General features: G+C 40.8%; 2 protein-coding genes across 10 annotated transcripts in view; both read right to left on the bottom strand.

Moving 5' to 3' along the window:
* Positions 1–22,889: 22,889 nt before the first annotated feature.
* On the bottom strand, positions 22,890–65,844 carry TUFT1 (tuftelin 1). Of its 2 annotated transcripts, none has more exons than XM_074265410.1 (12): positions 65,535–65,844; positions 53,236–53,337; positions 52,832–52,918; positions 51,246–51,335; positions 48,340–48,411; positions 45,549–45,662; positions 39,447–39,575; positions 38,842–38,936; positions 27,174–27,279; positions 25,984–26,067; positions 25,243–25,343; positions 22,890–24,507 (listed from the first exon to the last, which is right to left on the bottom strand). In XM_074265410.1, the coding sequence occupies exons 1-12, from the start codon at positions 65,592–65,594 to the stop codon at positions 24,444–24,446; spliced, it is 1,104 nt and encodes a 367-aa protein (XP_074121511.1). In that variant the 5' UTR covers positions 65,595–65,844; the 3' UTR covers positions 22,890–24,443. The 2 variants fall into 2 exon arrangements, with proteins under 2 accessions (XP_074121511.1, XP_074121510.1); XM_074265409.1 differs by lacking the exon at positions 65,535–65,844 and adding an exon at positions 64,304–64,556.
* A 3,074-nt stretch (positions 65,845–68,918) lies between these two features.
* CGN (cingulin) overlaps positions 68,919–72,089 on the bottom strand; it is a 20,304-nt gene continuing 17,133 nt past the window's right edge. For all 8 annotated transcript variants that reach the window (XM_074265400.1, XM_074265405.1, XM_074265402.1 and 5 more), the window contains exons 18-21: positions 71,886–72,004; positions 71,336–71,444; positions 70,998–71,161; positions 68,919–70,336 (exon numbers count right to left, since the gene is read on the bottom strand). In XM_074265400.1, the coding sequence (XP_074121501.1) occupies positions 70,195–70,336; positions 70,998–71,161; positions 71,336–71,444; positions 71,886–72,004 (534 nt within the window). In that variant the 3' untranslated portion in view covers positions 68,919–70,194. The remainder of the gene's footprint in view (positions 70,337–70,997; positions 71,162–71,335; positions 71,445–71,885; positions 72,005–72,089) is intronic.

The following is a 72,089-nucleotide window of genomic DNA, read 5'->3' as shown; positions in this document are numbered from 1 at the left end:
TATAAACAATTTACATATAGGGTAAATGAAGATAATTAATAGTGGAAAGGCACTAAAATTGGGAGCGATTGAGAAAAGCTTCTTGTAGAAGATAGGACTTCAACTGGGATTTGAAGGAAGACAGGGAAGACAAGAAATAGAGATGAGGAGGGAGAGCATTCCATATATAGAGTTTAGTTAGTGAAGATACTTGATATCAAGAGATGGGATATCTTGTCAGAGGAACAGTCAAGAGACCTGGAGTAACTGAGAGATCCAGGTGACTGATAGCAGGAGATGCTTCCTGCAGCTATAATGATGTTTCTTGGAAAAAATGACTACCCACGAAGGGGACGAGCCCAAACCATGCCCTAATTTTCCAGAAGATATGAGCCTTGAGGGAGTTGCTCATTCTGGTCAGAGCCAAGGTGAAGGTGAAATGGCTATTCAATGGTCCCATAAAATATTGTGTTTTGATGTTTTAGTATCAATCTCCTGGAAGAGAATGATAGAATCTAAAGATTATTATTTCATGTTATAAATCTTTATCAATGTGTGTTTATGAGTTTTTAAGTGTGGCGTTTTTAAGTGTCTCTGTCCCCATGTAATTTTGGGGTATGTCACCCAAAGAGGGGCAGAATAGACATCTCTAGTCTTTTCTCCTCCTATTCTTCTCCAAGGGAATCTAGTTCTTCCCAGAAGGGCAAGCCAAAAGCTTGTCTACTCTACACTTCTTGGAGAGAATGGATTGGGAACAAGAATTATATTTATATGTTCCTTTAAATCATTAATCTAAGTAATGGAGTTCACCCTAACTTCTAATAATTATCTCATTAATAGGGGAAGCAGGATCCTAAGCCTTATATCCAATGCTTTACTCTTTTTCTCTAAGAAAAGAATAAAGTTCTACAATGAACACACACATTATTTATCCAAGTCAATAGCAAAACAACTACACCATCAACATCAAAACAACTTAGAAATCAAAGAAAGTATACTTGGGAGAATATTTACCAGGCACTAGAGAGTGAAGGAGCTCTCCCATTGGAAGTCAATAAAATCTCATCCAAGAGGTAATTCCCTGAAGAATCTAGTGTAGCAAGCTGGGGATAGGAACACGATGGAGGTCAACTCTTCTCAAGTTAGCTTCTTCCCAGAGTATTTTCTTTGAGAAACTTGAATTGAGGTTAGCATTGTCCATCTTTTCTTTTAAAGCTGGAAATCAAGAAGTACTGAAAGCAACTGTAGAGACCCAAAAGACTCAATACTCAATGAAGACTGAAGAGCTCTTTTCTCTCTTCATCTCCAACCTGATCCTCACACAGGGGCAGAGCATTGATTTCCAGGAAGGAGAAGTCCTATACCCATATACTTTGGACCTTTGATTACATAAGCATTTCTTTTATGGTGGAGGAATAAATCTACTTTATGCACTGTGTACTTTTCTAGAAGGCACATTTTTGAAAATTCATTTTATGAGTGTGAACCACTACATAGCATTCCCAATCCCTCTATTTTGGTCCGCTTGAGTTTTTGATTTCCTTCTCAGCTTAATTTTACCTTATTTCAAAGTCTGATTCTTCTTGTGCAGCAAAATAACTGTATGGATATGTATACATATATTGTATTTAACATATACTTTAACATATTTAACATGTATTAGTCTACCTGCCATCTGGGGGAGGGGGGAGGGGAAAGAGGGGAAAAGTGGGAACAAAAGGTTTTGCAAGGGTCAATGCTGAAAAATTACCCATGCATATATCTTGTAAATAAAAAGCTATAATAATAATTTTTTTTAAAAAAAAAGAAAAAATAGAAAAGGGAAAAAAAAAGGAAAAAATTTCATTTTAAGGGAATTCTAGACATGAGTCATACCTAATCTCTAAGTGATTTTCCCCACAGAGCTCTTGGATAGGGGTATAAAAGAGACAATGACATATGATCTAATTCCTCTGTAAAGGTCAGGTTCTATCAGCCCTGAAGCTGTTTCACAGGAGTTTAGAATTCCATCCCTGAAGGGAAGAGAGAGTCCCAGCCCTAATGACTAGACGATCCTTTTGCATTTGGAGGGTTATTTGGGATCTGAGGAACTAATTCCCAAGTATTAAATCTTTCCTTATATTTTAAATACCTCCACCTGCTTTGGCTTTACCTGAATTTGTTTGCTTTCTTCTTTTTAAATCATCAGGGGAGTTCAAATGTCCATTTTAGAGTTTTCCTTAAAAAAATTTGTCAGGATCCCTTCTAGAAAGGTATATAGTGTGACATGATAGACCAAGTATAGGATAGCTATTTATTTAAACATAAAGCCACATGTTCAGAAGAGAGAAAAGTGTGAATGTTATCTTACCTTTTTTTTATTATGAATTTGACTTATGACTTATTAACTATATCCATAAATAGGAACATTTCTATATACAAACAAGAAATGAAAAACAAAGATAGTACTTGAAATTATGAATCTACTATTTAGGCCTTGTTTTTAAATACATATAATTTAACATTATTACATTTTAATTTATATTAACACTATCCTGTTTGATTCTCCCTTTAAAGTCTATTGAGGAGATTCATCTAGTGACCAATCTCTTAAACAGGGGCTCCATATGATATGAAGGGGAGGCTAAAGTCTGTAAGGGGCTGACCAGAAGCTTCTAGACAAGCAAATCTTTTTTTTCAGGGGCCCATCATTAAGGGCCAGAACAAAGATATCACTGATAGGAGTCTAGCTCCAGAGACAACATATGTGATCCTTGAAAGTCATGTTCCCAAGGAGAATGCCCTAGCCAAAGCAGAAGGGGGGGTGGGGGCTGTCATTACATTTATGTAATTACTGCCCTCATTACACAAACATCAAAGGACCGAATTCCTGCTTGTGAGACTTTGTGAGAAATTTTTTTGTGGGACACATTGTATTTGTAAGGATTAATTTTCTTTTTTTTTTTTTAATTTATTTAGAATTTTTTTCCACAGTATATATGCATGAGCAATTTTTTTTAATAACATTATCCCCTGTATTCATTTTTTCCAAATTATCCCCTCCCTCCCTCCACTCCCTCCCCCCCCCCATTACAGGCAATCCCATACATTCTACATGTGTTACAATACAACCTAGATACAATATATGTGTGTAAATACCATTTTCTTGTTGCACATTAAGTATTAGATTCCAAAGGTATAAGTAACCTGGGTAGATAGACAGTAGTGCTAACAATTTACATTCACTTCCCAGTATGGGAAACTAATAGTTTGTAATGTTATGACTCAAACTATGACTACCTACATGCAATGTGCCTTGCAATTATTGAGGCATGGGGGTGGGGTAGGTATCTTTGAGACCTTTGAGAAGTTTGTAATTTGGCAACAGCTTGATTTTTTTTTTTTTTTTTTTGGCTGGGGTTAAGTGACTTGCCCAGAGTCACACAGCTAGGAAGTGTTAAGTGTCTGAGACCAGATTTGAACTCCGGTTCTCCTGAATTCAAGGCTGGTGCTCTATCCACTGCGCCACCTAGCTGCCCCAACAGCTTGATTTTTTCCAGTGCAAGTTTTATTAACAATCCAGAAAACTTGAATCAAGAAAACAGTATAAAACTGCTTAATGTGACAATGGGCACCTTGCTGAATTGACATTGCTACCCCATAATTGAATAACTAGGACTCATTAATGAGCCTGGACCCTCATCAAGGACTCTTAATTTGGAAGGGAGGGGGATACTTGGAGAATATGATGACAAAGATTTTAAATGGATTTTAAGCCATACTGTAGATGTCTTGCTGTGTAATGAATCAGATTTCATGGCAACTAGGAGACCAGAAGCAGTTTATAGTCATCCAACAGTTGTTTTTAGATGTCCAAACATGTAAGTATTACCCACTTCTAGTTATTCAAATAAGCACAAATAATACTTCCAGAAAGAAACTGGCAAGTGTTCTTAAAGATTACAAAATTTGGGGCAAGAAACTGAGTGTTGTGCCACAGTTCTTTTAATGTCCTGACCCAGTTTCCCTAATTGTCCTATTCAGTTACTCTGCCTCAGGTTATAACCATTCCCTTTTTTTTTCATGAAATATTTTTTATTAATTTTTATAATTATAACATTTTCTTTAACAGTACATATGCATAGGTACATTTTTTTTTTTTTTACAACATTATCCCTTGTACTCCCTTCTGTTCCGAGTTTTTCCCCTCCTTCCCTCCCCCCCTCCCCTAGATGGCAGGCATTCCCATACATATTAAATATCTTATAGTATATCCTAGGTACAATATATATGTGCAGAACCCAATTTTGTTGTTGTTGTTGCAAAGGAAGAATTGTATTCGGAAGGTAAAAATAATCTGGGAAGAAAAACAAAACAAAACAAAACAATGCTCACAGTTTACACTCATTTCCCAGTGTTCCTTTTCTGGATGTAGCTGATTCTGTCCATCGTTGATTAATTGGAATTGGATTAGCTCTTCTCTATGTTGAAGATATCCACTTCCCTCAGAATACATCCTCATACAGTATCATTGTTGAAGTGTATAATGATCTCCTAGTTCTGCTCGTTTCACTCAGCTTCAGTTCATGTAAGTCTCTCCAAGCCTCTCTGTATTCCTCCTGCTGGTCATTTCTTACAGAACAATAATATTCCATAATATTCATATACCATAATTTACCCAACCATTCTCCAATTGATGCACATCCATTCATTTTCCAGTTTCTAGCCACTATGAAAAGGGCTGCCACAAACATTTTGGCACATACAGGTCCCTTTCCCTTCTTTAGTATTTCCTTGGGATATAAGCCCAGGAGTAGCACTGCTGGGTCAAAGGGCATGCACATTTTGATAACATTTTGGGCATAATTCCAGATTGCTCTCCAGAATGGTTGGATTCTTTCACAACTCCACCAACAATGCATCAGTGTCCCAGTTTTGCCACAGCCCCTCCAACATTCATCATTATTTGTTCCTGTCATTTTAGCCAATCTGACAGGTGTGTAATGATATCTCAGAGTTGTCTTAATTTGCATTTCTCTGATCAGTAGTGATTTGGAACACTCTTTCATATGAGTGGATATAGTTTCAATTTCATCATCAGAAAATTGTCTGTTCATATCCTTTGACCATTTATCAATTGGAGATAACAATTCCGTCTTAGTGTTTGATAGGATAAAGGTCTTTATCCATTTAAGACATCATTAGAACATCAGGAGCCTCTCCAGTCCCTCCATCCATCCAGTTATCCTAGGTGCCTCCCCCCATTAGATCATCCCCATCCGGGTACCTCCCCCATTATGTCATTGTTCTTGTAACCCTATAAAAGAATCTTGCTATCGGACATTCAGGGCTGGATTCTTGGAGATGATAGTCTCATTCAGCCCTGGGACCAAACCATGGATCCATTTGGTCTCAGTAAATCTCCCCATTTCAAATAAATTATTAAATTGTTCTCTAATCTCTATTTTTCTGTTTCTATGGCATTACATGAGGACCATAGGGACACAGTGTTTTTTGTTTTTTGTTTTTTTCCCTGTTGTACATTGAAAGCAGTGGATATAGCAAGAAAAACATTATTTCAGGAAATTAATAGTTGTGTGTATAGGGATGATAGACTCCTAGCCAGGGATGGAGTATACTTAACAAATATAAAAATGTATTAACCCACAGTATGAGAAAGAGAAAACTACTTAGAGATATGCTGTATACATACACACACACACATATATACACACATATGTAAGTGTGTTTGTGTGTATGCATATTAATGCATAGAAAATTATTTAGAGATATGTGTGTGCATATATATACACATATATTTGTGTATAGAAAAAAAGAGGAGAGAGGCTTTTTTTTTTTCTTTAAACTTAATTTGTATCATATTAAAACCCCACTCAGATGTGTTTACTTAAAGCTTAGGGAGAAGAATGGTAAAAGATATATGATATAATGGGAATGCTATTTGTTTTCTCCAAGCAAAAGAAATCCTAAAGATGAAATGGGGAGGGGCTAAATGGTCTGAAGTTAGGAGGACCTCATTTATTACTTACTAAACATGTGACCCTGGACAAGTCACCCAATTGCCTCAAATGCAAAAAAAAAAAAAAAAAAAAAAAAAAAAAAAAAAAAAGAAATGCTAAAAGGCTCTTCCAAGAAGTACTGCTGAAAATTTGAACAAGCAGAAAATAATGACCATCTTTATAGTCTGGGGAAGTTGAAACTTGCACATTAGAACATAAAGCAGTTTTAAGGCTTGCTGATTAAGCATGGTCATACTTCACCTCACTTTGCAATGTCCCCCTTGAAGGTAGGTGTCTTCTGACAAGTCAGATGTGGAATTAGATTCATCTAAAATCTGTTGATCAATACTGTATGAAGATGTATTCTGATGGAAGTGGATATCTTCAACATAAAGAAGATCCAACTCACTTCCAGCTGATCATTGATGGACAGAAACAACTACACCCAGAGAAGGAACACTGGGAAGTGAATGTAAATTGTTAGCACTACTGTCTATCTACCCAGGTTACTTATACCTTCAGAATTCAATACTTAACGTGCAACAAGAAAATTGGATTTACACACATATATTGTATCTAGGTTATACTGTAACACATGTAAAATGTATGGAATTGCCTGTCATCTAGGGGAGGGGAGTACAGGGAGGGAGGGGAAAATTTGGAAAAATAAATACAAGGGATAATGTTATAAAAAATTACTCATGCATATATACTGTGAAAAAATTATAATTATAAAATTAATAAAATAAAATAAAATAAAATCTGTTGATCATCATTTCCAAGTTAAGAAACTTTCCTGGTCACCAATCAGCTCTGATCAGGGAATCCAAAATCTTTAACCTCTGAGTTTCACAAGGTGGCTTCTGAGGCAAGATCCTCATCTAGTGATCATTGTTTGCCTGTAGCCAGAAAAGGAAAAGCAAAGCAGAAAAGATACCCAGAGCTCCAAGGTCCAAACATAGTCAAAAGTCTGCTCCGGCTATCAGCTACATTTATTCCAGAAGAAAGAGTTGCTCAATATTAATGACCTAAGATAAGTAGAGATTGTAAAACAGCACCTGATTGCCCTTGACACATTTTTCATGATTGTTAAATAGGCACAGAATTCAAAAACCTGGCTCAGATGAACTGCATCCTCGGACAGTGAGAGAGAAATGGGACCTGTGATTTCTGATTTCTGAGGCACTGTCCCAAATCACAGGAAATGGGAGAAGTACCACAAGACTGGAAAAGGGAAAATGTCCTGATTTTCCAGGAAGGGAAGAGAACAGAGATGGCAAACTAAAGGTTAATGAGCTTGACTACAATTCCTGGGAAAATTGTAGAATGAATTATTAAAATGAGAGATATTAATGAACATCTAGGAACCAGCATGTTTTTAAGAAGAGGTATAGAAGCATATCCAAAGCAAAACAAAAAAAAACCAATCAAACTCTTTTAAAAATTTCTTTAGAAATATCAAAAAATACTATTTCTTCAGCCTAAAACTCATTCCAGAATTTTTCCTTTAAGGAAATGGGAAGAGCAAAAGCTAAGGTCTTTCTTTGCCATGGCATAAAGGTGATAATTAAATTTAACCCTAGTCTCTGATTTTTCTTGTGCAGCATGATAAATGTGGAAATATGCATAGAAGAATTGTGCATGTTTAATCTACATTGGATTACTTGCTCTCTAGGGGAATGGGTGGGTGAGAGGATGAGAAGAAGAAAAAATTGAAATACAGGGGTTTGCAAGGGTGAATGTCAAAAACTATCTTTGCATATATTTTGAAAAAAACTCTTATTTAAAAAATAAAATTTTATAAAGTTTCATCATGAAAAAAGTGGGTCTGTATTCACCTTTTTGAAAATAAATACATTTGGAGCAGCTAGCTGCCACAATGGACAGAGCACCAGCCCTGAAGTCAGGAAGAGCTAAGTTCAAATGTGGCCTCAGACACAACACTTCCTAGCTGTGTGACCCTGGACAAGTTGCTTAATCCCAATTGCTTCAGCAAAATAAATGAATGAATGAATTTAACCCTAATCTTATGTAGATTATATATAGATTGCCTCCAATGCTTCCAATGTGATTATCATGACTTTTCTAATGACAGTGTTTTCTCTTTTGAATTTGGAGATTTAAGATATTGATCTCAGGATGAAACATTTTTCATTCATTAAGAGGAGTGGTCCAGGAAGAAAATGAGTAGTTTAGAATGTTAACACATGTTATTTTATTTTAATTATCATCTTTTATTTTATTTAATATATTTTAATATATAATATCTTATTTTATAGATTTATTATATGTAATATAATAAATTATAATACATGTATTTAAAACACATATATTTATATATTATAGGAAATATAATTTATATTTTATGTTATTTTGTAATTTTATAAAATTAATATTTTAATTATAACTTTTTCTTTGTTCAAGTCTCCTATAAATGTTACCTTAAATTATCTTGAGGAGAGTTATGTCAGATGACATGGAGGTCTATGTCAGTATGAAGATTTTCAAATGAAAAATGGTCTAGATATAGACTAATATTCAACTCAATAAAAATTGTTTCAAGAAGATGAAGCTAAAATGCAGAGAACATTATTAGTATTATTTTCTTCTCCCTTTTCCCCCAAATATAGGTCATTCAAGACTAAGTTTATTTTCTTTTATGATAAAATTATTAAGTTCCCCTACCCCATTTTATTTATTTATTTGGTTTGGAGACAATGGGGTTGTGTTGCGGTTCTATTTACAGTCATACATAACACTTTATGTGTTTACCCTGTGAACTCCATCATAACAATATTGTCCATGGAGTTTTCTTGGCAAAGGTACTGAAATGGCTTGCCATTTCCTTCTCCAGTGGGCTGAGACAAACAGATAAAGTGAATTGCCTAAGCTGATACAGCTAATGAATATCTGAGTAAGAATTTGAACTTCAGACCTAAAGCTCTATCCACCTCACTATCTTGAAGAACACATGATTCATCTAGATTTTCACAATGCATCTAATAGAGAATATTTTACTGTTCTTATGGAAAAGTTAAAATGTTTGGACTAGAAGATAACACAATTAGATGTATTTGGAATTGATTATCTAGGTTCAAAGAGTATTTATTAATGATTCAACGTAATCTTGTTAGGATAGTGCCAATAGCATTCTAGTAATCTGAGTTTGATCTGGTATTGTTTAGCATTTTTTTGCCAATAACTAAGATAAAAATATAGGTTCCATGGTCATAAAATCTGTTATAATGGAAATTACTTTCAGGTATGAGTTGGAGTCAGGAGCACCTGAGTTCAAATCTAGTTTCAGACAATTACTAGCTGTGTGACCCTGGGAAAGATGCTTAACATCATTGCCTCCAAACTAAATAAAATTAGGTTAGGGTGATTAATTGAATCAATTGCTTCCTTTGTAACTGTTTGGAACCAGGGTTTAAAGTTAAGAAGACCTGGATTTGAATCCTTATTCTTTGACTTAATTATTCTATCACCTTACTCATTTATTCCCTACTAAATCTGTTTTCACATCTGTACAATGAAAGAAACTGAACTCAATGCTCTCTAAGGTCACTTTCAGCTCTAAAACTATGACCCTATAACAAAATTATGAACTACTGAAGTATAATACTAGTATTAGCAACCAAAATTTTGGACTTTTGCCCACTCCTGTTTGTGGGTGGTATATTTCCTGGCCTCAGTTATCGTGTCCTCTATCCTATCCCCAAACTCTCAGAGATGGTTATCTCCTTTTCTCTTACAGCAACAGTTGTTTTGAGTAAAGCAGATCCATATGTAGCAGCAAGGAATTCTGTCCCTAAACATCCTCTGGGAAAATTCCTGCCCTGGATGAACCCTACCATGAATTATTAGATCTGGAATCAGATGAATGAGTTTCAAGTATTAATTCTGCTATTTGGTTGTCATGTGTCTGTGGATAATTCATTTGACTTTTTAGGTCTCAGTTCCCTAACCTATAAAATGGAAGAGGGAGGTGGGCTTGATAATCTCTAAAATTCCAATGAATAAATCTATGATTTTATGTTCTTTATAACCACCTGGCTTTTCCTCTTAAAAGTGACTTTATCTTTTCCCCATCCCCAGCCTTCTCTGGTGTTTTTAACAGATGACCATTCCTTTCCAGAGATTTTTGCATCCCAAGCATGCTCTGGAGATGGAGAGGGCATGGGAAAGAAGAAAAAGGGCATGCAAAGAAGTAGGAAGAATTACAAGCCCAAGGACCATAGAATGTAGCCAGCTCTCACCAAGTCTGTTTACTGTCAACACATATGTACTAATATTTACAGATCTCACAGATGTTTGCAAATGAGGCAAAGCTGTGAGGAGGACTAAAACAGAAGAAATGGCAGTCCTATAGGAGACCTCCTTTCCTGGTAACCAATGATCAGGAGCCATTAAGAGTCCAATTCCTAGATATGAATTTAAAGTCAAAGTTCAGCTATTCTTATCAATCCTGTTATCTCCAACTTGCTTTACCAAAAACCATGCTTGACAAAGGGGTAATTCCTGATCTTAAAGAGTTTCTGGGAGAGATTCTATCACTTCCTCACTCTCCAATTCCATGATTTAACTTAATTTAATCTAATTTAATTTTAGGAAGCTTTTTATATCTAGCCTCAATCCCTATTGTTGCAACTGAAACAGATGCTAGCCTTAAGGCATCTTGCAAATAATGGATATGTTGCCTTATATTATTGTTAGCTGGATATTATTCTCATACTTGTTTACATGTTGCTTTGCAAGTGGATAGTGCTAACAAAGTATAGATAGCATAAATTAGGGGTAGTCTCAGAGGGAAGGCACTGAGATTAAAGAGTATAGAAGAGGGGATTTTCACAGATTTGAAGGAATCCAGGGAAACCAAAAGGCACAGATGAGGAGAGAGGAAATTCCAAGCCTGGAGAATGCTTAGAGTCAAGAGATAAAGAGAATGATGTGTGAGGAAAAGCAAGACCAATGTCATTGATCTTAGAACACACAGAGAGCAATAAAATATGACTGGAATAGAGGAAGGGAATAGATTACAAAGGGCTTTAAAAACCAAAGAAAGGATTTTATATTTGATCCTGGAGGTTATAGGGAGCTACTGGAATTAACTAGGGGAATGTCATGGTCAGATCTGTACTTTAGGAAGGCCACTTGACAACTGAGTGAAGGATGGACTGGAAGACTCCCCCAGCTATTGTAACAGTCCAAGCATGAAGTGATGGGGCCAGCGCCAGAGTGGTGCAATCTCAAAGAGCTTGAAGCATGTATGAAAGATTTTACAAAGGCAAAATTGACAGGCCTGGGCAACAGATTGGATTGGAGAGTGAGAGAGAGGAGCAGAGAAGGACCTCTGTAGGTTGTGGGAGTAACTAGAAGGGTAGCAGTACAAAGGTTATATAAAAAATAAAGCAGTCTCTTTCCTCAGAGAGCTTACATTCTTTTAGGGGAAATAACAGAAATAGATTTGGAGTCTGAGGCTTCAAATTCCAGTTGTTCATCTTTATACCACTTATATAATTTAGCAAATTACTTAGCCTTTTGGGGAGCCTCAGTTTCCTTTTCTGTAAAAGGAGGTGATTGCACTAAATTACTTTTAAGGTCCTATCCATGATATTTTAAGGATCCTAGCCTTTCTTAGCAGTGTTACCTCTGAATATATTGTCAACTTGAATTAAGATAGGAATAGATTTTTGGTTTTTCATAAAATATTTGCCAGACTCAAGTATGATTTATTTCAGACCTAAACTAAATTCCTTGTGGTCCAAAAATTAATTTGAGTAACTTGACTTACTTTCTTGATTGCCCTCCTTTATACTGAAGAGCTGAGCTCTGAGGCTTCCTAAGAGAAAACACCAAAAACCTAGCTCATGGATAGAGGCTCAAGGTATGATTGACTAATTTTTCCTCCCCAGCTACTCCAGGTTGTAAAGACCTACCGCCCTCTAGTGGATACATTCTTGGGTAGTAGTAGCATCTCTACCACTCAAAAGGATGCTATTAAATGAGAAAAAGAAATTGAAAGAAAAAGCACAGGCAAAGAGGCAATGAATGATGGCTTGTTTAGAGAAACCTAGTGAGAAAATTAAGAAAAAAATGATGTAATTAATAATGAGCAAATCTCAGGTTATAATATGTCTGCACAAATCATCAACATTTCTGTATATTACCAACAAAACTGGAAAAGAGATAAAAAGAGAAACAACCTAAAATCACCACTGAATGTATAAAATATTAAGAGTCTATCTACCAACGCATGCACAGGAATTAAACAATCAATAGAAATAAAGATAGATCTAAATAATTTTAAAAATATTGATTGCTCAAGCCATAAAATAAAAATAAATGAACTACCTAAATTAATTCATTTACTCAGTGCCATGCCAATGAAACTACCAAAGAATTACTTTATAGAATTGTTATTTGTTTTTTTTTGTTTTAATGATGAAATTCAGGGGCAACTAGGTGGTATAGTGGATAAAGCACTAGTCATGAGTTCAAATATGATCACAGACATGTGACACATACTATCTAGACAAGTCACTTAATCCCAATTGCCTTTATAAAAAAATAAAAATAGTGAAATTCATCTTGAAATTATTCATTAGTAGTCATCAAAACTATTTGGTACTAACAGGATGATTTCAAAAAGGCCTGGAGAGACTTACATGAACTGATGCTGGGTGAAATGAGCAGGACCAGGAGATCGTTGTACACTTCAACAACAATACTGTATGAGGATGTATTCTGATGGAAGTGGCCATTTTCAACAATGAGATGAACTAAATCAGTTCTATTTGTTCAATAATTAAGCGAACCAGCTACACCCAGCGAAAGAACTATGGGAAATGAATATAAATCACAACATAGCATTTCCACTCCTCCTGTTTTTGTCTGCTTCCATTTTTGTTTTCCTTCTCAGGTTATTTTTATCTTATGTCTAAGTCCGACTCTTCTTGTGAAGCAAAATAACTATATAGATATGTATACATATATTGTGTTTAACATATACTTTAACATATTTAACATGTATGGTCTACCTGCCATCTAGGGGAGAGGGTGGGGGGAAGGAGGGGAAAAGTTGAAACAGAAGGCTTTGCAAGGGTCAATACTGAAAAATTACCCATGCATATATCTTGTAAATAAAAAGCTATAATAATAATTTTAAAATGTAAAAACCTATTTGGTACTGGTTAAGAAACAGATCAATCAGTAGAACAGATTAGGTATACAACATATAGAAGCAAATGAGAGTAGTTTTTTGTTTGATAAACCAAAGACTCCAGAGTTACTGGGATAAGAAGTTGGTTTGACAGAATCTATGGGAAAACTTGGAAGTAGAATAATAGAAAGTAGGTATAGATCAGTATTTCACGCTATATACCAAGATAACCTCTCTAAATGGATATATGATTTAGGCATAAAGAGTAATGTCATAAACAAATTACAAAGGCAAGGAAGAAATCACCTCAAATTTATGGTTGGGGAAAAAGTCATGATCAAACAAGAGATAAAGAAAATAATAAAAGATAAAATAAAAAATTTTCATTATGTAAAATTTTACATATTTTTAAAATTTTTGCACAACCCCCCCCCCCAGAAATGCAGCTAAAATTAGAAGAGAAGCAGGTAACTAGAAAAAATTGGCAATTTTCTCTAACAAAAATTTCATTTCCTCTTCAACATAAAGAAGATCCACCTCACTTCCAGTTGATCAATGATGGACAGAAATAACTATACCCAGAGAAGGAACACTGGGAAGCGAATGTAAATTGTTAGCACTACTGTCTATGTACCCAGGTTACTTATACCTTCGGAAGCTAATAATTAATGTGCAACAAGAAAATGGTATTTACACACATATATTGTATCTATATTGTAACACATGTAAAATGTATGGGATTACCTGCCATCGGGGGGAGGGAGTGGGAGGGAGGGAGGGGAAAATTTGGAAAAATGAATTTTAAAAAAATTTCATTTCCAAGATGTAAAGAAGTGATTCAAATTCATAAAACAAAAAGCCAGTCTCCATTTCATAAATGGTCAAAATATATGAATGAGGAATTCTTAAGAGAATCATGCTATCAAAAATGATCCAAGTCATTATTAATTAGAAATTTTAAAATTAAAACTCCTAGATTCTACCTCATATCCATAAAATTGGCAAAAATGTGGGGAAATATAACAAATATAGGGATTTCAGAAAAATAAATACATTTAATATAATTGTTAGAACTGTAACTGTAATAGGCAGAATTGAGAATTGGTGTAGCCATTGTGGAAAACAATTTCAGACTATATCCTGAAAGTTACTAAATTGAATACACTATTTGATCCAATTATACTAAAACTAGGCCTCTATCTTAAAGAGATCAAAGAAAAAGGAAAAGGACCCACACTTACAAAAATGCAAAACTTCTTTTTATAGTCGTAAAGAACTAGAAACTAATAGGATACATCAAATGGGGAATGGCAAAACAAATTATGACATAAGAATATAATGGAACACTATTGTGCCATAAGAAATTAGAAAAGAAGCAGCCTAATAATCAGAAGAGAACAATTTAAATAACATTGTAAAGACAACTTTGAAAGACTTAACAATTATGATTAGCCCAATGACAGACCATGTTTCCAGGGGACCAATGATGAACTATTCTACCCACTTCCTGACAAAAAGGTAATAGAATGAGACTTTTTTTTTTTTAAACATGACCAATGCTGGAATTTTTTCTATTTGTGTATTTGCAGATACAAATTTGTCATGAATTGTGGTTTTCTTTTAAATTGCAGGGGAGTAGGGCAAGAGGGAGAGAAAATGAATGCTTACTAATTGAAAAATAAAATAAATGCAAAAGGAATGCTATTTTTTTCTTTAAGTTTTTTTTTTTATTATTATAGCTTTTTATTTACAAGATATATTCATGGGTAATTTTTCAGCATTGACAGCTGCTAAACCTTTTGTTCCAATTTTCCCCCTCTTCCCCACCCCCTCCCCCAGATGGCAGATTGACCAATACATGTTAAATAAGTTAAAGTATAAGTTAAATACAATATATGTATACATGTCCAGTTATTTTGCTGTACAAAAAGAAATCGGACTTTGAAATAGTGTACAATTAACTTGTGAAGGAAATCTAAAATGCAGGTGGACAAAATTAGAGGGATTGGGAATTCTATGTAGTGGCTCATCGTCAAGTCCCAGAGTTCTTTCGTTGGGTGTAGCTGGTTCAGTTCATTACTGCTCTATTGGAACTGATTTGGTTCATCTCATTATTGAAGATGGCCACGTCTATCAGAACTGATCATCATATAGTATTGTTGTTGAAGTGTATAATGATCAAGGGATGCTATTTTAAGGAATACTTACTAGTATTCTAATGGTGAGTTCAAAGTAGTATTTTAAAAGTATTCAGGGAATATGTCAGGGAAAACATTCCAGAGGTATTTAAATCAGGCAGAACATATCACTTCCCTATTTCTAAACACTATACTCTTCTTAATTCAGTTCAAGATCACATTCAGGGTTTGTTTTTTTAATTACCCAATTATTCTGTGGACTCCTACTGGATTTTCTTTCTTATTTTTTAAATTTTAATTAGACTTTTTTTTGGGGGAGTTTTTAATTCCTAAATTAAATTCTTGAAAAATAAAAAAGGACTTTTCAGGGGAACTTCTGTCCCATCTTGTCTTTAAGAAGTTGATTTCTGGAACATATGTAAGATCATGTTTATTTCTATTAAATTTCTTCTTCAATAATAAGAAGAATTGCAATACTTTATTGAAAATCAACTGTCATGGTAGGGAAAGAACACTAGATTGTTAGGAGACCTGGATTCTAGTGTACACTAAAATAAATTATCAGTGTAAATTTTGGCAAATTACTTCTCTGGGTTTTAACTTTCTCATCTGCAAAATTAAAAAGAGATGTTCTCTAAGATTACTTCCTGTCCTGAAATTCTATGAATTTATATTGGTTCCTAAGTAGGTAATCCTCTGAGAACAAGTTATATGGCAGAAAGTGTGTGTACTGATATTGGGAAACACTTGGCTCTTATAAAAGGTTGGATTTGGTTTCTTTTGGAAAAATTTTATTTCATGTGTTTTCCATAAAAAAACATTGAAACAGACCAAAAAATGTGGCGTGTTCCCATTATTTTCTGAAAAGTGGCCAAGATTGATGACTTTCTCCACATCCAGATTTGGACTGATATTTAATAGGTCTCATTCATACTCTTAAAATGAAAGCTAAAAATTAAAAAAAAAGGATTTTTGAAAAATCAACTGATAAGAATTCAGATATCTGGCATTCAAAATGGCCTCTTAGCCCTCTCCCCTGCAAATATATTCATAGATTCCTACTCCAATCTAAAACCCCAATCACCTTAGTCACTCAGGTTGAGGTCACATTTTGTTCTATGTGTCATACCAGTGCCCTTTTTTCTCCTGGCTTTATAAAATCACAGGCCAGAGTGTCAACCATTCTCCCCACATTATCTATGATAATAGCATTTTGACTCCTTAACAATGAAAACCTCCCTGCTTTACATGTATGTGTGTGTTTATTACTGTAGGTAATTATCAGAGGATGACTTTGCTTTGTTGGGTTTGTAAATGCTAATCCCTGAAAAAGAATCATTTTGGGGAGAGTGTGTCTATACTTGCCTACTAGAGGCAGGTATTCTCATACTGACGTCTTTGCCATCTCCATGTTTCCTATCAGTAATACTGGCATCTCATTAAGGAAACAATGCCTTGAGCTGTTCTCCTAAACATGCATTTCTCATTCTTCTTTTAGTATACGGCATTTGGCACTGAGGAAAAATCACCCATCTAAGTCATTCTATTGACTGACAGCACAATTTCTTGATTTGGTTGAAACAGACTTTACTCCCATTTACCCACACCTCCTTCCCTCCCTTTCACCAACAAGGCAGCTAGACAGAAGGAAGGGAGATCTGAGCCCTGGTTTTTGTTTTGTTTTAAATTTTCAGCAGTTTTCTATTTTTCCAAATACATGTAAAGATAGTTTTCAACATCCATTTTTGTAAGACTTTGTCTTCCAAGTTTTTCTCTCTCCCTCCCTTACCTCCTTCCTCCCCAAGGCAGCAAGTAATCTGACAGATATATGCAATTCTTTTAAACATATTTCCATACTTGTCAAGTTGTGCAAGAAAAATCAGACCAAAAAGGAAAAAAAAAAAAAAAAAAGGTGAAAATAGTATGCTTTGATCTGCATTCAGTCTCCATAGCTTTCTCTCTGGATGCAGACGGCATTTTCCATCCCAAGTCTATTGGAATTGCCTGAGCCTTATTTTAAACTTAATTCCACTGCCCCAAGGGGCCCTTCTGATTGATAGGCTCCATTTCCTGATCTTCAATCTTTTACTCAAGTGTCTAGGATCCCCAGTGCAACCCTAGGATGGTCTTTTCCCCATGATGGTCCCCAGAGGTGCTGGGAGACAGATGGAGCTCTGCTCTCACTGCTGGGATCACCATAGTCCAGTCCCACAAAACTCATGCCTCTAGTAGTTAGTAGAGGTAGGCGCCCAGTGCTACTTTCCTGTTAGTTACGTCTGAAAGCAGAGAAGAAACCAAAGGTTCATTTAAAATGGTTTGGATTCTTCGGATCACCAGACCAGACTGGTATGTGTCTGCTTCTCCCGTCTGACAAAGGAAAGGAGCTATAGAACAGACAGCCAAATACTGCTTTCATGCTCATCCATTTTGGTTTTTGTAGCCCATCTCCCTTGTTCAGTTGTTCTAGTTCCGTTTCGTTAGTGCAAAGTGTACCTTGGTCTCAAACTTTATTGATTAAAAATGAGAAGAATCACTGTAGTGGATGGGGTGCATGAGCTCAAAGCAATGCAGGAAACAAAATCTCACTATGCTGAGGGCACACAGATAAATGACTGCTAGATACCTTGTAAACAGTATGAAGTATTCTGGCTATTCTCTCCCACACAGTTAGTAGCTCAGGGACAATGGTGATCCATCTTTTGAATATCTTACACTGCAGTGATGGACTCTGTCAAGTTTGATGCTCCTGAACTTTGGACACTTGTACACCGCTTGCCTTGACTTCAACTGTAACTTTTCATCAGGCACCTGGATCTGGAGAAGCAAGAGCCAGGGAAACAAGACAATACTATTCCATTTAAGTACACTATGCACACAGTGGGATATGTGGCGAGGCCTTTGGCCAAGTAAAAGATGAAGACAACTCAGAAAGAAGCAATAATGTTTCATTATTAAGTAGAATTCAGTCATATCTTTTTTCAATTGTTAGCTTTTCATTTATTTTAAAGCAATGCATTATTTTAGAGAACTTTCATAATTATTCTCATATGCTAGTTTGATGCAGTCAGCAAATGTACTGATTTCTGAGTTCAACTCTTGTTGAACTTGTTGAACTCTTGTCTCACTAATATGTTCTAATTTATGAAACTGAGCTAAATTGAGATATTGCTGGGTAGAAAGTTCCTTGAGAGAAGATAAAATTAATAGGTACTTTTTAGGGCTATTAGGAACACTCAGTTTTGGTATTATAAGAATATGCAACAGAATTTGTTATTAATGAATTTTTAAAAGTTATTTCAACTATATTTTCAAACATTTGTTGAACACTTAGCACAAGCCCCAGTATGGAGTTGTAAAGCTATGAGAAAATATGCAACACACTTTGCAAGCTACTAAGTGACTAAGAGATATGGTATATATTATAAGTGCTTAATAAATTTAAGAGACAGTTCAGTATGGGCTAGATTAGTAGGGGGAAGGGCTGGAGCTGGTATATATCATATGAATGCTTATTCACTTCCCCTTCTTTCTTCTTCCCTCTAAAGGATTTTCTAAAATCATCTTTGACTCTTTTTCTCTCCTATCCTATTGATTTATTCTAGTTTGTAAGCTCAGATAGACTGGAGGGACCATGTCTTAATGGTCTCTTTGTAATTCCATCAGACCATAGCACAGTGCTCCAAAAAATTAGGGAGAGAGAGAAAAGGAAGGAAGAGGGAAGAGGGAGGGAAGAAGCAGGAGGGAAAGGAGGAAAGGAGAAGGAGTAAGAAAGGAAGACAAAGGAAGGAAGAAAGAAAAAAGAAAGGAGAAAAAGAAAGAACAAGATATTTTGTTAGTTCATTTAAAAAAGCTGTTAATTCCAACCTCAAAATACTCTCATCTGATTAAGTCTTCTAGTGGTTTAGCTAAAAAGGACCACTTTTATTTAAATAGGCTGAAAAAGCCAGTCAATTCTTTTGTTAGAAAGTTTTTATTTTTAACTTCCTTGTGTATCTTCCCACCCTCACCCCCCCACCTCCAGATATCCATATCACTGTTGAGTATTTTCATATTTGATTCGGTCATGGTGGAGGACGAGGGAAATGAAAAAAATCATACAAGGAAAGATGTACTGGAGCCAGCTTTGAATTAGTAATACCATTGTTAAATAAAATTTTTAGTGTGAACATTTAGACTTCAGAAATTGGCAAAGGGCTAGAAATTGGGACTTGATTTATTGTTTGGTTGGTTGTCTAGGCTTAAGAAATTGATGGAGAAGATGTTAATAATGCAGATTAAAATTTTTAAATGTGTCAAGGCACTTTCTTCCCCGCCCACAGGGTTAGTTATTAAACATTTACTAGAACACCCCTGGAAAGAGGTCTCCCCAGTTTCTTTTCCCACGTTGGGGCTGAGCACTCCAGGCTCCCAGGAGGCTGCTAATGAGAAATGCATGTCTGGGCAGCTTTGACACCCAGCTTAAGGAAACTGGCTGATCCTGCAAAGGCTTCAGGGAATAGAGCTGGGTCCTCCCCTCCACAAGATGTGAAAGCAACAGAGGAGCTGGCTCAAAAATGACAAAACATAGGAAATAAATAGAGCATTCATTCAGTCCACGAAAAGCTTACCTCACCATGCCCAGCCAGGAGAACACTAGGCCTTCTCCATCTCATTTCCTTTCCTCCCTCCTTCCACCTTCAAGTTGAAAAGTTTCCAAGACTTGGATGCCTTTCTCTCCCTACCAAACCTGGTACCCCTTCCCGATGTCAAATTTTCTGCTCTACACACAAAGGGTTCCACACCTACATGGGGAAATACAGAGGCTCAAGATTCCTCAGCTGAAAGGGAGCCCAGAGACTAACCAGTTCAGCTCTTGGATAGAGCATAAATCCCATCTTTTCATTTCTATATCAGGTCTTTCTTGATTTCCCCTTCTTTGGATATAATACTCACTATATACTATATAAGAATATACATATGTATAAATCCATATAGACATATACACACATAAACATAATTTATATATTAATTTTATTATATGTAATGATGTTCAGTCCTTTCAAGTATGTCTGATTCTTTGTGACCCCATTTGGGGTTTTCTTGGCAAAAATGAGTGATTGGCCATTTTATTCTCCAGCTAATTTGACAGATGAGGAAACTGAGGCAGACAGGGTGAAGTGATTGGCTCAGGATCATATGAAACATTTACTAGAATGTATACTAGAGCAATTAGGTAGCACTGTGGATAGTGTCAGGCTGGGAGTAAAAAAGACTCATCTCCATGAGTTCAAATCTATTCTCAGACATATAACAGGTGTATGACTCTAGGCAAGTCATTTAGCTGTTTTCCTCAGTTTCCTCATCTGCTAATGAGCTGGAAAATAAAATAGCAAACTCCTGCAGTATCTTTGCCAAGAAAACTCCAAACGGGATCACAGAATGTGATGAATGAACAACAAATGTCATATACACACAACATATTACGTTTATTCCATTCCTATAATACAATTATACAATTTGTCTTTGCCTACAGACTGTAATGTCCTTAAAAGCAGAAACCGTTTTCATTTTTTGCTCTAATGCTTAGCACATCTGGCACAAAATAGGTTAACAAACGCTTGTTGATTGAACTACAACATCCCCAATTATCAACCAACTACTCTAATCTTGAAGACCAAGAAAGATACTTATATTAGGTGGGCCTCTCCTTTCTTTTAAAAATTAACAAGCATTTATTTGTTTTTTCTTCCCATGACCCTCATAGGGAGGAGGGGGGAAGGAGAGAAAAAAACAGAAGCCCTTGTAACAAATCTGCAGAGTCAAGGGAAATAAAGCAACATAGCGGCCATTTAAAAAAAGTCTCATTTTGAATTTTTAAAAATTTTTATCCTCCCAAATGGGAAAAAAAAAAAAAAAAAGGAAAAGGAAACTTTTGTCAGGAAGCAGGTAGCTTTCTTTCTTTTCCATTCTTTGGGAATGTGTTTTTTGGTCATCATATTGATCAAAGTTCTTAAGCCTTTCAAAGTTATTCTTTTTTTTTTTTTTTTTTGGTAAAGTTATTGTATAAATAATTATCTTGGTTCTGCACATTTCACTTTGTCTCAGTTCATACAGGTCTTCCCAGAGTACTCTGAAATGGTCCATTTTGTTATTTCTTATGCTTTTCTTTTCACAGATTCTTTCCAGAAATTCCTTTACAATTTGGTTACAAGTTACCTTATTTTTTCTTTTCCTGAAGCTGGGGTTGAGTGACTTGCCCAGGGTCACACAGCTAGGAAGCGGTAAGTGTCTGAGGTCAGATTTGAACTCAGGTCCTCCTGAATTCAAGGCTGGTGCTCTATCCACTGCACCCCCTAGCTGCACCTACAAGTTACCTTATAAGGTTTACTGCACATACTTCCTTTTATGAATCCTGTGTTTTAATTAAACTGATTTAGTTGCTCTTCTCTTGACACAAGACATTCTACCTCTTGCCCCCTGTGCCCAGAATTCACTCCTTCCCCACTTGCTTTCCCCCCTTTCCCATTAGAATTCTTTTTACTTTAAGGCTTAACTCAAACCTGTCTTGGTACTAGTTCTTAAGGGGTATTCTAAACTCTCATATTTGCTTTGTATTTAATCACATACACAGTTCTCTTACCTAGTTCTTCAGGTGCAGTATGCCCTTTGAGAGCATGGACTTTGATTTTTGTCAAGCACGCAGTAGTCCTTAACAAATACTTGTCAAAAAATTTTAAAAAGTCCTTTCCTTTTTGTAGTGTATATTCTTACCCCCTCACCTTTCCACTACTTCTAATGGGAAATCTCTCTGGTACATTAGTCAGTATCCACCCCACTGCTGCCCTGTTCATAATACCCAGCCCAGGCAGACCTGCCAGAGAGAGCAGAAAGACTTGGTGGGTTAGTTCTAGGAGGAGGGGAAAGGTTCCTGGTGCCTTCTGCACCCCTGGGTGTGAGCCTCCTGAAAAAATGAGAGAGGGGAAGAAAAACAAAGGGAGCTCAAAGCCCTCTGTGGCAGGAGCGGGACAGGGCTGGGGGTGGGATTTCAGGTTCCTCTGGTCCAGAGAGCATTAGTGTAAATTCAGCCATGTCCCCATTCTGCCCTGCGGCCATCTGCATACCCAGCCAGAAAGAAAGAGTTGGTGCTAATTGAATGATGCCCAGAGATAGCCCAAACACTCCCCAAAAGCCGCAGTCAGCATTTCCAGAGCTTTTCTTTTCTGCAAAGGACTTGGCAGTTAGTTACTCATCTACCCTGCAGTGCTAGTTGGTGGCTCGATCTGTAATCACAGCACTTTTATCTCCTACCGGTTCCCTTTCCCAAGCCAGGAGACATTCAGGAATTCAGCCAAGGCCTCCACACCAGGCAAGGCCCAATGCCAGAGTTAGGAGTCACCTCCAAACTCTCCTGGTCCCTCCTAAATCAGAATACAAATTGCTTACCTGAACTCCCCTTCTGTAGCCCCTATACTCTGAAAGAATTCAAGGAAGGGCTGCAAATCATATTACAGAGGAAGATCTGTCCCTCTAAGAATTCTCCCCATGTGGAAAGCAGGGCTTCCTTCAGGAGGCTAAAGGAGATATTTTTGGTTTTTTCAGCTTGTAGATAAAAATCAGACCAGAGTCTCAAGAGACACGTTAATATAATTTATTCAATTCACCATATAAAGAGTATAGACCGGAAACATTTTAGAGCTAGAAGGGACTTTGGAAATAGGCTAGTTCAGACTCTTCACTTTATAGATGAGTTACCTGAAGCATGGAATGACTTGCCTACAGGGGTGGAGCAAGTTCTGGATCTAGAACCTCTACACAGATACAGATAGACTTAAGCTTTCTACTTTTGAGTTAGGCAGAGCTAAGGGACTTAAGAGCTTTGCTTTTTGTTAATATTTTTCTACAGGATTCTATTAATTCTCTTTTGCTTTATCTCCATCACCTGAGGCTACAAGTCAGGGACCTAGAAGAGATCATTCAGAGGCAGTATACCAAAAAGGCTCCTGAATGGTAGAGGAGGGAAGGAAAGCAGGGAAAGGGAGATTCAAGGGAAATCCTTTCCCAAAGAGTCCTAACTCATGAATTTTCTGTACAATCAATATACACTTCCTTTCCCACCTGCTCTCCCGCCCCACTATAGTCTGAATATATATACATACAATTCCCTACCTGGTCTATAACTTGGGCATGGGAGAAGGGGAGAGGAGAGGGAAAACACAGATATGAGAAAAATAAAAGCCACAAATCTAAGTTCCAGAACTTTGGTATTAAAACAATTATAAGACATAACCAAAGACACCAATAACTTAGCAAAATAAATACTGGGGGAGCATCTGCTGCTTCTCTGGGATTCATGCAATCTGGTGGAAAAACTTTCCTCCAAGCACTGGGACCAGGAAGCTGGGATATTTCTAGGGCTGATTTTAATTGGGGGAAAAAAACAAAAAAACAACAACAAAAAAAACACTCCAAGAGTTTCTGGGAATAGTGGTAAAAGCCAAAAGCAGCAAGGACTGGGGCCCTAGCTGTCAGTGTCCTTTCCTGCTACAGATCCATTTTCTGAATATAGATTTTTTTTCTCTCATTCTATTCACCAGGAAAACAGGGACTTCACCATAAAGTAAGACCATCCCCATTGTAGCCACATGACCCCAAATTTCGTGGGGATCTCGCCATTTTGGGAAATGAAGAAATGGGGAAATGGTGTTTTGCTAAGAGCAATACAGGAGGAAAAAGATTCGGTCCCTGAGGATGAGAGCCAGTCTAAGTGGATATCTGTTGCTCCGTGTCAGGGCTGGTGAACCAGGGCACCCTGTCCCACTCCTGTGCCACCCTGGTCTTTGGGGCAGTCCGACACCCACTTTCAGAGGGAAACTCTCCTCTCTTAACGCAGATCGGCAACAATCATGGTATTATGGGTGTCACCACGGACTCCACCCTGGTCCTGGGCCCAACAAAGCAGGTTTCTGTCCTGGTGGCTTCCTTCACAGGCTCCGGGTCTCCAGAGGAAGGCCTTCCCCTTCCTCTGTCTGCCCAGCACACAGAAGAAAGGAGCTCAAGAATTAGGCATAAATGGGGACCGCGGGGCAGCCAGGGAGCGGTCAAGAAGTAAAAGTCTGCAACACAACAGGGGACGGGTTTTCTCTTTAGGCCAGTAAGGGTAGCAAGCAGCACTATTCAGTTTAAGGCTCAGGTTTCCACCACGCGGATAAGAGGCAAGGGCTTAGGGTTTGGAGGCCTGGAGATCCTGATGCTGGGAAGAGACAAGAGGAGAACACTTAGGGCCCCAGTCCTGCTTTTGTCCCCTCCTCCACCCACTCTAGCCTCCACTTTCTCTCTATCTCATTAACTTCTGTGGTAACTAATCTTCCCAGTGCTTCTATTTTTTTTTTTTTAAATCCACATTGCCAATCACCTCTCAGAAGACTGTTAAGACTTCAAGACCCTTTTCAATCCTAGGAAGCTGATGCTGTCCTTTATATCCATACATGATCTTCTTCTCCAATCATCCCATAAATCATCTTCAATCTTGGCCCATAAATGATATCAGGGAAAAGGAGATGAGAGGGCAATTTAGAAGTGGAAATGCAGAAAAGAAGAAAATGGGAGGTGTCAGACTGACAGACCAGGGTGGAGGAATTGGTCAAAAGAGGGGTTCTTAACCTTTTGTTGTGTCAAGGATCCCTTGGGCAATAATCTAGGAAAGCCATTGGACCAAGACAAATGAAGCCAATAAAACAGTGTTTTTAAATAGTGAATTTTGAATTTGAAAATAAAATACATAAGTTTACAAAGGAAACCAATTAATTAAGTAAAATTGTCAAAATATTGGAGGGAAAAACTCAACCTGGTCTAAAGAAATAGACTAGTTCTATGTTATTCCAAGTGAGATAGGGAACTGAGTAAAGGCACCCTCCACAGCAAAGATTTTTCTCTCTTTTCTTTTCCTCTTTTTCTGAATAGAGCCCACATAGATATTCATACTCACCTTCCCAGGCCATCACTCTTGGTTCGGGTTTGGGTACTGAAATTTCCAGGACTGATCTGTTTTTCTATCAGGTGTTCCATTCGGTCATGCATTTCTAAATTCTAGGATACACATTCCCAGGTGAGAGCACATTCTTTCTCTTGTTGTTGTCCCTCACCCACGGATTAATCCTTTCTTGCCACCTCTCCCTGCCCCTCTGGAGATATTACTCCTCAACTGAAATACCTTCTCTTCCACATCCACTACTCCTTTTCTCCCCCCTTCTTCTCCACCTCATCTTCCATCCAACAATGATGATTTCTTTACTGGCATACCCTTTACTACTTCTATTCTTCAATCCTTGTTGTATGAACTTGTCTGGGTAGTCAAGTGTGTGTACACATCATGTGACTACAGGGACACACATCCAGTCTCCTAAACGAGGCTGTAAGCAGCCAGAGAGCAGAAGGCCCCTTCTTCCATTTTTATTTTGTCTCTCATGTACCACCCACTCAAGTTTTCCGCAGACAGTGGTTGCTCAATAATTATTAGTTACTCAAAAGTATGTAAGGGCCCTGCAGCTAAGTTAGAAATTATTCAGTAAACACAACTACACTTTGCAGAACAAAGGTACCATTCCAACAAGGAAAACTAATTATCCCAAAGACTCGCTTCCTGAAACTTTCCAAGCCTTCAGCCTCCCGATCTTCTCAGGCCCCAAGAACCCACATTCCCCTCTAAGGTGATTTCCATGTGTCTTACCTCAGCCTCCAAATAGGCAACCTTCTCTTTGAGCTCCTGGATGGTTGTGTCCTTGGACTGAATCACCGTTTTAGAATTCTGAAGCTGTAGGGGCAAACAATGGGCTATTGAAAAAAAAAAAAATCAACATAGGCCAAATGACTTTCACCTCCGGCTGCTAGAGAAGGTGTGGAAATGTGAATTTTCACCCCTTTATGAGCTTGCTTTCAGTTTGCTTTTTGATACAAAAGGCATTTAAAATCAACATGATGATCTCAGATGGAAAAAGAAGCCAAAACAATGTACTCTATTTGGCCTGGGAACATATACATTCTACGATGCAGTAGATTCACCTTCCTAATTATGTTTTGCTTAAGCTCTTAGAAAAATGAGTCTGCATTTCCTGAGCACACACTGCCAGTGGGGAAGAAAGCCCCGAAATATGCCAGCCTGAGTGTATGAATCCAGTTTAGGATTTAAAATCTGCTCTACATAGGGACAAATCTACACCTTGTCAGGCTTGAAGCAGCTCCACAAGATGAGACCTCCATACCTTCAACCCAGATGAATTTTGGGGTGATTGCTTGAGGGAGAAAATGATGAAGTGAGATTCTTTGGTTTCCTGATCTTTAAGGGGGGGGCTGGGACAAGAAACCCTGAATCTTCTGGCTTTGGAATCTGTCTCTGAAATCTCTCCTGATTATTCCTTAGCTTCTAAGTCTCAGGAAACTCCTAGGATAATCACTATTCTTAAATCTTCTGGAGATTACTCCTTAGCCCACCTTCCTTAATTCATCCAGAGATTGCTTCTAGATCACATTGAAAGATAAAGTAAAGAGAGTTCATTCCTTTCTTTTCATTAACAACAGCTTTTTTTTTTTTTTTTAGAATGGCTCACAGAGAAAGGAAGAGAATGAGTTTTGGCTCATTTTCTTTCCTCTCCCCATCCTCTATGGAAAAGTCAGATGATCAAAAGGCAAAGGGGGAGAAAGGGGGAGAACTAAATCAGGACAGTATAATCCCGGATTATAAATATAGATATAGATATATATCGAGAGAGAGAGCATGCTATAAGCACTCAAACAGAAACCTCTGGGTAAAGGGCAAAAGAATTTCCCTGGTCCAGACTTGACAAGCAAAAATAATTCCATAGGGCAGTGAGGGATGGGGTATTTTGGGGAGGAAGAAAGGGGGATTCAATCAGGTCTCACCTGCTCTATCATCTGCCGGACTTTCCGCTGCTGGCTCTTCAGCATGTCATCCAGGTGATGGATCTTCTCCCGAAGGCCAGCCACTTCTTTCTCCAGCTGAGCAGCCCTGGAGACAGAAAGGACCAGAGGATTGACGCAAAGAGAAAAAAACGCTCTCTCTGTCCAGTTACAAGATGAGGACAAGAGAGAAGACAGGATTTTCAGGGCTGTTAAATTCTGTTTCTCTTTGCTCTGAGATTTTATTTAATATTCTGTTATACTATCATCTCTGCCAACTGTCCCAAGGGTTTCTGGAGCTGGAGTTCATTGGACCTTCTATATGCCAAGGCATTATGCTGGGCCCTGGAGACACTAAGATAACAAAACACAATTTTTGCCCTTCAAGAGTTTATATTCTACTACGTTTGTGCATTTAAGAAATGCTAAGTCTGAAAAAAAGCTTATGATCTTACTATGAGAGTTTATATCATTACATTTTCCCAATAGCTGCTCTGTTTGGTTTGACTTTATACACATAAGGTTCCCATGTCCTCCTCTTCAAATGGCAAACACCTTTTTTTAAGCTTCCTTTTGTGTAGTCTTCTCCCATTAGACTGAAAGCTCCTAGATGGCAAGAGCCATCTTTTTCTCATTTGCATTCTCAGCACTTAGGATAGTGATTAGCAGAGAGGAAGCACTTGATAAACATTTACTGGCCATTGATTATCAATTAAACCAAAGGGCTTGATACTAGAGACAATGGAAGCCAATTAAGATTGTTTAGCAGGAGTGACATTCTCCACTCTGCTTCAGGAAGGTTATTTTGGCAATTTTGCAGAGGAGCCACTGAAGAGAGAAACATGAAGGGTAATCCCAGAATTTTATACTGGAAGAGATTTCAGAAGCCACACTGACTCTAAAACAATTCCTGCCATAATCTATGGGCAAGTGGCCAACAAGCCCCCACTGGAAGATTTCCCCCACCTCCTTCTAGGCAGACCATTGGGCCTCTGGCAAGACCTGATTATCGGGCACCTTTGCTGGTATCAAACCTAAAATGGCCTTTTTCTAAATCCCTCATATTGCTCCTGATTCTGAGTCCAAGAGAACCTGTATAGTGGAAAGAGCATTTGATTTAAGGTCCTGGTTTCAAATCTCCATGATACTACATCACTTAAAACCCTCTAAGACTGTTTCCTCGTGGGTAAGAAGAAGAGGCTGGACACTAAGTGGGCAGCCAAGTTCCAGCTCTAAGTCAGTAATCTCATCACCCCTCCCTCCAGGAGGACCTTCCAAACTTTGAAGCCAGCCAATCTCTCTCCCTGAGCCTTCTCTTTTCCAGGCTGAAAACCGCTAGCTCCTCCAGCCTGTCTTCTCATGATATGGATGGACACAAGGCTCTTCACCATCTGGGCTTCTTTCTCCAGACACTCCTCCAGCTCCTCAATGCCCTTCTTAGACTAAGGCACCCAGAACTGAGCACAATATTGCAGATGTAGTCTGAGAGTACAGCAGTGACTAACATTGAGCAATAAATTAAAGTTTGACTAAATCATAATAAAAAGGGTTGGTAAATCTCATGCCAGCCACCACGATCATCCGATTAACCCAAATTAACGGAAGAATAGCATAAAGTGTGTTTAAACAAAACATTTACCCAATGCAGGTAAGAGGACAGGACAGAGAAATCCCTGGGAAATTCTGGGGATAGCAGCTGACTTCTGGAAGCTTTCCTGACTCTCAATAGCCACCAAGATCTCCTTGGCTCCTGCCCCACCTCCACTGCTAATTTAAACTAAGCTTATTGTTCACTAACACTCCCAGATATTTTTCAGATAACTTCTGCCTAATCATGACTTTTTTTATCCTTTACTTCTGAAGTAAATTTTTGAGCCCAAGTATAACATTTTACAACTATCCCCACTGAATTTTATCTTCTGAGCTTCAGTCCACTGCTCTAACTCGGGGCTTCTTAAAATTTTTCCACTCATGACATTTTTACATGATCCCAAGTACACAGGTACATAAAACATTTACTAATAAATCATAATTTCACAACTCTCATATTCAGCTGTTAGACTTCATATGGGGTTGCAACCCAAAGTTTAAGAAGCTGAGCTCTAGCCTATTAAGACTTTTCTGGATCCTGCCGTGTATCACGTCCTCCTGGTTTTGTGTCATCTACAATTTCATAAGAATGCTGCCTGTGCTTTTATTCAGACCATTGATAAAAATCTTAAACAGCACAGGGACAAGTACAGATCCCTAAAATCCTCTACTGGAGACCTTTTGCCAATGAGACATCGAACCACTTATGACCACTCTGAGTTCAGCCATCCAATGTATGATAAATCCAACCAAATCGAACCATTTATTGCTCTGAGGAGTTCAGCTATCCAACGTGTGATAAATTCCATCTAATTGTGTTCTCCTTTAATCCACATGTCTTCATCTTTTCCACAAAACTAGTATGAGATTTACTTTATCAAATGCTTTGCTAAAAATCTTGGTGAACACCACATCTGGTATTCTCCTGATCAGCTAGTTTTGTAACCTTGTCAAGAAAAAAAAAAAGAAATGCCAATCTAGAATGACCAGTTTTTGGTGGAGCCATGCTTCTGTGCTTCTAAATATCTGCCTGTCTTACATATCCATCTGTTCTGAGTATCTAAGGATGGTTCATTTGGGCCAGATGACTTGAATTAATCAAGGTCACTTGGATAACAAAATACTCGCTTATTTATTAGCTTGTATGTCATTTTGGGGGGGGTGAAACAGATATAATCTTTTTAAAAATCTAAGTTGGCTGGAAAACATTTAAGAAGCCCTGTTCTAACAGAAACCATTGTGACTGTATAGGCAATCACAATGGTTTCTGTTAGAACAGGGCTTCTTAAATCTTTTCCACTCATGACCCCTTTTCATCTGAGGAATTTTTACTTTACCCCATTTATATAAGTATATAAAAATAGGTATACAAAATCAAACATTTACTGATAAATCATAATTTTCCGACCTCCACATTCAGTTACAAGACCCCATATAAGGTCATGATCCACAGTTTAAGAAGCTTTGCTTTAGACAACTTTGATTTTTCCTCCCGTGTTTCCTCCTCTCATCCTTCCTGGGCTGACTTCTGTAAAACATTAGTCTGGGATACCTATCCCTCCTATGAAATGGGGGTTCTTAATCTTTTTTTTTTTTTTGTATCATGGACCTATTGGTAGTTTGATGAAACCTATGAACTCCTTTTTCCAAGGATAATGTTTTTAAAAGCACAAAATAAAATATATAAGATTACAAAGGAAACAAATTATACTGAAATATAGTTATCATTTTTTTTTTAAATTAAGACCTTAGGTTAAGAACTACTTCTCTATAACCTTTAAAAATCTATTCTCACCAAATCTAGGATGTATGTAAGACTATACCTATAGCTGCACCTAGCTTTTGTTTTAAGTCATTCTCCCTTACCCCAATTCTACTCCAGTCACTGGTTCCTCCAAGTTAGCAAGAATCAAATTCAACTCACAATTTTCCCTTATTGGTACCTTTTTAAAGGTATAGCAAATTATCTTTAAGTCAAATGAAGTTATCAGTTACTCTGCTTTTGGCAGGGAGAATACTCTGGCAGGTATCCGGATGAATGAAATCTTTCATCACTTCTATATCATGTACAAATGCCAAACATGTGGCAAACTCCTCATCTAGTTTTCCTTTCTGTCCAACTGATCTGCAGTATATTCCAATGACAGAGTAATACCAATTACACCCAGCTCAGCCTCAGCCTTGGATCACACTCATCATTTGTGGCTCCCACATATGCACTGTTAAATGAAGGTGAAGAAAATCACTCAACTTTGAGCCCATTACACATTTATGTTATTTAACCCCAACTGGGCCCTCACTGTTGCTAGACAATCCTGCTATGCCTTTCCTTATTAACTCACCATCCTGCTCTCCACAGGAACTCTTCCAAAGTTTCTCATTCCTTCTTTTTTTTTTTTAATTAATTTTATAATTATAATTTTTTGACAGTACATATGCATGAGTAATTTTTTTTTAACAACATTATCCCTTGTATTCATTTTTCCAAATTTTCCCCTCCCTCCCTGTACTCCCTTCTCTAGATGACAGGCAATCCCATACATGTTAAATGTGTTACAGTATAACCTAGATACAATATATGTGTGTAAATCCAATTTTCTTTTTGCACGGTAAGAATTGGATTCGGAAGGTATAAGTAACCTGGGTAGATAGACAGTAGTGCAAACAGTTTACATTCAATTCCCAATGTTCCTTCTCTGGGTGTAGTTATTTCTGTCCATCATTGATCAACTGGAAGTGAGTTGGATCTTCTCTATGTTGAAGATAATCCACTTCCATCAGAATACATCTTCATACAGCATTGTTGTTGAAGTCTACAGCGATCTTCTGGTTCTGCTCATTTCACTCAGCACTCATGCCTTCTTAAGCATCCTACGGCTTCCCATTCCCTTCAGATGCTCCAACATCTTTGGAATATGGCTCCCTTCTCTCTCCTGACACTGCCATCGCCTCACTTTTGGATAACCACAAAAACCTCATGTGAGTCTGCCTGTCTCGGGTCTCTCCCAACTCTGATCCATCTTCCCTTCAGTCACCAGAGTGATTTTCCTACTCAATGATCTTTAGTGGCTTCCTGGGACCTCCAGATCCCTTCATTACCTGCTCCCACCTTCTTATACCTTGCTCCTTAACTTGTACTCTGTGATCCAATCACACTGGCCTCCTGGCTAGTCCATAAGCACGACACTTTGGGTATTTTTCTGTCTGTCCCCCATGACTGGAATGCTTTTACTCCCACTACTGATCTCCCTGGCTTCCTTCAAGTCTCAACTAAAATCCCATCTTTTTACAGGAAATCTTTCTCAATCTCAATTCTAGAGCCTTCCCTTTATTATTTCCCGTTATCCTGTATATAATTTGCTTTGTATTTGTTTGCCTGTGGATTCCTCTACTAGATAATAAGCTCCTTGAAGGTGTAAGGATAGGATTTTTCATCATAAATCCTTTATAGTCATGGATCATTGTATTGCTGCAAAGTCATTAATTGATCATCCCACAACAAAGCTATGACTTTGTAGAAGGTACATTTCACTTTGATTGAGTTCATGAAGGACATTCCAGGTTTTTCTGAGAGCATCTTGCTTATCATTTCCCATAGAAAAATAACATTCCATCATAATCACATACTACAATCTCTGAATATATATTCTTAAGATATAGAACTTTGGGAACCTGGGTGACAAAGTGGATAAAGAACTCAAACTGATGTCAAGAGATGGGAGCTCAAATTCTGCCTTAGTCCCTAATAGCAGTATCTCTAGAGTTATTTCCATTATCAGTCCTCATTTAACCTCATTTGTAAAATAGGGAATTATAATGGTACCTACTTCAGAGGGTTATTTTGAAGATTAAATGAGTTAATATATTTAAAGCAACTTTTAAAAAAGCAATTCTTAAGAGTACTACATAAACATTTTTATAGTTATTGTTATTAATCTTTCTCATTCTCATTTATTTCCCTCTCAATCATGCCATTTTTCTCTCCCTTTTGTGTGTGTGTGTGTGTGTGTGTGTGTGAAGTATACTTTAAAAAACCTATTCTAGGCATGAATTGTAACCAACAAATCTCAAAGATACCTCTGAGGTCAAATATACCTCCTTACAGAAGGCCTACCTAGTTCTTCTTGGTGACTTAAACACTAGTTATTTCTGTATAGCTATCTGACTTCATGACCCCTTTGGGGGTCATTTTTTCCTTTAAACTTCTGGGTATCTTCACTGATATTCTTCATTACTGTACCTATGTATTTTCTATGGAACCAAACTTGGTAGATATATACAGGAAATTCCCTTGCTGCCCATATTTATTTTAAACACTAAAGACACATAGATCTATCTTTACACCAAAGATTTACACCAAAAAACCCAAATCCCATTCTCAGATACCATCTTCTTAATTAGTTATTCAAAATCTTAAAATCAGCTATAGTCTTCTTCATCCCTTGTCTTCAAGAAACAGTAGTAACTGGGCTTATATCTCAAAGAAATACTAAAGGGAAAGGGACCAGTATGTGCCAAAATGTTTGTGGCAGCCCTTTGTGTAGTGGGTAGAAACAGAAAAATGAATGGATGCCCATCAATTGGAGAATGGTGGGAAAATTGTGGTATATGAATGTTACGGAATAATATTGTTCTGTAAGAAATGACCAGCAGGAGGAATACAGAGAGGCTTGGAGAGACTTACATCAACTGATGCTGAGTGAAATGAGCAGAACCAGGAGATCAATATACACTTCAACAACAATACTGTATGAGGATGTATGCTGATGGAAGTGAATATCTTCAACATAGAGAAGATTTAACTCAGATCCAATTGATCAATGATGGACAGAATCAGCTACATCCAGAAAAGGAACACTGGGAAATGAGTGTAAACTGTTTGCATTTTTCTTCTCAGTTAATTTTACCTTCTGAATCCAATTCTTCCTTTGCAACAACAACAAAAAATTCGGTTCTGCACATATATATTGTACCTAGGATATACTATAACATATTTAATATGTATGGGATATACTATAACATATTTAATATCTAGGGGAGGGGGTGAAGGGAAGGAGGGGAAAATTCGGAACAAAAGGGAGTACAAGGGATAATATTGTAAAAAAATTACCTATGCATATGTACTGTCAAAAAAGTTATAATTATTAATGTGCAACAAGAAAATGGTATTTACACACATATATTGTATCTAGGTTATATTGTAACACATGTGAAATGTATGGGATTACCTGCCATCGGGGGGAGGGAGTGGAGGGAGGGAGGGGATAATTTGGAAAAATGAATAAAAAAAAAATGTTATAATTACAAAATTAATAATAATAAAAAAGAAACATCAGTAAAGAAAAACACAAACTTTCTCAACCAGGACATTTTCATAATCTCAGCAATTACTTTTTAGATTCCTTTTGGCAAAGTCATGTGTCTCCAAATGAATCACAAAAACTGGTGGTAGTCATCTTTTTTTCTTTTTTTTTTATTAGCTAAAATTTTTAAAAGATTATTATTGATATCTTTTAAGTCATCCATTTTCCTAAGTCTTAGAAAGCTCTATTTTATCTTGAATACCCCAGAAAGACAAGAAATCTATTATTATCGGGTCAACCAACCATTGCTACTTCTCTGACCCTTGCTGGAGGATCTTTCACCACACAGCTGCTGTAATGTGTGTCATGTTATTGTTTGGAAGATCAGTTTCTTCAGAGGATCTAGTTCCTTCTTATTCCTCATTTTTAAAGGAGGAAAGTGAAGTATAATGAGAAATGACTCCCTAAAGATCACAAAATAATGATTAGCTCAGCCAAGACTGGACCTAAGGTTCTAACTTCCAGGCCAGTAATTATTCTATTACATCACATATCGCACACATCTATCGCTCTTCAAAGCAGCCAGAACCAAAAATCCCCAGAAGGCCAAGCCACTTGAGAAGAATGTGACATGACTTTCCAGCCTGCTGCTATCTCCCTGTATCTCAGAAGCACAATGCTTGGTGACCCCAATTTTTTTTTACAAGTCAGAGGAGTCCAACCCTATTGGGAAACCAAAGTAGAGACTCTGATGGAAGTTTTCATTATATTGTAATTACATACCCAGCCCCTTTTGGGGTAACAGTGAGGGATACCTAAGAAACCCAGAAATCTACAACTGTGTCCCAAATCTGGCATTTAAACTCCAAAACTTTCTTTTTCTACCTCTTCTCTATTTTCTTTCTCAATTTGTTTTTGTTTGGAAAATCTGCATTTTATATGAGTGATTGTTAAAATAGTTTAATTGTATTTTAATATGAATAAAAAATTATTAAGCACTTACACGTCAACTACTGGATTATAAATGTCAAAGGAAAGAGAATTCTTGCCCTTAAGGAGCTTCTCTACTAGAGGGCAGAGGGCATTTGATTAAGGCTCCAGAGCTAGAGTGTGAGGAAGGAGAAAAGCAGAAAAATGGCTGAGTAGGTAGGGAAGTCTGACTGCAGCCTGCCTGTTCTAAGCCCATTACTTATATATGTTATAGATCAGATTTTATATAAGCAACATAGTCTATAAAATAAATGGTTTTATGAATGTAGGCGGCCAAGGGGTGCAGAGGACAGAGCACTAGCTCTAGTGAAGATTAGCAAGTGGGCCACTGTGGTTGGAGGATGAGTAAAGCATCAAGACTTGAAAGGTAGGGAGGGGCTAGATTACGAAAGGCTTGAAGGACCACAGAGAAGATGGAGATAGAAGGGAGCCCCTGGAAATTACATTGAGTTGTATTTATAGGAGGCTTGGGTAGATCCATGTGTTAGGAAAATCATTTTGGTAGCCGAGTCAAGGATGATTTAGAGAGAGTGAAGAAGGAAGATATACGAGGGAATACCTCTCAGAGTTATGGATTGGAGATGTATACCAAACCAAACCAAAACCAGATAAAATTACAACTTCAACTACATAAAACCAAAAAACTTCTGCATAGACAAATTAATGCACCTAGGATAAGGTAAGGAGAACAAAAAAATCTTTGTATCAAAGTAATCTGATTTAGGATCTAAGATAAATATAAACAAGATAAAAATAAACAATGCCATTCCCCAATCAATAAGTGGTCAAGGGGCATGCACTGTTTTCTTTCTTTTCTTTTTTTTTTTTTTAACTGAGGCAATTGGGGTTAAGTGACTTGCCCAGGGTCACACAGCTAGGGAGTGTTAAATGTCTGAAGAAAGATTTGAACTCAGGTCCTCCTGACTTCAGGGCCACTTAGCTGCCCAGAACAAACTGTTTTCAAGAAAAGTTGCAAAGTAATCAGAAGCATAAGAAAGAGAATCCTCTAACTCAATAATAATAAGAGAAATGCAAATCAAGGTAACAGAAGTTTCACTTCACATCCCAAAAACTGACAAAAGACAAAAAAAGATGATAATAATTAACACTGGAGGCGTTGGAAAGGTAGGCTTTCTGGGTGCACTACTGGTGGATCTGTGCATCGGTATAATCACTTTGAAAAGCAAATTGAAATTGTGTAAATAAAATCACTAAAACAGCCATATTTTTTGACTTGGAGATTCCATTGTGGGGCTTATATCCCAAAGAGGGCACAAGAAGAGTCTCCAAAAAATACCAAAATATTTACAATGGTAATTTCTGTAATGGAAAAGAAATGGAAAACAATATAGATATCCATCAGTTGGGGAATGGCTAAACAAATGGTGGCACATGAATGCAATGGAATATTGTATTGTGTTGTAAGCAACAATTAATGTAATAAATAAAAGCACAAAAATATATAAACTGATGCAGAAATAAGGAAGCAGAATCAACAAAATTCCTTTCTCCCCCTTTCTTCCTCCCTTTTCTTCTTTCACGCTTCATTTTTTTCTCTTTCCCTCCTCCTTTTGCCTAAAATCCAAATAACCACATAGATGTGGTTTCTTCCTCTTATATTTCCATTAACTCAAGCTTTCAATATAGGGGGAAAAAAAGAAAGAGAATAACCCAAAATAATTCAGTTGTGTTTTGAGTTTTTGACCCACTCTGGAAACAGACTAGGTCAGGGACCTGACAGATGACAAAAGCAAAGAACTAAAAATAAAATGTTTAGATTTTTCATGGCTGACCTAAATTTAAGATCTAGAGTCATGAGGACAAGAATAAAGGCCTCAGAAAAGCTCTATCCTCAAAGACTGTGACAGGAATTAAGATGTACAGGCCTAATAAGATTATAGTTTAGACTATACCCAAAATACAACAACATTAAACTGGATCTATGATTCATCAGTTGACAGTTTATTTCTGTTTATGGCCTACAGCATAAAGAGGCCAGAAATTCCTCAGTGGCTTAGGGCTGAGAGTGGCCTAATTTGGTGTTACTCTATGTGTTTCAATGACACAGGCTTTCTCTGTGTCCCTGACCATAAGGAAAGTAGAAAGTAATTTATTCATCATTTAATATTAATTAAATTAGAAGTAACTTAAATCTCCCTCCCAAATCACTGTTGAAATTTCTTCTTTTGCCTCTGCTGGATAAATACACCTTTTCTAAGCTTCTTTCAAGGCTCTACTTGGTTCCTACTTCCTATAAGAGGCCTTTCCTATTGGAAATGACTTTATGCATGCTTACTCATGCACATATAGAATCAATCACACTTATCCCTAAGTAATAGCAACTATTTCCCGCTAATGTAAATTCTCCAGGAAAGTTTTGATCTGGGTTTTCTCAGTGATTTGCTCAGGATTGCAATAAAGGCTCCCCTCTCCCACTATATCAAACTGCCTCAGGTCACCCATCTAATCTCTGTTGGAACCCTTCCAGAGACAGGGAGTTCCAATAGGTGCTTCTGTTTCCACTCACGTTCACCTTCCACCTCATCCTTTAGTCTGTGGCCAAATCTCTTATTCATTTGCAAAGCCATACCACTTCATTAATCAAAAGCTTCCACAGATTCCACAAGACCTTACACAACTGCTGCTGTTTGTGCTCAGTCATGGCTCTTTATGGGGCAGCTAAGTGGTGAAGTCGGTAGTGCTGGGCCCAGAGTCAGGAACAGTCATCTCCCCGAGTTCAAATGCAGCCTCAGACACTTACTAGCTGTATGACCCTGGATAATCCCTTTGTTCTGTTTGCCTCAGTTTCCTCACCTGTAAAACAAGCTGGAGAAGGAAATGGTAAACCACTGCAGTATCTCTGCTACGAAAACCTCAGATGGGGTCACAAAGACTCTGACATGATTGAAAGATGACTTAAGTTTTTAAAAATTGCCTTTCCACATTTTTCTCAAGACACTCTCTCTATGACTGGTCTGAACTAGACTACTATTTGTATCCCTTATGTGACCTGTACTTTACCTGCCCTCCATCCCTTTTTTCCTAAAATATTTTTTTTTTAAATTTTATTATTTTTTCCCTAAGGCAATTGAGGTTAAGTGACTTACCCAGGGTCACACAGCTAGGCAGTTACATGTCTGAGGCTAGATTTGAACTCAGGTCCTCCTGCTCTATCCACTGCACCAAGTAGCTGCCCTTAAAGCCAAATTCAAATGTCACTTCCCCCAGGAAGCCGCCTTTGATTTTCCCTATTATGGTGCCCTCTGCTCCCCTTGGGCTCACACATCCTATAACTTCTGCAGGCAGGCTCTCTGGACATCCACATTTTGTTTCTCCTGCAGCACTTGGCAGGGTGTGTTTCACACACTGGGTATTTCACATCCATTTTATGGAGGACACATTAACTCTGAATATGGGTACGAACCAGGTCTTATTTTGCTCCCCACTTATGACACCAGGTCCCTTCTTGCTAATCTTCTCTGTAGCGTTCCAATTTTGGCATACGTGCTGCTGAAGCGAGCGCCTAGGTCCTCTTCCTAGCTCAGAGAGTTGATCCGTCCCTCTCAGCCGCAGCTCTGACTGCCCAGAGCTCCCTGGCGAGGGGGGACCCCCCAAGGTGGTCCAGGCTCCCAAACTAGGAAGAGTCTACACCCTGCCGAAGCATGTGGGTGAGTCAGGCCGGCCAGGTGTGACATCAGCAGCAGCTCCCTCCCCAAATCTGGCCCTGTGAGAGCCACAGCATGCAACGCCCCCGCCCCAGCTGCAAAGTGAGCAAGCAGGAGCCTTACTTTTCCTGTTCTGCAAGGCAGTCAGCACTGCGGGTCCGAAGCTCCTCCAGGGCCGTGTTCCCTTCCCTGACCTTCTCCTGCAAGCTCTCTTGTTCCTAGGCAGGGCCAGAGAAAGGCAAAGTTGGGATGGGGGAAGGCATCTACTTCTGGGGACATGGAGATGGGCTCACGGGGAGTCTTCTGCTGAGATCGAGAACCCTTCCCTCTCCCCCTCAGAAACCTCACCCTGCTGCCCTGCGGGAAAGCCCAGCCCTGATGATTCCAGAGCTGGTTCATCTGCCAACTCTGGTTCCCATTCCCCGGGCACCAAGTGCCAACTTAAAAACAATCTCCAAGTCTAAATGGGAGATGTACAAGCTGGAAGGGAAAAGGCTTCCTCAGCAACAGAAGAGGCTAAGGGGAGACCCCTCCTCCCCAAAAAAACAACCTTCCTCATCTTTCAAACAAGGAAAGAAATCCACCATTGTGGAATGTCCAGTAAAAAGAAGCCAGGTCTGAGTGTGCAGGACAGCAGAAGTGCCCAAGGCAAGAGGGTGGACTAGGGTCATATCTTAGGGTGTCTCCTAGCCCTGAGGACCTGAAATCCAAGAGAATGGAATAGTCACCTTCTCCATCCCCAGCATGCACCTCTGAAGCTCGAGAATCTCCGCATCTCTCTGCTCCAATTTGCTTTCCGCTCTCTGAAGGGCAGAACTGCTCACCTCAGCTTCTCTCTGGTACCGGCTAAGTGTGGTCTAAAATACAGAACGGTCACTTGGTAACTGGGAAGATCCACCCCACAGAAATCTGCAGGGGAGAGCTATAAAATTCCATTAGCAGGTGCCTACTTTGTCCAAGTCATCATACTAAATACTAGAGAATGAGAGACAAAAATAAATCTGTCCCTGCCTTTAAGCAGCTGACATCTTTATCAGGGAGGTACATCATGGACACAGACAAGTAAATTTAATTTATTTAGAATTGGTAGCAGAAGGAGGAATCTGTTCATGTAAAGATTGGGGGTGAGTGACCCCTGCTCCTTGGAAAGCTAGAGATTCTGAGGGGGTAAAGAAGTGCCTTTCAGCCCAGGGCAGGAAGTCAAAAGATGGCACGCTGAGTTTGGAGAATAGGGAGTGGACCAGTTGGGCTGGAACACAGTTCAGGAAGGGGAATAATACAAGTCTGGGAAGGTAGGTGGGAGCCAGATAATGGCAGACAGTTAACCATCACACTGAGAAGTTAGTATTTTATCTGCAGGTTGGAGAGAGCCATCTAACAAGAGGAGAGTGATTTTGTTAGCCAGGTGTGGAAAACAGAACGAAAAAAGGAAGGAAGCAATGAGACAACGTGAGAAGTTCCTGCAATAGTCCAGGGAAGAAGTGATGAGACCCTGAACCTGGCTACTTCCCGAGAAAGAAAAAAAAGAATGAGAAAGAGCTCAATGTAGGGGAAATGACCAGACACGGGAGGGCTGAGGCAAAGGGTCAAAAATGACTCAGAGGTGACGAACCTGTGTTATGGAGAAAATAGGGGAAGATTCAACAGAAAATGTAAAGTCTGACCAAGGACACTGCATGGCAGTAGTTGGGAGAACGGGACAAAAGAGAAACAAGGCTTTTTCCCCTCTCCATTTCAAGATAACTCCAGTGGGCTAGAGCTGAGCTCAGCCAATCAACAGGTATTTGTTATATACTTAATAATCCCGGGCACTGTTCTAGAAACCATTGATAAATACAAAGACAAACCTGAAACAATTTGTCTTCAAGAAGCTTATGTTTTATGAAGGTCTCCTTCCCTGGCCATTCCTCCCCAGTAACCACAAGATTAAGCTTAAAAATAAAAGATGGAGATGGTATCTGCTAATTAGCCAAGACCTCTTCTCAGCCAAACACATCGGGATTCCAAAAGTCCACAAATGATCACACTGGCGGACTGGCCCTCAGGGTAAACAGAATAGAGAGCTCTCCCCTTCTGATTCAGAGACAGATAAGACAGATAATTCCCTCAAAGAGAGGGAATTCCCACCGAACCACAAAGTGCTAAATAGTAAGAGTCTAATCCACCGCTAGTGCTCCCAGGACCCCAAGTCCTGTCAGTAGATCCAACAGTACTTAATGAGGCATTTCTTTCAAAATGTCCTTAATTCTTTTTTTCCACCGGGGGTAGGGGGCAGGTCTAGTGCTAGACTGGAATCAGGAAGGTCTTGGTTTAAAGTCCACCTCTGGGACTTCTATGTGGGCACAGCTTCTAACACAAGCCCTTTGCTCCCCTCTGCCACTCTCTTCTCCCCTCTTAGCGGCACTCCTGCTAAAATGACATAGTACTTTTCTGACGCTTTTTCAGTGTCCACAACAGAACACGGGAAGACAAATTATATGCTAGGAAGAACTTCCTTAGTATTGATTGGGTAGGTAGGGAAATGATGTAGAAAAGGTTCTTTTGTTCCCCCTTTATTTTTTTCCTTTCTTTTTAAAATAAGAGAGAAAACCAACATTTTAGACTGGCTCAGGCCTGGAAAGTTCATTTTAAAGATTAAAAAGAAAACCCTGATACCCAGGGACATGAAGTGACCTGCCTACAGTATGAGCACTGACTGAGTCAAGGCTTAGACACGGGATGTCCCTCAGGCTTTCTAGCTCACCACTATTCTGATATAAAATGACCCACGCTGGACTAGGTTCAGGGGAAGGAGCCAGATGGCCTCTGAAGGGCCTGTCTAGGAGTGGGGAAAGTAGAAAAACAGGCAGGTCCGGCTTCTCCCCAGGTAGGTTCCGGGAGAGGAAAAGGAGACTCCCAGGCGGGTTTTTTGGTCATGTTATCTCCCCTGTTTGCGGTTATCAAGGAAAGTTAATATACAGATCTCCAGCAGCAAACCCCACCTGGCAACAGTTAGTGAATGTTACTGGATTTTCTTGGCAATCAGGTATCTTGATTTTACACACACTCCCCCTCCCCCCCATTCATCCTCTCAACCAGAAACATAAACAAAGAAAGTGTATTTGCTAGAAAAGGTCAGAGGATCATTCAAACAAAACAGCAGGATGAGACAACTCACAAAAGACTCTTATATCCAAACAAGCTTCTCTTGTCTTCTAACTTCTGAGGGAAAACATCTGGCCTGGTTTTCTCAGCCCCTCAGACCGTCTCTTACCAACTTTATTTCATTTTACGACCCTCCATGGACACTTGTGTCCCAGCCAAACCAGTCTCTGGGCCGCTCAAACTCCTGCCCTTGGGCTTTGTGCAGCGCTAGCCCTCACACCTGGAACACTCTCCTTCCTCGACCCTGGCTGCTGGGATGCCCGGGCTCCTTAAAAGCCACTCGGGAGCCACACTTCCTAATACAAGGCTTTTTTCTACTACCACTACTATTACTAATGCTACTATATTACCATGACTACTACTATAAATACTGCCACTTACTATTAAAGTTGCTACTATTACTAACACCACCACTAAAGTTACTACCACTACTCCTATTACTACAGCTACCACTGTTACGATTAGGGAGGTAAGTATTATCCCCCATTTTACAGATGAGGAAACTGAGGCTGGGGAGAAAACAAGTTATACTTGTCTAGGGACAAATGGCTATTACCTGTTCTGTTTTTCTTTGTATCCTTAGCACTCAGCACAGTGACATTTAACAAATGGTAGACATTTAATAAATGTTTACTGACTAAAGTAGGATTTAAATTCAGATCTTCTTAGCTCAAAACTCAAAGCTCTGGAAACCATATTCCCTAAGCCAATTCCACCAGGTGTAGGTATTCTCCTTGAATCCTTGGCAAATTATTTTGTATTTGTGTGCTTCTTGTATCCCTCTAAAAGAATGTTAAGCTTTTTGAGGGCAGAAATTCCTTTTTGTTTTTTTAAATCTTTGCACCCTCCCCCTCACCTAACATAGTGCCTGGCTGTATACAGTAAAGGGTTAATACATGCTTACAGAATTAAAAATGAATGGTATTGATGAGGTCAAAGTTATAGATCTACTCTCTAAAAGGAAAGAAAGGTCACTATTCCAAGGTCTCACTTCACTCTCAATCCCAGCAGCTGTTATTCTTCAGAAAAGGCACTCACAATCCATCCCCATCACTGAAAATATACCATTGAAAGAGGACATTGTATCGCTGGTATATAAATAGCACCCTGGGTCTGAATTGTCCTTGTCTTGTTGGCCAATGGGAGCTGGGCATTTTCACTCCAGCCACTTTTATGTGACCCAAGGAAGGTGGCCAATCCAGAGAAACAGTGCTGTGGGAGAGGCGCTCACGCGCCCAGATTAAGCTCCCTTCCAGAATTCTAAATAATCGACAACCTCTCCTGGTCAGCAGTGGCAATCAAGGCTTACTCCCTCTCAGGAAAAGCAGCATATCCAGCAGCAGCCTCCTCTTCCTCCTATGCTCAGAGGAGATAACCAATAGCCACCATGGGTTCTCCACTCGGAATTATAGCCAGCAAATGTTTAGCCCCAGGCTCCATCCCTTCTCCACCCTAAAAATAGCCGAAGAGAGTACTGGAGATAGAAGGGACCCTAGAGATTACCTAGCTCTTCCCCTCTGGATTGCCTTTCTTCATTTTAAGATAGCGTAAATAAAATCTGACTGGTGTCTCATAAATGAGCTAGCCCCATATTAAAAATATCTATATTTAGAATGAAGTCATAAAGAAAACTTTATATTTATCCCTGATCATTCCAGAAAAACAAGTCATTTTAGAGACAAGGAAACTGAGAGATAAGTCAGCTCCTTGATAGTTCCCTTACTCTTCACTAATCGGGAGCTTCTGCCAAAGCAGAACCCAGTAAGGTGAGGTTCACCGGGGAGGGCAGTGCCCACTAGTCTGTGAGCAGTAACGGTGGAGGCTACCTCAGCCCTGATAGTCGTACTCTTTCTTACCCTCCAGCATGGACCGTGACCCAGTTGCCTGGGCCACTACTCCTGGAAGGAGTCTGTCAGCCTCCTCTGCTGGGGCCCACTCACCCCCTCAGTAAGATTCAGGCCCAGAGTGAATCTCGGACCGTCACTACCCGAAGGGCGCGGTCTTTCTCCTTAGAACATGAGCTTCTAGATAGCAGGAACTGGCTTTGCTTTCACGTTTCTATCTCCAGGGTTCAGCACTGTGCTAGGCACAAATATTCACATATATACAAATACACACACACATGCATACTTTTATATACACACACATATACATATATATGCACATATACACATACATACACCTATACGTTTATATATACATACACACACATGTACACATATCTTCATATACAAATATATACATATATACTTACATATACATACACACATAATACACCTATATACACATGTATGATTATATATACACATATATTTATATACATGCATATCTACATATACACACATATATGTATATACAAACACACATATATCTAAATGGTATTTTCATTTTTTTGTTTGCTGTCTTTCTTGTAGTTTTTTCCCCCTTTTGGTTTGATTTTTCTTGTACCACATGACAAATATAAAATATGTTTAAAAGGATTTTACATATTTAACCTCTACCAGATTGCTTGCTTGGGGGAGAGGGGTAAGGAAAGGAGGAAGAAAAATGTAGAACACAAAGTTTTACAAAAATGAATGTTGAAAACTATCTTTATATATATTTGGAAAAATAAAACACTACTGGGAAATATTTGCGTTTCTTTGGAAGTCAGCTCCTCTGACGAGCCTGAAGCTGGATTCTCGAGTCTCCTTTTATTACAGGGGCAGCTCTACTCCTCGGTCTGTTCCTGGACCCAATGCCTGTCTTCCCCCCTCCAGCTCAGATCCAATACCAAGCCAGCTTGTGCAGAGACTGCACACTAATTCCTATGTTAGTCTAAGTCAAAGGGGTTTGGAAAGAAAAGTCTGCGAAAGAGCAGACTGCGGCAGACAGTAATGACTTCTGAGTGACCCATCTTTGGGACGATTCCTCGCCACTCTCCCTGCCCTTCAGAGGGCACAGACTCGACTGCTGACTGCCAAAGTAGCCCCGAGGCCCTTGAGCAAACAGTGACCATATCTGCCTAAGAGGGGAGATCAGGAGGGGCAGGGACATCTCCATTACTCCCCTGCCTTTCAACATGGCAGCACTGGGCAAGAGAAGGGTGTGACAGAGAGTATGGAACGCGAGCTCTCCATTACTCCCTCGTATCCTAAAGGGGATCCTGCAGCCCCATGTGTCTTGCTGGCTTGTTCCTGGATTTCCAGGACTTAGCATATTTCCTGGCACAGAGTAAGCCCTTAAGGAAGGTTCTGTCTGGAGCAGCCTGAAGTCAGAAGACCTGAATTCAAACCCAGCCCCCGACACTCACTACCTATCTCAGTCCGGGCCTAGTCCACTGGAGAAGGGAATGGAGAGCCACCACAGAGTCTTTGCCAAGAAAACCCCCTTCGGGATCACAAAGACTCAGAAGCAAACGGACATTTATCCGTCTCAACATTTATACCAGGCTTGTGGCTCGGCACCCCACCCTCCAGGAACCTGCACTCTGCTGAGGGCACACGAGCCTCCCCAGGAAGTACACATGAGAACTTTAACGGGAGAACGCCGATGCACGTGGGGGTCCGTGATCATCCTGTGAGCTACGTTCTGAACCCAAGGCCGTCATCACTCCGTGACATGTTCTAGACGTGGGCCGGGCCTATCAGTGGGATGGGGGGGAGTGGGCAAAAGGAAGACGGGTCACGGGGGCTACGGCTCCTCACCTCGAAATGGGTCCTGTCTGACTGGTGCTGCCTCTCGGCCTCCTGCAGCTTGGCCAGCAGCTCTCGGACGGTTTCCTTCAAGCTCTCGGGGTCTTCGTTGTGATGACTTCGCATCTATAACCAAACACCGGCCATTAGGGCAGGGGGGCCCAAGAGTTACTGCAGCTGTTCACGAGACTCGGGGGAAGAAGTGCATGGGCAGCCTGCCCCCCAAAGGAAGTCCACCCCATAAAAGGACCGGCCGGAGACCAGAGGTCCCAGAGGAGCCTAATCACTGCCGGCTGCCCTTCACCTGGGGTCCTGAGCATCGTGGGACAGCTTCAGCAGGGCATTCTACAGGGTCTCATGGAAGGAGTAGAGAGCGGGACCGGAGGCAAGAAGGCCCGACTTCTAACCTTGCCTTGGACACTCACCAGCTCCAGGGCCGTGGGTACGTCCCTGAAACCAACTAGACCCGCTTCATATAAAAGGAAAATAAAGCTTGTAGGTAGCAATCCCTTCCACCCTTAAAGTCTGTGCGAAGTTCAGATTATATGTGTAAAATATCGTGTGTGGATGCGTGTGCATATATGTAAAATATTGTGTGTATATATTATATAAATGTTTATATATAAAACAATATAAAGTACTTTGTAAACTTTAACATGTAATACATCAATAATTATCCTGTTCTCAGCTAAAATGGAAAAATTATATATATGTATATGTAATACATATATATGTAAAGTATTGTGTGTATATATACATATTTATATATATAAAGTGACTTGTAAACTTTAATGGGTCATATGTTAATCATTATCTTGTTCTCAGCTAAAATGGAAAGATTTTATATATATGTATATATATATATGTATATGTGTGTATGTATATGTGTGTATGTAAATATATATATGTAAAATATTTTATATATATATAAATATAAATATATATATATAGTGCTTTATAAACCTTAATGTGTCATGTCAATAATCATCCTGTTCTCAGCTAAAATGGAAAAATTATATATATATATATATATATATGTATGTGTGTATGTAAATATATAAATGTATGTAAAATATTACATCTATATAGTGCTTTATAAAATTTAACGTGTCATGTCAATAATTATCCTGTTCTCAGCTAAAATAAAAAGATTTTATATATAAAATGTGTCTACATAAATGTTTTGTAAACTTTAAGATTTCATATGTTAATCATTATTCTGTTCTCAGCTAAAATGAAAAGATTATATATATGTGTGTGTGGAGGTAAAATATTATATGTATAATATATATATAAATGTATATAGTATACATATAAAGTGCTTTGTAAACTTTGACGTATTATATGTCAATAATTATCCTGTTCTTAGTTAAAATGGAAAGATGGCAAAACCTCACATGTATCATGGTGAGCACACTGTTGGCCTTCCTCAATGGGTGTGGGAGGGGCTGGCTAGCAACAGGAAGAGAATTTCAAACTCAAATTTTTAAAAATGAAAGTTAATATTTTTGAATAATATTTTACTTTTTTTTCAATTACATGTAAAAACAATTTTTACCATTCTTTAAAAAAATTTTTTTGAATTCCAAATTCTCTCCCTCTTTTCCTTCCTGTGATAGCAAGCCAAATAACTTTTTTAAAATCAAAATTCATGGCTTTTCAAAATAAAAATTATTATGATGTTCTTGCAAAGGTCTTGCTCCAATTTTCGATACCCCCTCAGTCAAACCACTCTTTCCTGAGGGTAGGGACCAAGTGACTCCCTCACCAAGCTTGAGAAGACTTTTCCTCAGTGACACTAGAAATGCCTTCAGGGAAGGGGCCACAATTCTCCTACTATGCTAGCGTGCCCCCAGAGCAGTCTTTTAAGCCTTTTTTCATCCCCTCCCTGTTGCCGGAGTGTTGGGGATTAGAAGGGAAGCCGTCCCCCACTACTCCACACACCCCCCCCTCCCAGCATGGGTTAGAGCTTAGCTTGAGCTTGGCCACACCCAGCCGTGGGCTGGTAGTTAAGCTGAGCTGGCACATAAGCTCAGCCCAAATTCTGCCATCCCACTGCCAGGGTCTTTAGGCATGAGCTTTGAGGGGCTGGCAGGATGGGCACTCAGCCGCAAGAAGAAGAATCTGAGCTCCAGTCCTTGGTCCCCCGAGTCAAGGAGCAGGTCCCTTATTTGAGCCCCAGTTTCTCCAACCACAAAATACAGAGAAGGAACCCCAGCCTCTCCCTGCCTCACAGGCCACCACAGAGATAAGAGTGATAACATCGGCAGAGCTTTGAGTTTGTGAGAAGAAAGGGGCTAGATAAATATTAAAAGGTGTCATTATAACTGGTTACCCCAACATGGCAGTCAAGTGCAGAGATAAAAGAGAGGTGGGGGAGGAAAGGAGGAGGGAGGTGCCAAAAAAGTCCATCTGGGGAACTGGGGGCATAGTGGACGGGGCAGTGGGCCCAGAAGGACTTTTACCAGCTGTGTGAGCCTGGCCAGTCATCTCAACTCTATCTCATCTTCTTCAACTGAAAGGGGACAATAAAAGCATCCCTCCCTCCCCCACTGTTGTGAGGATCAACTCAAATAAGATAAAATCTGTCTGAATGGGGGGGGGGGCCAACAGGAGACAACATAAATGCTTCTTCTCTACCCGACTTGTCTAAAGGACATCCTCGGACTGGGCACATGGCTCACGCCCCAGCTCTACAAAGGGCCTGGAAAAGAAAGGAAGGCTCTTGGGGAGCCCCCCCCTACCAGCAAGGGAAGAAGGGGCGTCCGGGTCCCCGAGGGAGCTTCTCTGGGCTGTTACCTACCAGTGTATCTGTGGGGCTCTTGTACAGAGAAGAGAAAGACTGCCTGAAACCATTTGGCTCTTCCAACAGCACCTGTCCAAAGGTAAAAAGGAAATTGGTCAGCTGGCATGGAGAGGCCTTCCCAGAAACCCTGGAGCTTCCGGGACTTCAGAGAAACTTTCTAGAAATGATGGGTGGGGGGTAGGGCTGGTATTGTGGGAGGCAGAGCAGGATGACCTAATTGCTTACTGGTATACTCGGAAAAACGAGAAGCAAAAACCTTCCCAGCTGGGAAACTATGAATTGGCCCCAATTCCCAAGCTCAGCAAATACAAGCATCTGCTTGTAGCCAACACTCAGACTTTCCTCTGCCCTCAGAGTTTCAAAAAAGTCTGGCACAGACCGGGAGGAGGGAATGCCGAAAAGCGGCACTTCCCGCCTTCTAACCAGAAGTCTCCTCCATGGGGCTCTGGGAGCAGCTTCTGAACAAGAAGCAGAGGGGCTGCTGTGCAAGCTGCCCGCCGCCGAGCAATCTGCCGGGGAATTCTCCGGGGCCCAATCTCAGGCCCAGCTGGGTTCTCTCTACCTCCCTGCCAGGCCCCAGACTACCCGATGCCCTCAGTAACAACGCGCATGCTTTACACAAAACGTAACATGGGCATTTATGTCGGAACACATACACCACTCATCTCTACACACACACATTCCTGTTTGGACTGGATTACCTTCTATATTTAATTTAACAAGCACGTATGAAGTATATGTTAGAAACACTGACAGTCCTGACTTTCAAGGAGTTAACGTTCTACAACCTGAATGAATGAGACACACATATACATGTCTGTCTGTCTCTATACACACACACACTATAATCTCTATGATATATACTGTTACACTTTCATACATATTCTAGTTTCTATCATATAAACACACACTCTACATATATGTACATTTGCATATCTCTCTGCAATCTATATCATATATAACACATATTATGTTTGCACATAAATTTTATAAGCTGTATCATGTGTTTTCACATATATTCTAGTCACTATCTACATAAATTACATTTACACATATAATCTACAATCTATATCATATATAACACATGTTTGCATGTAGATTCTACAATCTATATCACATGTTTGTGTTCTACAATCCTTCATATATAAACCATGTGTTCTCATACATATGATCTAACATATATAATACATATTAGATTCTAGAAGCTGTTTCATGTTTGCATATAGATTTTATAAGGTGCATCATGTTTGCATATGTTCTATTCTTTATCATGTATAAAACATGTGTTTGTGCACATTCTATAATCTATATCCTATATAACATTATGTTTGCACATAGATCCCACACGCTGTATCATACGTGTTTGCATATGTTCTATAATTCACCATACATAAACACATAACATACATATTCTACAATCTATATCATATAACACATTATGTCTGCATGTTCTACAGTGTATCACTAAAACACATGTTCACAATCTAAATCTGTATCCCGTAACACAGTATGTTTGCATACAGATCTTACAAGCTGTATCACGTTTGCATGTATGGTCTACAATCTAACATGTGTTTGCACACATACTACACTCTGTGTCATATTGTGTTTGCATGTAGTTTTTACAAGCTGTATTGTTCTACAAGTATGTTCTACACTCACATGTAAAACATGTATTCACATATATATTCTACAAACAGTTATCATTCATGTATTTTTTTGTGTTTGCATGCACATACATATATGTAATGTCCACAGGAAACAGGAAATGTTTCCTTATCTTCCTCTTGGAATGGTTTTGATGACCTGAGCCATGAAGGTTCCCTTCAAGCTCTGGGATGTCCCGACTTTAACTGTCAGCCCCCCAGTGACTGGACCACCTAGCTGAGGTTTGGCATCCGAGTTGTTACAATAGCTGAGGGTGAGTTGTGGGGGACAGCGGCATCTTAAACACCCGCTGGCTGTGTGGCGCTGCCTCAGTGCCAACAGCACCTTACCTCTCGGGACTGTGGCGAGGATCAATTAAGATAATTTTAAAGTGCTTAATACAATGCCTGGCACTTAGTAGGTGCTACATACATGCTTATTATTATTATCATCATCATCATGGGAGACATGAGCCTCATTTCTGCCACTTCTTGGGTGCCAGTGGGCAAAGCACAATTCACCTTGAACCTAAAATGGGGGATAATAATCCTTGTTTTTATTGAATTCTCACGTTTGTTATGAGGATCCATGGAGATCATTTGTGAAGGATACTCTGTAAACTTTCAGGGGATCTACGTCGGTTATTCTTACAGAAACCAGGCTTTGATTAAGAGGACAGAAGAGTAGAAAGTGGAGAAAGAATTTCTGTTCTGAAGACAGCACTTTTTGCCAATCTATTAAAATAAATGATTGAATGAAATTGCTCTGTAACTATACCAGTGGTCTTGCATTATTTATATATTTACTATGTGAAAATATGAACTTAGGAAAACATCCCTAAGGAGGGATTATCCACTGTATGAAAAAAAATCATCACTTTACAGGAGTTTTGAGATTTCTTTAAATTAGCAAACTTCTCTAGTGAATTTGAAAATTATGCAATTTACAGAAATTAAACTTTTATGTAATTTTTGAACTAGTACATTGCATGCATAATGAGGTATACCTAGCTATGTGTATGTACCTGAATGCAGGATGAAACAGAGTTTGTGTGGGTGAGCACAGGTGTGCATACATTTGTCTTGGCTCCCTAGATTGAAACCCCCCTGAGGGCAGGATCACATGTATTCTTGTTTCCTCTCTCACCATGTGATTCACAGAAGATTATCCACAAATGCTAACTGATGTACAACCCCATCTTTCCACTGAGAACCCAGCTGCCAGGCACAAGCAAGGAGACATTTCCCATTAGTTACCTGCATCTCCTGTTGCTGAGGAAAGTCCCTGGAGTCTCTCTCAAGCTTGTTGCTTATATCCTCCCGAAGCTTCTGTAAACAACTCCTAGCCTGGTGAGGAGGGCAAGTGATTTTTAGCTGAGAAAAGTGGGAAGGTTGGAAGGAGTGGAATGCTCAGATCTATTTATAGAGTTTCCATTCTCAGTCCATTCACTCAAAATACTCATGTCATCCAGAGATATACTCAGAAGGGACAAATAGTTTGATTAGGTATTTTTGGAATCCAGGGAATAGATCAAGTTCCCAATACCCCCACCATCTCACAAAAAGTCAATTCTTGACTATCTATTCTGATGAATAAGAAACCCCCAATATGCATCATCAAAAAAAATCACCTGGATTAGTTTGGCCAGATTTACCTTGAGTTGTCATTTAAAAATATTTGCATTCCCTGGAAATGGATAAGGAGGCAGGGGTTGAAAAATAGGGGAATAGAGAAAATTGACAACCCATTACCTAAAATGGACAAAAGCTAATTAATCCAAATCAGTAAGAATTTATCAGGTGTCTATTGTCTTAGGCACTGTGGTAGGTGTTGGGGATAGAAAGATAAAAATGAAATAGTTCTAGCCCTAGGGAGCATATATCCAATTCATATATCTTTGTTTTTAACTCATATCTAACTGTGATGCCATTTAGGGTTTTCTTGGCAGAGACACTGGAGTGGTTTGCCATTTCCTTCTCCAGCTCATTTGACAAAAGAGAAAAACAAAGTAAATAGGGTTAAGTGACTTGCCTAGAGTCACATAGCTCAGTAACTGTTTCAGGCAAGATTTGAATGCAGGAAGATGAGTCATTCTTGATTCCAGGCCTGGAGCTCTGCCTATTTTGCAACCTAGCTGCTCGTTATCCAAATGTGAATAATGTGAAATGACATATTTTGAATTATATTCTCAAGTTCCAATGATACCTCTCACCTATCCTCATCCCAGTTCTCCTCAGATCCTTTGGTTTTCTCAGAAAATAGCTCAGGCCTTGAAATTTGTGCCTTTTAAAGAATGATTTTCATAAAGAATAGAATGATAGTTCAGGCCTATAGACTAATAATATATGCCTGGAATAATCCCAAGCACAGACTGAATGCTCAACAAATACCTGCTGATTAATTTGACTTCTGCAGGGTCAATGGTGACAAGCGTGGCTTTTATTTGGTTGGGGAGAAAGTGTGAGCTTACAAATTTGGGACATGGGGGGGAGTGAGTGGAAGGGAGAAAAACTGTCTATCTGCACCCAAGAGAGAAGGGAATCAAGCAGCTAAGCACAACCTCACAAATAGTTAACTTGATGGGTTCATGCAGATTTTAAAGACTTGGGGTGGGAAAGAGGAAAGAGACTAAAAAATCTACAAGTGGCCAATTGAGGCACAGACAAGGCGAGGTTCCACTCACCATCTAAAACTACTCATTCCATGAACATCTACTTAACATGAGACCCTGTGCTAAGTATGGTGACAAGTATAAAAAGGTATAAGACAGGCTTTTCACTCAAGGAGCTTTCAGGCTGGTAGAATTTTAATGGAATACAATGAAGAAAATTTGGCTGCCTACCTCCTGGATGTACTGAACTTCACTTTTCAGCTGATCAATATTCTTCTCATGGATGACTTTGTCACCAGTTTTCCCCTTCAAATAAACCTGTATTTGGGGAATGAAACAGTTCTGGTTACAAAGAATCACAGTCAGATCAGGCCCACCAACTCCCCTTGCCCAGCACCTGTTTTTTCAATAAACACAGAAGATCTGAAAGGAACCTGGGAAGATCATTTAAGCCCATGTCTCTTCTTCACACTCAAGTCACGTCAGGCAGATCATCATCAACCCCTTGTTAGAGATCTTTAATCCTGGAACTTCTTCCCATTTTCTAACCACATGCTTTTTGCAACATCATTCCCTTGCCATCTTTTTGACCTTCAATGAGAAGTGTGGAGAAAGGAAAGGGGAACATTATTTACCTTGATGATTTCCTCATGCCCATCATTGGATTCTACCAGCTCTGATGACAGGGAATGACTGACTGATCTGCCGGACACCATCTTGTAGGACTTTGAAACTGGCTAAAGAAAAGAAGGAGAAAGGTTCAAATAAAACCTGACTACAACAAGTTAAGTAGCCCAAGACCGATAGTTCTTAACACATCATCAACACAGAAAAGCTATTTCTTGAAAATGTTTAAAATAGTCTTGTGACCAAAGAAACTTAAAACATCAAGTCAATTTTACAATCTCAGCAAGAGGTCAAAATAATTTCATTGAAGGTACTCAAGCCCATCGTCCTTCCCACTAAAAGATCAGATTAATAAGCCAAGAATTAGCGAAGATAAGGGTCTCAAAGAGCTGGACATGACTGAAATGGACATCAACAAAAGGACTTGTTGGGAAACTTTAATAGAAATCACAGGTTCCTATTTTCCTTTGATAGACTTCCTCCCATTTTCAAAGATGTGGTTTTCCTGAGGCTTAGCTAGAAGTGTATGTAAGGAAAAAGTTACTCTGAGCTCATAATAGCAGAAAATGTTTCCATTGTAGCAATGAAGGGGCAGAGGGAAAGTAAACAACATCAGAAAGGAAGATTGGGTCATGATAAGGGAAGAAACTGGCTGTCAGAAACCCAAGTCTCCTCTGCCTTCAAGACATGTATCTTGAAAATATTTATCTTTGGGACAGCCAGGTGGCCCGTGGATACAGTGAAGTAAGAAGGACTTGAGTTCAAATCAAGTCTCAAACACTTGACAGGAAAGCAAGAAAGGAAGAACAAAAGGAAAAACAAAGGAAAAATGTCTCCAAGATCATCAGATGGATTCTCAAGAATGAGTCTGAGAATATTCACTTTGTCTTAATGGAAGACAATAGTAGCACATGTCCCCATTATAGCCTTGGCTCAGACCACTCTCCAGAGATCACATCTCTAGTGGAGGGCCTCTCAGAGAGATCACTATGTTCATGACCTAACATTCAGAAAAAAGGAAATATTCTGGTCTTTTCACTTGCCCATTCTGGACTGAGTTGTTGAAACAATAATGAGTATAAATATTAAGAATATTTCTAAATTAAAGTAATAATGGCCACTTGATCGTGATACCTATATCCATCATTTGCCACACAGAAATTGTCTTATGTAAAAGGAATTTTTTTTTAAATTAAAGCTTTTTATTTTTAAAACATTCATGGATAATTTTTCAACACTGAACCTTGCATTGCCTTGTATTCAAATTTTCCCCTGCTTTCCCCCACCTCCTTCCCTAGATGGCAAGCAATCCAATATATATGGTATACATGTTAAAATATATGTTAAATCCAATATATGTAAACATATTATACAATTATCTTGCTGCACAAGAAAAATTGGATCAAAAAGGAAAAAAAAAAGAATAAGAAAACAATGTGAAAGGAAATTTTAAAGAAACTTCAGAAGAGTAACACAAACTGATATCATGTAAAGTAAGCAAAATCTGGAGAACAATTTATATGATGATGACATCATTAAAGAAAAACAACTCCAGAAGACTTTTAAGAATTCCAATAAGCTCAGTGACCAACCATGACTTCAGAGGATCAGTGATGAAACATGCTACCTAACTCATGACAGAGAATGACCCAGGATGCAGAATGACATACATTTTGGGACATGACAAATGTATGAATTTGTTGTATTTGACTATTTTTTCACTATTTATTGGGGGGAAAGGGCTTAGTGGAAAGAAGGGACCTAACAATAGTGTTGGTTCCTCCAAAAAGAAAAGAATGAGAAGAAGATTATTGAAGCATGTTTTTAATAATAAAAGTTCTTTTTTTAATTTTTCAATATTTTACATACAAAGATAGTTTTCAATATTTACCCTTGCAAAACCTCGTATTCTAAAATTTTCTCCTTCTCTCCCTCCATCCCCCAATAGCAAGTAACCCAATATTTGAAACATGTTTTTAAAGAATGAAGTTCAGAAAAAAAAAATACAGATATGCAGGGCAGTTTTGAAAGTAACATGGTGTATACTGTATTTAGCATATATTTTAACATATTTAACATGTATGGGACTACCTGCCATCTAGGGGAGGAGGGAAGAAGAAAAGTTGAAACAGAAGTTTTTACAAGGGTCAATGTTGAAAAATTACCCATGCATGTTTTGTACATAAAAAGCTATAATAAAAAAAAAAAATGCCACTGTGTGTGTGTGGGGAAGTAACATGCTGAATTTAGTACATACTTTGAAAAATAAGCTGTAGGTAATAAAAATCTGGTTTTACATATTTTTTTTCCCCTGCTCTACTTTGTAAATGAAAATGGTCTTTCTTTTGAGAGAAGGAGGCATTCATTAAATTCAGAAAAAGAAATTATCCTAACAAAAAAAAAAAAGTGAATTTTTTTTTTTACTTTTTTTAAATTAATTTTATAATTATAAATTTTTTTTGACAGTACATATGCATGAGTAATTTTTTATAACATTATCCCTTGTATTCATTTTTCCAAATTATCCCCTCCCTCCCTCTACTCCCTCCCCTAGATGACAGGCAATCCCATACATTTTACATGTGTTACAGTATAACCTAGATATAATATATGTGTGTAAATCCAATTTTCTTGTTGCACGTTAAGTATTGGATTCCGAAAGTATAAGTAACCTGGGTAGATAGACAGTAGTGCTAATATTTTACATTCACTTCCCAGTGTTCCTTCTCTGGGTGTAGCTGATTCTGTCCATCATTGATCAATTGGAACTGAATTAGATCTTCTCTTTGTTGAAAATATCCACTTCCATCAGAATACATCCTCATACAGTATTGTTGTTGAAGTGTATAGTGATCTTCTGGTTCTGCTAAATGAGTGAATTCTTTAGGATCAGTCTATCTCCAAACTAGCACTTTTATGCAAATATAGAAAAGTTTAAAAAACTACTTCAGCAAAATCTTGAATTAGAAAATAATACAAGAACAGAATGATCAGTAGGAAGATATTATTTAAGAGACTAAAGGTAGAGTGTGGTGACAGAAGAGAACATGATATATTGAAAATAGCAAGATTCTAGCAATCAAAAGTACAGTTTCTTCTCATTCTAATAACAACAATAAACTGGAACATTGGTAAAAAAAAAAAAAAAAAAAAAAATCAAAGGACAGATCATCCAAAGGCTATAAAAGAGAGGTTTCTTGGTCAGGTCCCTTTGGGCCTCTAAGGTCTTGCCCAACTCTGGCTCATTGTGTAGTCTTAACTAGCAATGTCTACTGCTCAACTATGACTTCCAGTTTCATAAATCTAGTTATGAAAAAAAAAAAAAAAAAGGTGACAAGGAAACACTTTTAAAGTAGCTAAACTTCCTGCCAACTCTTTTTCCCCCACGGACACAAACGTGTTCTCAGATCCAAATTCATCTTTTCCCTGCAGGCAGCTGGGGAATGCTGGGGCATCCCCAATCAGCAGAAAAAAACACAAAGAAGGTGTATCAGTCAGTCACCATGACCAGGTCCAATTTCTTTGACCAAAACCAGCCCTTCTGGACTAGAAAGTCACTGAAGATCTGTGGTAGGAGGGGCCCAATCTATTCCACTGATTAGGACATAAAACCACTGAGAAGGATGAAAATGGCCTGAGTTTCCCAATATTCCTCAGCCTCTTTCCACTGACATTTTATACTTTGTTGCTGTTGCGTAATCTCATTTAAATTGGGGATGGGGGGAAAAGAGAGCAGGAAAAGAAGATCTATGAAGTTTCTCTTTCTCTATCACCAACTGCTCCTTTTCCCTAAAATCCAGTCTAACTTCCCCTTCCCTCCCTCCATTACTCAGGACTCTTCAACATAAGTCTCAAATTACTCTCTAAAATCTATTTGTTCTCATGAAGTACCCACCCCCTCCTCATTCATTATCCTGAATCTAGAAGTTCAAACAATGTTCTCTGCTCCCTCTTTGTCTAGGTTAATCTTTCATGGCTGGTAAATAAACCCACTTGGCTGTATGGCCCAACAGGTTGCTAAGGGAGATAGAAGGCAGGCATTTTGGGGCAAGCCACAAGAGTTTTCCACCCGGCGTGCCAGATCCCCACTAGTAGGTGACACGGGGATTGGACAGAAGCCACCAGCATCATTGCCAGCCAGATGCAGCAAGTCCTGAGGGCCAGAGCAAGGAGAACCCAAGAGCCTTCATTTCCCTTTGGCCACCTCCTAACTCCTCGGCCAAAAGCCAAGAGACAGGGTCACCCTTTACATGATAGGATTTGTAGCTTTGGGCTTCAGGAGATCTGGCAAATGACTTAACCAATCCCCTTATTTTACTGATAAAGGAACTGGGAGGATGTTGGGGCTGAACAGAAATCACCATTTCATTCAAGATTACAGAACCCCAGGTTTTCTGAATTCAAATTTAGATGCTAGGTGCTGAGCAGACATGGAAAGTTTAGGGGAAAACAGGCTTTGAAACTTGGAGTAGTGATGTTTAATATAGATTGAATTACTTGCCAAGTAGGGGAAAAATTGGAACAGAAGGTTTTGCAAGGGTCAATTTGGAAAAATCATCCGTGAATATGTTTTGAAAATTAAGCTTTAGTTAAAAAGAAAAAAAAAAAAAAAAACTTGGGGTAGTTAGGCAATGCAGTGGAAAGATAGCACTGGCCCTGGAGTTAGGAAGATCTAAATTCAAATACAGCTTCAGACACTAACTGTGTGACTGGACAAATCACTTCACTTTGCCTCTGTTTCCTCATTGTAAAATGAGCCGGAGAAGGAAACGGCAAACCATTCCAGTGTCTTTGCCAAGAAAACCCATATAGTATCACAAAGAGATAGGACTGAAAAGAACGAACAAGAATGATGGGCATTGAAACAAACAGCTAGAAAGAGATCAGAAATAAGCCAGAGAGGACTGTATTCTATCAACAAGCTACATCCAAATTCTCCTTCCTAATCCCCCCCATCCACCCAAAAATCACTCAAACACAAAAGCATCCAACTGCAATAATCCCTGGAATATCATATTAAATGTACATTCTCTAGCAGATGGTGCATGACCCTGCTACAGAGAATATCCCAACCTGGTGTTTTAGGGACAACTGCCCATTGAATATAGGCCCAAGAATCCTCTGTGACAAGAATGGAAGTATCATTTTTTTGAGGGGAAAATCCTCAGGAGCTAATCAAAAGGCAGGTAGCCCTGTAAACATTCTTGGGGAGAAGAAGCACAGCCACCCTCAAATTACAGACAGCCTCTTGGCTCTGTTCAAACAAATCTCCAACCTATGACTCAGTCCCCAAAGATGGAGAAGAGGGGAGGGGGGTAAACACATAGCTAAGAGGTTAGGGATTCTGACGCTAGGGAGAGAAGGAATAAACTATGAGGCCCCAGGGGTTCTCACAACCAAAAAATCTAATCCGTACAGGCTGAGGGGTATTAGGCGGGAACTTGTGATTTCTGCCTTCCTCTTCTCCAAGCGTGAAAGCTAACAAGTCTAGGAACATGTGGGAACAGAAAGGTTTATGGGATGTAGGGAAATGCCTGTTTTGAAGGAAAAATTCAGGTCTCCAAGCTGGAAGATGGCACTGAGGATTCGGCTATCCCATGGGATCTCTCCAGCCTCATTAACTGCTTCTGAGGTTGGCTCAGTTTTTCCCACTCTGAAAAACAAGGATAACCAACCACTTGTCTAGCTCTGGTTCCCAAGGGTTATAGCATAATGATAGCTCCATAAAGTTAGGGAAGAAAAGCAGAAGGGATTATTAGGGGGCAGGAAACCCTTGGGGCCAGGCTCTCTCACTCCTACTCACCTACTGAAGACTGTCCATCTTTGTCCCAGTTCAGGGCTCTCTGGGGCAGAAGTTACCCTTTGTTTATTTAGTCTCATTACACAAAGAATCTTTATACTTCACATCTCACGACTACATACCCAGAAAAGTCAGCGAGACTAATGCTGGCTTTTCTACCTATCCCCCATTTCTTGCAGCTGACCCCTTTTCTCTACCCATAGAGTCACCATCCTGGGTTGGGACCCTCATCAAATCCTATCTGGATTACTGGAACAGATTCTGAATTGCTATGGCTGCCTCAAGTTTTCCCCTATTTCAATCCATCCCGCAGACTGAAGTCACCTTTCTACTCCATAAAGTCCAATGGCTCCGTATTGCAACGAGGATAAAACAGAAACAGACCTAAACCTGCCTCTGTTCAGCTTTTAAAGGTCTTCATCACTTGGTCCTCTCACCCCTGCCACTGGATTTTCATCCCCTTTCTGTACTCTGCAAACTAGCCTCTCTATTCCTTACCCACAAAAGGCTGTCTGCTGTTCCAACTATCCCCTCAATTCGTGGAATGTCTTCCTCCTCATTTGAACCTAGCATCCCTCTTCCTTTAACACTCAGCTCAAATATCATTTCTATCCAAAGCAATAACCCGGTGCCAGGCTCATAACTGACACTTAATCAATGCTTGCTGATTGACTGGTTTTTCCTTAGCCACTCCCAAAACTTCCTAGGGGCAAATAGGACTGGATTATCTAAATGGGCTCATCCCTAAGTAATAAGGAATTAGGGAAGGTGTACAGTGAAATGGGAAAGGAGAATAGTAGGGATACTGTATTCTCTAGGGACATCTGTGCAGGAGATAGCTGGGAACACAGAAACTGGAAGAGAAAAGGGAATGCTTCTAGGGAGTTTCAACTACAATTCAATGCTGATTCTAAGCCCTGAACGAGGTTACCCGTATCCCACATTTCAAGCCAAAAAAAGCCCATCAGATTGTGTTCAACTTTCCTCTGCTTTCTTCAGCAATAGCTGGGAGATGGTCCAAAAGGTGTTTCATTTATGTCACTCTAGTTAAGAGTGGGAAATTGGCTGTTTTTCTCTGCTCTTCCCCACCATGTCAGGAATGACACTGCCTTTTCCTCTTTCTTCAAAGAACTTAAAAATCCCAGAAGACTGCTCCTCTTCATTTCTCCAAGATCCCAAACTTATTTTTTACTCCTCCCCTAAAGGAATTAAATAAATCTTGGCTATGGACTCCTCCACCCCACCCATCACCCCAGGAAACTATGCTATTTCATAAGGGACTCTAGTGCCATGACCCAGAGAAGCATGCAGTACAATTACAATCAGTACATATGTCTGGAACGGAAACTATTGGGGTGCACACCCCACCTCCACCCTGAGGAAATACTTGCAGATTATGTAACCTCCCTTTCCTGATCCTCCTCATTATTATCATTCTTTCTAATAATAATCAATCAAAAAAACCTTAATTTTATCCACCTGTGCAATAATCTTCTGAATATTAATTATAAAAGAACAATACAAACTGTCCTTAGACTAGTTCTATCTGAATTCCATGTACACCTGAGAAAATTCCATGTACACCTATTCCAAAACACCTGAGAAAAATCAACACTAAGAGCTGACACAAAGTGCTACAATGTTCAGGAAGCCCTTCACAAAACTTTATCTCATTTTAATCTTCATATTATCTACTTTTTACAAATAAAGAAATTGAGGCTCAGGCTCAAAGAGTAACTTGCTCAGGGTCATAAAACTAGTAAGTTTCTGGGGCAGCATTTGAACTCAGCTCTTCCTAATTCCAGGGCTTGAACTCTCTCTAACCATTATACTGCATACTCTTCTCAGCTCTCTGCAGAGCCTAGACCTAATTAATTCCAAATCCTGACAAACTTAGCAAAGCCAATTATGGCATTCATGAAACGGGCCAACATGGTGTCAAATTTCAGCTCTCTCACTCTCTGCTTAAGATTCTCTCAAGTTCTTCATCTGCAAAATTAGGGGGTTGGACTAGACAACCTCTAAATTAAATCTCCTTCCAGTTCTAACAATCTAGGCATTCTGGGCAAGCAAAGCGAGAGGAAAGAACAGATTATGGGGAGAACTTGGTAGAGCCCCAAAATAGACAGTCTTTTAGTTAGGAAGCAATGGTGTCATCCCCAAAGTATCTACTTATCATGGATGCCTGAAATTCCACCAATACAGGATATCCATGCCTTTGGGTTAAGCATCATTATCTTTCCCTTTTTTTTTTTTTTTTTTCTTTTTTTTCCCCAGAGGCAATTGGGGTTAAGTGATTTGCCCAAAGTCACACAGCAAGGAGGTGTCAAGTGTCTGAGGCAGGATTTGAACTCCTGATTTCAGGGCCAACATTCTATCCGCTACACCATCTAGCTGCCCCTAACCTGACTCCTTTTTAATATGACAATGTATTTCAGAAAGGTAATTCATTCACCCTGTAAAATACATTAGTATAGGGCCCCTTAAACTTTTTCCACTCATGACTCCTTTTTACCCAAGAAATTTTTACATGACCCCTTGTGTATAGGTATATAAGATAGGTAAACAAATCAAACATTTACTGATAATCATAATTTTTCAATCTCGACATTCAGTTATGAGACCCCTATGTGGGGTCTTGAACCACAGCTTAAAAGGCTGAACATTTGTATATCAGATTTCTTTTTCAGCAGAACAACAAAGAGGAGGTGCCATGGGACCAATGGAAGAAGCCTTTGAGCTCAACTGCTTCATTTTTACAGGTGAGAAAAGTGAGATGCAGAAAAAATCAAGTTTGCCAAGGCACCAAGGGTAGAGCTCCTAACTCCTATTTTGAGCAGAGGTCCCGGGTTCCCTCCATCTGCATGGCTCTTTCATAATGGAAACACTTCAGAGACAAGGTAAAGAGAAAGTAGGTCTTGGTGGTCTACTAAAACACAATTCTGCCAAAATTTTGCCTACTGGGACTGAGATGTCACAACGGTAGAAATTTCTGGGTTAGTTGGTTTTTTTTCTTTAAACCAAAGTTCTGGGCCCATCCTTAGCCCACTCAAATCTCTCCTTTCTCCCACCCATTTAAGGGAGGGTGGGAGGGCATCTGAGGGGACAAAAGAAAGATGAGAAAAAGGGGAAGAATGTAATCAAAACAATGTAGGATTCCAAATACTTCATCTATAAGCTAGCTCAATTATCTATGCATAGTTGATATATAATGAATTTTAAATTCTGGATCAGTTATTCCTTTTTTATCATACTCTGATCTAACTGTGTATAAACAATGCAAACACATTCTAATAATCTTTTTTTTTTTTTCCCCCCTGAGGCTGGGGTTAAGTGACTTGCCCAGGGTCACACGGCTAGAAAGTGTTAAGTGTCTGAACTCGGGTCCTCCTGAATTCAAGGCTGGTGCTCTATCCACTGCGCCACCTAGCTGCCCCCACATTCTAATAATCTAAGACCAAGAGTTCTTAACCCAAGTCCATGAAATTAGGGCTTTTTTTTTTCTTTTAAAAAAATTTGGGGGGAAGCTAGATGTCACAGTGAATAGAGCACCCGTGCTGAATTCAGGGGGCCCCAAGTTACCTCATACACTTAACACTTCCTAACTGTGTGATCCTGGGTAATTCACTTCACCCCAACTGCCTCAGCAAAAAAAATAAATAAAATAATTTTTTGATAACTGTAACTCAATATAATTGGTTTCTTTTGTAATCTTAAGTATTTTACACATTTACAAACATTATATAAGGAGGAGCCCACTAACTTCACCAGTCTTGCCACAGAGGTGGGCCCAAAAAAGGTTAAGAAAAGGTTAAGCAGATAAAAAGAATGGCTTGAGGGGAAGAGGGGAAAGCTTGGTAAAATCAGAGAATCCATGCCAAAGATAAATACTGCGTATACAAGTCACAAAAAAGCATTTAAGCATTTAACAAATGCTTTTCCATTAATTTAAACAAGAGACATTTAGGTTACCTGCTGTGTTGGTTCATTCCTGCTGTCCTCCTCCAGCAGAGAAAGGGGAAATCAGAGGATGTTTTAAGGCTCACATAAATCATGTCCACATGCAGATATGGGAAAACTCTGCAAGACATCCTGGCTCCCGACTCCCCTCTAGCATTCCACGTTTTAGGTCAGCCAGAAACACTGCCCACCCACAAAGGAATCCATCAATAAGTATTAACAGGTTTTTGGAGACCAGCCAGGGAGCCATAAATCCTCGGTGTCTGACCAGGTCAGGAGAGAGAAATCCAGGATGTGTTTGTGGGAGTCTCCTCTGACTACCTCCTTTTCATCCCTACCCACTTCCTTTAGGGTCCAGGAGGGGCAAGCAACTGGCCAGTTCATTCCTCTGTAACCTCAGTCTAAGATAAACCTTTTCATTAACATCTATGAAGACAAAAAACGTAGAGGTTTCTATCTCCCCCGTGTTCAAAAGGGTCTGGTTTCAAATTCTCATAGAAAGGAGAAGAGGGTCTGAATTCCATTCTCCCGTTGTCCAGTCCATTTTTCGGCTCCACCAGACAAGAAAAGAAATCAGAGAGCCTGAAGGAGCAAGAATTCACTTTCAAAGTCACAGCTTCGGCCTAATGATCTCAGGAGTGCCCTGCCAGTTTTTTCATCGTACAAACAGAGAACCTTGAATATTCCCCTCTCCCTGTCCCTGCCTCCCCTACCTCCCAAACTTCTCCCTGCCCCCAGCAGACAGGGAACAACAAATCATATGCAAGCTTGGCTAGGGCAAAGAACAAAGGAGAATGAATGTCCTGTTAAGAATGCAGAAACTGGCATGGGATAATTGGCCCTATGGTACCTCCTCTTTGTTGTTCTGCTCAAAAAGAAATCTGATACACAACTCTGTGGTTTAAGACCCCACGTAGGGGTCTCATAACTGAATGTAGAGATCATGATTACCAGTAAATGTTTGATTTGCATACCTATCTCAGGGTGTGGGGGGGAGCAGGACCAAAGCATCTGCTTGAAAGAAACTCAGTCTCCTTGGCTGGGGGAGCAGCAATTATATGAATAATTGTCAATTACATGAAATTACCGGCACGCAAATATGCTTTAAGTGAATTGGATCAGGGCTATCTCAAGGACAATGCACCAGGCGGTCGCTGAAGTAGAGAACAAAATCTAGGGAGAAGGGAGACACACCCCCTTAAAAACATCACCTATCCTGTTTCACTCCAGCAGCTTGAAAATCTATGAAACCAGACCCGCCCACGCTGGATAAAGTTCTCTCAAGCAGCCAGAGAACACGGAACCTCACAACTCACCCTCTCCCTCTCTCCCCAGGAAATCCCAGAGACAGCTGGGCAGCCGAGGCAGAGGGGGCCAGCATACATTGCAGGGGGGCTTCTCGGGGCCGGTAGCAAAGGGCCAGTGCCCATTTCTCGTCCCAGCCCCTCCTCCCGTTCCCAGGCCTCCTTCGGATTCGAAGATGAAAGGCAGGAAGTACAAGCAGATGGGCTCCAGGCCACACCAGGATTCGGCAGGGGTCAGAGCATGTAGGGGAGAGGATGCTCTCCGGAGAGGGAGATCGCTCCGCAGCAGAAAGGCCCCAGGGCTCAGTGAGGGAGGTTTTCCTTAGAATCTAGTTTCACAGGAGAAACCTCAGGAACCTGAATGAGGAGGGGGAAGGGCTGGCCTAATCTTTTTATTGTCTGTTCAAACAAACAGTGTCCTGGCCATCTTTAAAGAGCTCAGGTGTATCTTTGAGGCTACAAGACACAAAAAAGGAGCCACGGATTTCTGGGTTCTTCCAAAACTGAGAATCAGAAATAGAATAAATTAAAACCTTTCTACATTCTCACCCTGTGACATAATTTGTCAGCACATCCATCACACCATCACACCTTTACATGGCACTTCAATAGACCGAGTGCCTGCCTCCCAATGTGGGGAAAGCAAACGCGGTTATAAATATTCTCGTTTTACAATGCAGAGAAACTGACGGGAAAGAAGAGTTAATTTCCAGGTGCACACAATTAAGATCTTAACTCGGACTCCCAATCTACTTGTCTCTTTCCCCTGCTATCTTCTGGCTGCTCCCGGGCATCAAAGCCCAGGATCCCCAGCCTGTCTGCGTCTCTCCTCCAACTCCCTGGATGTGTAAGTTTCTCGGGGGCACGTGGGCCGCTCTCCGGCAGAAGGTAAGTTCACGGGGGGCAGGGACTATTTCCCTTCATTCCCACGTCCAATCAGCCAGAGCGCCGGGCTTAGGACCAAGGGCTCCAAGAATACAGGTGGAACTGAAAGATGTCCTTGCTCCCTTCCGGCAGTAATCGCCGAGTGATTCAAGGTCCAAGGTCCCGGGCTGCCACGCAGCGTCTCCAGCCACGTCCCGGAGCGGCGGCCGCGGGGGTGGGGGCGGGAAGGGGCCCGGCACCTGCGGAAGCTGGCACGCGCGGGAGGAAACGCCTAAGACCGTGCGAACCGGGCTGGGGCGGGGAAGGGGAGAGGGCAGGGATGGAGGGTCGGGCCGCGCCCCGGCCGGACACTTCTTACCGCGCTGTCCCCCTCGGGGTGCAAGTCCACCGCTGCACACCAGTTGCGCGTCCCGTTCATTGTCCTCCGCCCCCGGACAGTTCCGGAGCGGCTCGGACAAGGCCAGCAGCGAGCTCCCCAGCGGTCCAGCTCCTCGGGGGAAAGCGGGAGGCAGCGACCCGCCCCCCTATATATAGACTCATGGGCCACGGAAGACCAGGGGAAGCCACGCCTCCGGCCACTCTACGCTCAGCCAACTGGAAGAAGGCAAAGGAGCTGGGGGCGGGGTGTCGGGGGAGTAGCTACGTGGTGCCGCGGCCATTAGGAGCTTGGCCACGCCCTCTCGGTGACTGTTTTATTTGCATAAGGGGCGGGGCCATGGCGCCACGCCAGAGCTACTTTCCAAGTCTCCTACGTTCAGTCTCGTCTCTCGCCGGCCGGGACGGGAAGCGCCGTCTAGTACCTGAGCGGTCGGTCCGAGCGAGGGCCGGTCCGCCTCAGGGACAGATAGGGAAACTGAGACCGGAGACGGGGAGTAGCCTAAAGCCAGACAGGTAGCCAATAAAGTAGGTTCAAACTTAGCTCATAGACTTTCCGGGCCGGGCAACTCCGCTCTTTCCCTCCCTCACCGACTCCTCCCTCCGCGAGCGAGAATTAGTTCCCAGCTGTTCTGGACATTTGGAACGTGCCGGGGAGGGGTGGGAGATGTTAGCACTCGGCGAGAAGCCCGGATGGGCAGCGGCAAGCGCTGCCGCACGCCCGTTCCTGCACATGTCAGTGAGGCCGGGCTTTTAAAGAAGGCCCCGACAGCGCGAGCCTGGCGCTCTGGCTTGGACGGCCCCTCTCCCTTCCCTCCGCAGTTGTGTCAGCAAGTACGCCTCCGAAGCGGCGCCCGGGGCCTGCTGGTCAGGTGCCCCGTGTGGCAAGAACGGGCTGGTGGACCCAGCTGGGTCTGCTTCTGCCCGGGCGGGGCCCAGAGTCAACCGCAGCTGCTCCTCTCTACGGGCAACGGATGAGGGCTGAGCTGCCAAAAGGGCGCTAGGGCCGCCCCGCCCCGTCAGGCCTGTAACCCGATCCCAGGGAACCATCTTGTAGGCTTCCCCAAGTGGTACAGTCTCCCACCTGGAGAGATGTGAGGACTCCCCCTCCCCCCACAACATCAACAAACGGTCAACATTCCACCTGCCGGAGCCCCAGTGATGGAGCCCTCCGTGGCCGGAGCCCCAGTGATGGAGCACTCCGTGGGTCAGGTGCCAGCTCCAGGGGTATCGGAGCACTCCGCGGGTCAGGCGCCAGCTCCAGGGGCGATGGAGCACTCCGCGGGTCAGCGCCAGCTCCAGGGGCGTGGGAGCACTCGGCGGGTCAGGTACCAGCTCCAGGGTCGTGGGAGCACTCCACGGGTCAGGCGCCAGCTCCAGGGGCGTCGGAGCACTCGGCGGGTCAGGCGCCAGCTCCAGGGGCGTCGGAGCACTCGGCGGGTCGGGCGCCAGCTCCAGGGGCGTCGGAGCACTCCGGGGGTCAGGCGCCAGCTCCAGGGGCGTCGGAGCACTCCGGGGGTCAGGCGCCAGCTCCAGAGGCTTCGGAGCACTCCGGGGGTCAGGCGCCAGCTCCAGGGGCTTCGGAGCACTCCGGGGGTCAGGCGCCAGCTCCAGGGGCTTCGGAGCACTCCGGGGGTCAGGCGCCAGCTCCAGGGGCGTCGGAGCACTCCGGGGGTCAGGCGCCAGCTCCAGGGGCTTCAGAGCACTCCGGGGGTCAGGCGCCAGCTCCAGGGGCTTCGGAGCACTCCGGGGGTCAGGCGCCAGCTCCAGGGGCGTCGGAGCACTCGGCGGGTCAGCGCCAGCATTCCATTTCAGAATTGTGGCTGGTCGTTTTTCCTTCTCCTTATCTGCCTCTGCAGCCTCAGCGCACAGCCGGATTCTGCCCTCTGGGGCCAAGCAAAATAAATCTTGGGCTCCCTGTTACTTGACAGGTCTTCCACTATTTGCAGATAAGCAACATGCTCCAAAGGCGGCTGGAGATGTAGTGGGTAGCGCTGAAGTTGGAACGAAAACCTAAGCCTGAATCTGGCCTCGGAGAATTGTGTGTGACTGTTGGCAAATGCCCCTCTTCTCACCTGTAAAATGAGAACCTCTCACACCAGGTTGTTGCGGTTCAAATGGGATAATACATGTAGGACACTTTGCAAACTGTGAAGCACTAAATAAGTGTTAGTTATTATTGGGTTTTTCCTCTCTCGAATAGTTTTCTAGACAAAACTCTAAATTCCTCCTGATGACTTCAGGTGCCCTTAGTTGGCCGCGCAAATTTTTTTTTTCCCCCTTTTTCTGAGGCTGGGGTTAAATGACTTGCCTAGGGTCACACAGCCAGGAAGTGTTAAGTATCTGGGATCAAATTTGAACTTGGGTCCTCCTGAATTCAGGGCAAATTCAGGGCTGGTGCTCTATCCACTGCACCACCTAGCTGCGAAATTCTGGATGGACTCTAGCTCACCCATGCCCTTCCACGAAGTTCCACTTAATATGTAAACAAGTAATAGCAAAGGAATGTAACCAAGTACAGCAACATTTTCATGTTAATAGCGATTCTAAAACAAAGGCTCAATAAGTATGAACAGGTAAAAAGAGATTGCAAAGACAGGGAAGCAAAACCTCCTTTCTTCTACTTAAAACGTTATCCCAAAGGAAGAAGAGACCAGAGGTTCCGCTTCCCCATCCACGCACTCTGCTGTTCTAGGCAGGTGACTGCCACACCGGGTCATAGGGTAAGTTAGGGCTCCTAACAGAGCCATGATGACTCTTGGCCTTGGAAGGACTGCAGGTGGCCCCAGGCACATATCTGACAAGTTTGCTGCTGCCACACCCCTGCACTCAGATCTACCAGGTACTCTGGATGATAGCACAGAGATGAGTGGGCACTGGAGATAAGATTGCCCCATGCTGGATGATAAGCTAGATTTTGGGATAACTTCTCTTTTCACAGCAGACAGTTGAACAGGATTAGCAGAAAATCCCAGGCAGGAATTGGGCCTTATGCCAAATAAGAATGGGTGGGGACCCTTTGCACCTGAGAGAAGTATTGGGGAGTTCCCTTTCCCCTTGTCCTGATAGCCCCAGGAAGTGAGAGAACCGGTTCTATTCAGTTCCCTATCAGCCCTATAATTCCTCCCACCCTTACAGAGCCCCTCTATCAACTCCACAACCTCCATGCCTTTTGTACCTCGGATTTAGTGGAGAGTGGGACTGGTTGTACAGCCAGGACTCCTAGGCTCCTCAGGCCCCAGCTCCCTCCTCTCCCTTGCCTTATCATATAAAGCTGTGAAGTCCATTCCAATCTCAACTCCTAGATGTTAAAAGGGTCTCACTTCATAGGAAAACAATCACACAGGAAGATGAGAGGATAGCAAGGTTCGCAATATAAAGGTATATATTTAATTTAAAATAAAATCAAGACGGAAAAAAACGGAGGGAAAGAGATCTGATTTGCCCAACCAACCGAAGTACAAAAATCACAAAGTTACAAGCCATTGATGAGTGTAGTCTTGTTTCCCTCCCCCAGGCTGCCCGGAGATGATTCATGTGGGCTGGGCCTGTCCTAGAAAGCCAAAGGCAGGATGGAAGTCTTTGGTTCCTCCTCCCATTCCATTTTGAAGTCAGAATTCCCAGCTTGAGGCAGAGGAGCTAGCATTCAAAACCAGAGTCCTGAGAAAATAGGGATCCTCGCACCCCCTATTGAGGACATGAGTAGTTCTGTGGGAAGGCTTCAGTAGAACCATTACACCTGAAGAGGCCCTTTGATCTGTGAATCTTTAAAGGTATTTAGACAGCTGGCAGGGTGCCCTGGCCCCAACCAAATTATAACCACACAGCCATCAATGGAAGCCCTGTGAACATAAGAAGTCCTTCCCACAGCACCACGTTACTCTAGCACAGGCCCTTTTCAGTTCTCCTTTTACCAAGAACCAGGAGACTTATCCATCATTTCTGCCCTAAGAGCTTGCCTTGTTTTACCTTCTTAACGAGCCACCTGGGGAACAAGGACAAGCACAAAGACTGAGAGGGAACATGCTGGCTAGATGAGGAGGTTGCGCTTGGAGGAGAACCACTTTGTCTCCTCACCCTAGCTAAGGCACTGAAAGGGAAGAAGCATGCTCTTGGGGAAGGAGAAGTGGTCTCTTGGAGCTGCTGGCTCAAAGAAGGTAAAGGGAAAAAGGAAGGTCTCGAGGCATGGGGGTATCCCAGCGGCCCCCAGGATTGTGCAAAGAAAAGCAGGCAGGACCACGCCAGCGTGTCCATGGCCCATGATATCTCTCTTCTCCCATACCTCCCTACCCAATTAGAAAAAGGATGGGTAAAGGGATCTCATGGGGAATATGTCCCTGAGCCTTAAGATAAAGAGGCTGAAAAAATACAAGTTCTATAGTTTAAATTTCTTAATTCTTTCTGCCCCCCCCCATCTACCCACTCCCACCCAAACTCTATGCTCACATGGAGGGGAGGGGAAGGAAGGGAAAGTCCATTCTACAACCCTGCTCTGGCCCATGCTTAGGTTCCCTCATCACCACCCAGGCCCTCCTTCTAGCAGTATAGTGTTATCTGGGGGACCAGGGAAAGGGAGCCTGAGGCTAGAGGAGGGAAGGACCTTCTCCCCCACCTTGGCCACTAGTCTCCTTGCTGACCACTGGCTAGCAAGAACTAGTTTGGAGGTTACTCTCAGTGAGCAATGATGCAATGGACGAAGGGTCATATATACTGTCAAATTCCTCATCTGAGCTCAGCCCATCATGCTTGAGGGATGCCTCAGCTGCTGATCGAGTAGCCTTGCGCCTGGGGAGAGGGAGAGAGCACAGGAGTCAGGAGAAATGATGCATATGCAGAGTCAAAACCCAATTCCTTAGCCTAAGTCAGCTCAGGCAACAACTAGAGCACAAGTACCTTGGGGAAGACTGTTCCCCCCCCCATTTGTCCTTTTTGTATTCCTAATACCTAACACAGTATCCTGTACATATTTGGCACTTAAATGCTTCTTAAATTGAAAGGGTCTTACTTTTAGAATCTTTTTTAATCTCATCTCAGATCATAAGAATAATAGCTAACATAGGAAAACGGGTTTGCAGAGCACTTTACAAATATTTCATATGATGCTTACAACAGTTCCAGGAGGTTGGTAATCTTAGCCCCATTTTATAGTTGTGAAAATTGAGGTAAAGATTAAGTGATTTGCTAATAAGAGTTTGAAGCAGAAGTTGACCTCAGTTTTACTGAGCCCAGCCCCAGATGCTCTATTTACTGTTAACACCTAGATTCTAGAGATGATCACATATCCAACCAGGGGCCCATCATGCATATAGTCAACCAAGGCCTGAGCTTTCCAATAGAGACTAAGGATCGCTGATCCCTCTTTACAAGGCCAGCAAGAACCCCAGTGCTGACCAGAGCCCATTTGTCTCCGTCATCATCTTCTCCTCTCCACCCCAATGGAACCTACCGGGAATCCTTTTCCAGGGCCTTAACCCGGGCCTGCAACTGATCGTTGATCTCATGCTGCTCTTCTAGCTCCCGTTGGGCCTTCTTCCTCAAACCATCCAGGCGTTCGATTTCCTCTTCTGCCTCATCAACCTGTCGCTTCAGGGCCTTCACCCGCAGGCTCAGCTAGGGAGAGCTCATGAGTCAGAAGAACATCTGCCACCCAGAAGTGGACCCTTCCTCCTCCTCGTCCAACTGATTCAGACCCTCCCCCCTGCCCCCGCCCACTATGACGGGATATGAGGGGATATTCACATATGTTTTATTCACATTTGACTCTTCTACATTCCACATGCATACCTGATCTTTCTGGTCATTTACATGCTGCCTTTCATCATCAATCTGGATGGAAAGCTCCTTAACTCTCCTTTCCAGTTTTCGGTTTGTGGTTTGCAGCAGTGTCTTCTCCCTAAGGGATGAAGGGGATTGCTCATGACTCTGGTTATCACCAGTAAGAGAATTACACAGCACACACACACATCCCTATTCTCTTCTATAACAGCTTCTTTTGGACATAAAAACTAACACTAGACAGAGAAAGCACAGCCATGGGATCTGGAAAGGTATAAGGGAATTAGATACCATAGCTTTAGATATGGATGAGACCTTAAAGAGACCACGGAAACCAACCCCGTCTTTCCACAGATGAAGAAACTGAGGCTTATTGATGAATGAATGTTCAATGAAAGCTCATACCAATTGGCTGATAAATGTTCTAGGCAATATTCAAACCCAGATCTTTCTGACTCCAGGCCAGGTACTGGCCCATCCAGCCACCTCACTACTTTTTGGCTGGTGGTCAACAACAGGCCACAGAAGCAACTCGGGAGAAGCTGATGGTATTTCCTACCTTTCTTCAGCCTGAAGTCGCTCCTGTAGCTCCTGGTTCTGGGACTCCAGCTGAGAGAGGCTGACATTGGGCTTCTGGAAGCCCTCTGAACTGGCCAGTCGGCTCTTCAGATCCTTGTTCTGCGGAAGAAACCAAACCAAATTGGGAAGTCTTTCCTTCTGCCCTGCAGCCAACGGTTGGTTCTCCACTGAACTCATTACAGGG

Source organism: Sminthopsis crassicaudata, chromosome 4 (assembly GCF_048593235.1).
Source record: "Sminthopsis crassicaudata isolate SCR6 chromosome 4, ASM4859323v1, whole genome shotgun sequence".
Classification (NCBI taxonomy): Eukaryota; Metazoa; Chordata; class Mammalia; order Dasyuromorphia; family Dasyuridae; genus Sminthopsis; species Sminthopsis crassicaudata.
This window is presented reverse-complemented; position numbering and strand designations above follow the sequence as displayed.

Excerpts from the sequence above, each read along its gene's own strand:
- TUFT1 (XM_074265409.1), bottom strand. The coding sequence starts at position 64,417 with ATGGGCACTGGCCCTTTGCTACCGGCCCCGAGAAGCCCCCCTGCAATG. Across the intron at positions 51,336-52,831 it reads AAGTTCAGTACATCCAGGAG|GCTAGGAGTTGTTTACAGAA; the intron begins GTAGGCAGCCAA and ends CCTCCTCACCAG. Across the intron at positions 26,068-27,173 it reads TCCGGCAGATGATAGAGCAG|CTTCAGAATTCTAAAACGGT; the intron begins GTGAGACCTGAT and ends TTGCCCCTACAG.